This window comes from Mauremys reevesii, linkage group 5 (assembly GCF_016161935.1).
Source record: "Mauremys reevesii isolate NIE-2019 linkage group 5, ASM1616193v1, whole genome shotgun sequence".
NCBI classification, from domain to species: Eukaryota; Metazoa; Chordata; order Testudines; family Geoemydidae; genus Mauremys; species Mauremys reevesii.
The window spans coordinates 121,607,111-121,679,199 of record NC_052627.1 but is presented as its reverse complement, the minus strand read 5'-3'; the positions used below and the strand labels follow the sequence as shown (position 1 = coordinate 121,679,199).

The window sequence follows — 72,089 nt, the reverse complement described above, 5'->3', positions numbered from 1 at the left end:
CCATAGCCTCCTTCAAACACCTTCTTTATCCTCACCACAGGATCCTCCTGGTGTCTGATGCTGCTTGATTGTATGGTGTTTTCCTCAATCCTCCAGTAGTACCCCCTCTCAGTTCTTAGTTCCTTGTGTCTCTTGCTCCCAGCTCCTCATTCGCACTTCCTTCCTCTGGCTCCTCTCCCTTGACTGGAGTGAGCTCCCCTTTTTATACCAGGTGCCTTGATTAGCCTGTCCTGATTGGCTGCAGGTGCTCCAATCAATGTAGCTCTCTCCGGTGCCTTCTAGAAAGTTCTTAATTGGCCCCAGGTGCCTTGATTAGCCTGGAGCAACTGCCATTTTGGTTCCCATGGTACTAGGGATTTGCTTAGCCTGGAGCTAACATACCTGCTCCTCAGTACTTTCCTGTAGCCATCCGGCTTTGCTCCATCACAACAGCTATAGCTCTGTCCACTCTAGGAGTTGTACTGGTATAACTATGCCAGCGAGGGAAAAAAATCACATCCCTATCTACATAGTTATGCTGGTACAAAACCTATATATAGATCAGGCCTTGGAGATTAAAGTCTCCATATCCCATTTCCAAGAGTATGAAACAGCCTGAAACAATCCTTAAATGAATATGAGAATGATGGATTCCCATACAACTACTGCCTAGAAAAAAAAGGCGCATTCTTAGAGGATTTCCATATTTAGTAATTAAAGGGAAATCATCATCAGAATGAGCCAACTATGTGAATCCTTAAGAATAGAACCAGAGCATTACAATATAACAATATGTGGCTATAACATCAACAATATAAAGCCATAAAGCCCATTGAGGGTTTCTTCTCTTTTTATGTTACGTAAGTGAGAAAAGGTGATCTGCATGTTTCTGTAAATCAGAGAATGTTGCCTGTTTCCTGATTCTGGCACCAACTCCCCATTTAAATTTCAACCAAAATGTTACAGTACATTAGTTTTCATAGACTGCAGGAAAAATATGTAGCACAGGGCTGTTAGCTGCTACAAAACAAAACAAAAATGGCTGTCAAATAATATAATACAAACACACATAGAAGAACCCATGCTTGGACTGAAATAGAAAACCATGTCTTTCTTTGCCATGTTTCAGAACTGTTGTGTTACACTTGGGATCACTCCCGCCACCTATTTTGAATATAATTGGAAGACTTCATTTGAAGTCTGATAGAATTTCACCCCTATTCAAGAGGATGTCAGTTCCAATAAGTATCTTTGCTGGACAAAGAAAAGCAGCTAAAAATGAAGTAGCGAAGGGCATACCTGGAACAAGTGCTCATTTTAAAACAACTAGCTGCTCAGCCATCTGTGGACACAACTGAGCTGCTTTTTCCCATTAAAGCAGCTTTCCAGTATTTGTTCAGATAAATTTTGTTGCCTTAAAATGTTCCGCTTCTTCTCTCTGCATTGCTAAGTTTGAACAGCAAGACAAACCAAACCAGTTGGAGGATTTTACTCCACCACTGGTGGCATCAAGATATTTGTGGTCAGAGTTTTTCCCCAACCAAACTAAAAAGGTACAGGGTCAAATGCTGCTCTGCTATACACCCTTGAAACCACACTGATGGTAAGTGATGGTTGAATTTGACCCTTCCTGTGCAAGCTGCTCCTGACCACACCAGCAAACATAACAGAAGTTTCACTTGCTTGAATGACATTGAAAACTTGGTATCTTTCCATATTTGTTCACTGTGGTGTTGTAAGCCAAATAGTAAAGAACTTCTAACTTCCATTCGTGATCTATAATATCAACATTATTTTACATTTGTCCAACTTATTTCTGTCCTTTGCACACTCTTGATCAGGAGAAGGGTGGAGGTCTAATGTAGCCTTGCAAAACTCTATTCACTCATTTGCCCAAAGTAAGTCTCTGTAAGTGTGTGAGTTAAATACAGTATTTCTCTAACCAACAGTGGTGTTAGGTGGCTTACTTTATCAGTGTTTATAATGTACTTATTATATATACACCTTATATATGCATATATTGTAATCATATATGTAAAGTAATAATAGTAATGGTCTAGGTTTACTTGGTTCTGCCTCAGTGCAAGGGGTTGGACCAGATGGTCTCTCAAGGGCCTTTCCAGCCTTACATTTATATGACTAATATAATAATTAATGATATGATTAATTTTTTATTACTGTTATCTGAAAGTGTAGTTGTAAGCACAGTCCAGACAGTGTGGACAAACAGCTTTCTGCCTTGGAGTTGTTTGCAAAATGTGCATTATGGATGAAATTCACTCACATAGAGAGGGCTAGGCCATGGTATCCTCATCACTTAGCTCCCGCTTTGAATGTTTGCGTGAGTTAAATAGGCTTTGTACTGGTCCCGGGCACAGTGATGAATTTCACTGTATTTATGGCATGTGATTGGTCTCTTAAGTCAGGTGGAATTGCTTCTGCTCCCTGGTTTGTTGATACATTTTTTAAACCTGACCAATAATGAATGACAACATGATGAAGTAGGAATAATCAGCAGAAAATAGTGACTAGAGAGCCCTTAGTTCATGCATATATATCTGGTTCAGATGCACGATATGGGTATTGGTGCAGGGTGAAATTCACACCTGTACAGAGAGCCAATGCAGGGCCTAAGCCGTGCCTAAATCCTATGTTTTCTTCTTCTAGCCTTGGTCCCATACTTAAGGGTTGGCTCATCAACTCCTTCACCAGGGAGCACCCTAGTTCATATAGGGTGTATCAAGGACTCATTTCATAGCTTTCTTTGGCAAAGTTGTACAGCCACCTGGCAGCCTGATGCCAACACTCCTCCTTTTTTCAACTGGGCTTGGGACCAGCTATGGCGGAGTTCTTTCTCAAACTAGGGCTTCAGTGGGACTTAAATGTTGTGCTGGCCATCTGCACAGGGTGAATGCCACCTATAAAGACCAGCCAGTCCCTCATACAAAGACCTATTCATGTGAATGATCATAAACAGTGAATAATAAGAGGTGCGAACATAGTCAAACCATAGAGTTGTCTGGAAGCTGAATGGATGGATGCTCACAAACACTGATTTTGTAGTATTTTGCATCCCACACTGTGTTTATATATCAGTTTATACAGAGGATGATGTATAAAACATGCACACACAGAGTGATTATTATGATTATCTTAGCATACTTGTGAAAGTTGAATGAAAACTAATGTCAGACTCATTTTGCATTCAACTATGGCAGAGCAAGAAATGTGCCTGCTAATAAAGGCAGATTTGGCAGCTGCAGAGCATTGGCAGTGGTACAAGATTTCTTAGCAAGCTACTGAATAGCTCCAGCTGTGCAGAACTTGAAATTTATCTTGAAAGTACTAAACGACAGCTGTCCTGATCTGCTGGACCACTTGCCTGTCTTAGAGAAGATGTGTTTTTTAAACAAAAAGTGATAAGCGTATGTTATATTTTGCCTCTTTTATTGGCAAAAGCACATGTGGGAGGATAGCTAGCAGGTATGATCAGATAAAAGCCGGTATGATGCTTAGCAAATGCTATAACAGCGCACCTTCTGAACTGTGTCAGAGGCATAAAAAGATTGCTGCGAGACACATGGTTTGCATTATGTCAAGGTTCTGATGTTTGCCCTACTTAATAAGTCATTGTTCCTGTGTCGTCATGCTCGGTTAGGCAGGTAAAACAAAATGCTCTTTACTACAACAGCAGTGAAATTAGCAATGAGAGAGCAAACGATTGCCACTCTCCAGCCAGATTCCTTTCACTGAATAAATGTCTTTATCTTGACAAACAAATGGCAGTGATATATAACAGGGCAAAGAACTAATTGGTGGCGGTTGTATATTGTGCTAGATTAGAAACAGTGTTAGGCCCAATCCAGCAAAGCACGTAAATACATTCTGAACTTTATGGGCAGTGAATTCAATGGTACTCCTACACATAAAGTTAAGGACGACTTTCATTGCTCAGTTGTGGAACTAGGGCTGTACACTGCTTCAGTCAAGCAGTAAATGCAACAGCAAACGATTAAAGCTTCTTCCTGTTGACTATTCAACTTCCTGCTGTTGAAGGTCAGTGAGACTACTCATGTGCTTAACCTTAACCACGTGCTTAAGTGCTTTTCTGAGTCAGAGCTTTCGTTAGTTTTCATTCTATTGCACCTTCATCATATCATCATCTGGACTCTCCTCATTGACTTTTGCACAGTAATGCATGTAGGGAGGCCTGAGAAGGGAACAGAGCTAGAAGCTGTGTTGATGGAGGACAGATGGAGGTGAAGGGAGATCATGGGTAAGGAGATAGTTTAGCTAGAATACTAGTGGGTTTGGAAAATATCCAATTAAACATGTTCATCTTATGGGATCGCTGAAGAGGGTTGCACTGGAATTAGCAATGGCAAGATATTTAGGGCTTGTCTACATGGTGCACTAGTCTGCACTGTAGGAGTGTTGATGAAGCCTGTCAGGAGAGGGATTGTGAGAAGTAGCAGCGTGTGGGATGTGTCACAGAGAGAATCAGAGGAAGCCAGACACATGTTCAGGGTGTGATCATAGGGCAGGAAAAGGGACCAAGATGCCTGAGAGACCCAGGAGGGAGGATGAAGGAGCCCAAAGGGCTCAGCTATAATGCGGGTAAGATGCCAACAATTTTGGGGCTTATCCAAAATGACCCCTGACCTTTTCTGGGTCATCTGTGTTACTAATTAGAATGTATTTATTCTAATCTAATCTATTAGTATGTATTCTTATTATTTAGACTGTGGCAGTGCCCAAATTGTCTGAGGCACTTTCCAAAGACACAGGAAGAGACAAAGAGCTCATAATCTAAAATGACAGAGACAGATAAAGGGAGGGGAGGAAAGCGACACAACAGACGAGCAAAGTTGTTGAGGGACAATGGGTACATCTTGTTAGTGCCAAATTTGATTAGAGGAACTACCACAGTCTGAATAGATAAATGAATAATAATGCATTTTAATTAGTGATGCCTTAAACGGTTCAAGGGTAGGTTTGGATCAACACCAGAAATTCTGGATCCTTACCTCCATGGTTCATAGGCCTTGTGCTCACCCCTTCCTAAGAAGCGAATTTCACCCTGACATATTCAAGAAATACTTACTCACGTGAGTAGTCCCAGAACGTTGAATAGGAGTATTCTGATGTCTATAGCTTATTCCTGAGAGCAGAGGCTGGATCCTGCCCTGTTTCATTAAATGAAGAAAAACAGCTATTTGGTATGAGCATAAGATTTCTCCTTTGATTTAAATCCTTCTTGCAAGCGCGGCAATTTAAACAGGGTGGTCCATCAGCCAAGGATGAAAGAAAATCATTAAAGAGAAGAGGAAAATTCACAAGCTGGTGGAATTTTATTACCAAGGGAAACTGTAAAGAGATCTCTGGTGTAGGAAACAACAGGGCTACACACTTCCTCCACTGCAACTCTGCCTGATCCCCGTTGAGCAAGCAGTGACAAATGAAAGCTTCTTCAAGCACCCTGGAGTCAATATGTGTTAGATGCCCCCCCCAGATGCTCAGTTGTGCTGAAAAAATAGGGAGATGTTAACATGGTTCCAAGGCTGTTTTAGCTCCTTTTCCAAAACTAAGACATAGCTGAGTCTGTCATTCAAAAAAGCGATAGTACTTAAAAGGAAGATTTTTTCCCTTTAACTCTGAATTTATGAGGGAAACATATAATATGTATTAGCTTTACACACAACAACGTAAGTGTCACCACCAGAACCTCTTGGCAATTATGCCTCAATAACTCAGTGTCTTGAGTAACTGGATGGCTCAGGGGATTGCTAATGGGGTATGAAGTCTTTCAGCACCAGATTGCCAATTTGACTCCAGCCCAGATTGTTAGATACTGAGGGCCAGAACTTTAACGACTGTGATTCAGTGTGGCTCTGTGGCTGTCAGGAGACTTATGTCTACTGACATCAGTGGAAGATCTGGCCCTAGAACTTGTTTCCTTCTGATGCCTGTCCAGCAGTCTATGTACGGTGAGTTGGTGGTCTCAGGTATTGATGCACTAATTGGCAGCCTCTGCAGATGTCAAAATTTGACTTATTCTGGGCAATGAGCTACCCTCTCACCCTTATTAATTGTTTCAGGATTGCAGCAGGATGGTATGGGAAGGTATGTGATGTCACTGCCTTTGCTAATACCAATTCCATTTTTAAAATAGCAGGTTTCAGGTTGGTGCCTTTTGCCAGCAGTACATTCAATTAAAAATGGATTGTCCTCTTTTCCTCATTTTCAGAAGTTTCTTTGCCTCCTATTTCTCTCCCAATTATATTTCAGTTCAGCTCCCTTATCATTCCTCCTTGATTAGCTGTTGCACCTCCACACTTTTACTGCTTTTGTAGCTTTCTTGCTGATTGGCAATTTACGGATCTCACAGCTCTGTGGCTTCTCAGATGCAGAAAGGAGGAGGTGCTTTTCCAAATAGGTATCACTTTAAAAAACTTGATAAATGAATTTCAACAGCTGTTTTATGTGGCTTTTTTCTACATTAAATTGAACTTTTCTAAGAAAGCCCGCATTGAAATAACTGCCAACATCTACAGGCAAGGAATTTTCCTTTCATTTACTGCCCAGCTTTGATCAAGTAAATATTGCTGCTTTCATACGATCCCCCCATCCCATGTTAATCTGCAGCAGAAAAGTGTTTCTAAGAGAGAATGATGAGCCTTCTCTAATCAATAGAAAGAGAAAGTCATCTACAGAAAACAAGAAGGAGATAGCGGACTCATTTCATGGGGATGTGGTTGACGGAGAATACAGGTCAAATTACACAGTCGTCCACCAGGAGACCACTCAGATCAAGATGGAATATTGCATGCTGGGCCTAATGCATCATGAGATGCCATTCTCTGTATTCCATATGGGTGAAATTTACCCCTTTACAAGACCTACACCCCACTTAAGTCCCATTTGGGCCCTCAGAACAGTGGGACTTACATGTTCTATCCCTCTGTACAGGGGTGAATTTCACCCTATGAGAACAAATGGCATTTTGGCCCCTGGTCCACGCATCAACGATTATACATTCCCTCCTCTTCTCAGTTTTGTCCTGCACTCTATTAAAATACTAGAGGGTCACCTATTTCTTGTTACCTGTTTCAGATTACTTTCCATGATAATGGCTGCCATTTGCCTGATTATATGCAAGCTAAGAGCTGCCTTTTGGTTCCTGGAAAGTTACAAATGCAGCCCTTGGTTGAGTAAAGTTTGGATGACCCTCCGTTAGCACAAGCATACTATTCAAACTTCTCAGCAAGCTAGATAAATGCTTTACTTCATGGCAATCTTTCAGCTTACCAGTCTGAGGAAGTTGGAATCCAAAACCTTGCCTCAAAATACAGCATTTATCATACTTGCTGAGAGGTTTGAATAGCATTTTTCAGCTATGGGATGGCGTACAGCAGGCAAATACAGTTGCAAGTTGAATAGTTATAAATATGAAATGCGGGGCAACAAACTGGGCTCAATTCTTAACTGGCACACGTGGCGAAGACCACGTTACAACTGTACTTTGTTCTTCAATAGCACCAGTCATTCTCCAGGGGATCTCAATGCACATTATAAAGATCCCTGTGAGGTAAGCAGAAACTATCCTCATTTTGCAAATGGAAAAGCTAAGAAACAGAGAAGATAATGGATGCACCCAAGGTCACATACTCTGTGGCAGGATACAACCCACATTTTCTGATTTGTAGTCATTTGCTTTAACCATAAGACAATCCTTCCCGATACACTGAGATATCTATTAATGAGCATAAATGCACAAACCCTGTAGCAGATTTTCTAAAGATAAGCAGGAAACCTTCTCATCTGCCAAAATCAGAGACCCAGAGCTGATTCTGTTTCACCTAAAACATCTCAAGTAGAGCAGTTTTCTTTAGGTGTTCATCTTGTCATCGGCTACTTCATGGGAAGAACATATCCCTTGGCCTTGAATATAAATAATAAATTTCAATTTTTTTGCTTCAAAATACATTATTTAGGTAAATAAGGAGGCTGCGTATATATCCTGTTCAGGATTTGAGGGTCTTGCAAGCAAATTTCCAAATACATGTCCATTATTATCATAGAAGTGTAGGACTTGAAAGGATCTCAACGGGTCCTCTAGTCCAGTCCCCTGCACTCAAGGCAGGGCTAAGTACTAACTAAACCATTCCTGACAGTTGTTTGTCTAACTTGTTCCTAAAAGCCTCCAATGACAGAGATTCCACAACTTCCCAGGGCAATTTATTCCAATGCTTAACCACCCCGACAGGAAGTTTTTCCTAATGTCCAAACTAAACTTTTCTTGCTGCAATTTAAGCCTGTTGCTTCTTGTCCTATCCTCAGAGAGTATGCTGTGAAGAAGGTAGAAAATGCAATTTACAAGTATTTGTACAGTATGTAATATAATGGAGTCCCAATCTCTTATTGGCACCAGTAGGTATTGCCATAATAAAAACATGAGCAATATAATTCCTTTGCTTATATACTACTGAGATACTACTACTTCCTTTGTCTGTCTTGTCTATTTAGATTGTAAGCTTTTTGGAGTTGGTACTGTACCTTACTAGGTATATGTACAGCACCTTGCACAATGGGGCCTTGATCTCAGCTGTGGCCTCCAGGTGTTACCATAATACAAAATAATAATAAATAATGCATAGCTAGCTGGAAGTAGCTAATAATGGACATTTTGCTGGCGGATGAGCCAGCAGTAGAAGACCGCCAACTATACTGGTTTCTGTCAACCCCTTCGATTTCTCAATTTGCCATAACCCCTTTTTGATCGGGAAGCTCCTCAACATTCATTGAAGCACCAGCATTTACTAGCAGCCCCAGCAAATAGAAAATAAAATATCATAGCCACTGCATGAGGCTGCACTGAACCGGTTACAGGATTTATCACAGATAAAAGCAAGAAGGTGATTATTCAGCTCTACCTGTTCACTTTTGCACAACACATTGTAAAGAAAAGACACAAGCCAAATGAAAGTGTGCAAAGGAGAGGAAAAAACACGGTGAAAGGTTTGGGTGACAATGTCTGCTGAGGGAAAAATCAAAGAAATGGGCATTTAGAGAAAAGGAAACATGATAAATGCCTACAAAATATATAAACCAATGTTGTTGAGAGGACAGAAATCAATTATTCTCATCATTCAGCAAGGTTAGAAAAAGTTGTAATGAGACTTATTTGCATGGAGATTTTTAGGTTAAATATTATAAACTATAACTGCAAAAACGGCCTGGCGGTGGGACCAGCTGTCAAGAGAGACTATGGAATCATCATCATTGGAAATATTCCATTGCATTACGCCTACCAACCCATGCAAGTCCCAAAAGCTTGAGATGCTGGCTCCAGGACAGGCCAATATATTAAGAGAAAGATCGGCCAACCAAGGAAGCCAGAAACCCCCAGGCAACCCAGATTTTACCTCTTAAAAAGAAAGGCAATTCGATGTAAATGAAAGCAAAACAAAAAGTGATGTCATTGCAATATTAAGGTGAAGATGTTAAAGACACAATTTGACAACCAGGATCAAATCTCATGTCATATTTATTTCCACTCCATGGTGTGTCTATACTGTGGACAACACTCCCACATACAGGATCGGAAATTTCACAGGGACAAATTTTAGATGTGACACATCTTCTTTTAGGCTGAGGACATTCAGGGTAAGAACTTCCACCTCTTTAAACCTTCTTCAGTTTCTTGGTTTTTAAATTACACCCGATATTGGTAGATAGGTGTAAGTAGGGCTAAGAGGGTGTAATGGAGCCTAAACATAAGGGAAACTAATTCATCTCACCCCTGAATTTACCCCATAGTTACCTCCTAATGCATATCTCAGGGCCACAGCCATCTAATGGTAGCCTTGTGCTTCCAGATTGCCTCCCCTCACTATCCTGCAGCTCCTTGCAGTCCTGTAGAAGCACATCTCCTGCAGGTATCATTGGGAGTCCCCAGACAACTGCTCTCCAGGAAACCCCTTGCACTCAGAGGTGACTGCACTGCATAGAAGAGGAACCCACACTAGAGAGTGCTGACTGAGTCAGGTTTATCTTGCTCCAAAAGTGGGGAAGGAAAAGGACAACAGTCTGGAAAGTGAGTGTGTCCCTTGATCCCTGTAAATGAGTCCCCTCATCGCCATTCACCCCCTCATGGCCTCGTGTGATGTAGCAGATCCTCACTGTGTTAGCACCCCCTGTCCCTGGTTGCCACATCACTGTGGCGGTTTCTCTGCCTGGTAACTCAGCCCTCTGGCCAGGTCAGTCTTTAGCCCTCCCCTTCCAGGGACAGACTTGTCCAAACTAAAAGTCCAAAACTGTTTTTAACTGAAACAAAAAAAATCTTTCTGCCCTCCCTGAGGCTCTTCTTCAGCCAGTCTTTGGTTCAGCCTGCTGCCCTCTTGCTACTGACAACCATTTTGGAGAGCTTGTACACCCCCTCCTTGGGACTGGTAGGGGAATCCAGTCTCTTCCTCTACTCTGGGTTCCAGCCAGGGCCCTGTAGTGCACCGTTGGTCAGCTCTTTTCCCTGGGCCACTTCCTACCTCACCTCTTACTTCCCCTCTGGGTCTCCCAGTCTCTCCCCTGTTTGATTAGGGTCTCTCAAAGGCCTTCCTTCCTGCTTTGAGCTTCCCACCTGGCTCTCCTTCCAGCTCGTTCCTCAGCTGGGCCTCTCAGCACTTAAACTTGGCTCCTTTTATGAAGAAATCACCCGAATCCTCTCAGGTGAGGCCTATCCTGTAATCAGGGTTGACTTATCCCCAGGCTCTCCAGCCCAGATAAGCCACCCTGTTACAATCCCACTCCCTCCCAGCCTCAGCCTTTCTCCTGTCAACCTGTGGATTTGGAACCTCATCAGAAAGGCTTCCATGGGGTCAACGCGGAAGGGCGAACAGCTGGCCCTCTGATCATAGCAGTGGGAGCATTTAGCTCTGTGATCTGGTCTTTCACTCCATGATCAGACAGTATGGCACTATTACCCCTTGACATACTAGTGTCCTATTCAGTATTTAGTTTACCAACGTGGGTTAAATATATGGAAACACCAGCCAGGATCAAAGCCCCACGTGGGAGGCACTGTACAAACACATGAAGATACAACCCGTGCCCAGATAAGCTTAAATGTCAGAAGGCAAGTGACACATAAATGATGTGAAAAGAGAGCTACAATAAAATAGATGCAATTTAGATACATAAACATATTTCCAATTATTATAAATTGATTAAATAAGTTTAATCTATCCCCATCTGCCATTTAATCGAGTCATTAAACGACTGATTTCTTACAGTCGAATTTCTCATGTTACTAAGTAACTAACGCACAGCATAATGACTCACTGAAACATTAATAGCCAGATTTTCAAGTTCTCAGCATCCACAGTCGTGACTAGATTTTTTTAAGTTAATTTTTAATTGATTTCCATAAAGACACGGACAATGAAAACTACAAAAAGATAAATGATTTACAGCTTGTGTGTTTCCAAATGCTGACTGCTTCACAGGATCTCCAACAGAATTATGGAATTACACAATTTTACAACTTTTCATAGCTGCAAAACCAGACAATACTACGTAAACATAGCTTGTTAGGGTGGGGGTAACAGTAATAAAATAGAAGATGCACACATGAATTGGGAGAGGAGGGAAAGTATGTGACTGGAAGGGGGGAGGGAAAAGAAGGAGGGGGTAGATTTTGACAAGAGTTCAACTTAACCACCTAACCAAAGGCCAAAACGGCTCCCCACCCACCACTTCCTATTGTGACACTTACAGACAGATTTTCAAAAGGTCTCAGTCAGAGGCAATATGTGTGGGGCGGAGGAGGGGCAGGAGGGGAGGAATGTGGGATCACACGCTCCCCACAGATTTGCTGCTTGGCTTGTACTAAGCATGCTCACACTGGACTGAGCATGCTCAGTAACACTGCTGAAGCCGGCTGTCCTCACTCTGCCTCCACACTATCGGCAGGAATGGGTCGCCTTTGGTCTCAGCACCCAATATACTGAGCACTTGGGAAAATCTGACCACTTATTTTGCTGCCTAAATGGAATCTGAGAAGTTCTGAAAATCTGAGACTGAATGGATCCCAGGATCATGGTTGGGGCAGGAGGAAGAAGATGGCAATAACCCCACATTTTCAAATGCTGCTCTTTCCCCACTCTGTATCTAAAATACCCACGTTGTTTAGCTTAAAATGTTTATTTTTAAATCTCAGTAACACTTATGTGAGGTTTCTTTTTAATGTTACTATATGGAAAGCTATCCATATAAATAAGTGATAGGCATTGTCTAAATACAAAAAATAGACAGACTGACTTCAGTAGCACTTCTTGAGTGAACAAGAATTTCTTGAATGACCAAGGGCCAACAGGATCAGGCTGGACTTTATACTTCTTATAACCAATAATAGGCCACATTGATCACTGATGTAGTTCCATTGACTTCAGTAGAGTCACACCAGGGATGAATTTGGCCCAGTGATTATTAACCCTCTTACATTGTCTCAAATCACTAAGTAATAAAACCATGACAAGTTTATATGACAAAAATGGGACTAACTAAAGAAGTAGGAACCTTACTTCTCAATTTCCTGGCTTCTGCCACAATTTGGCTCTTAACCTTAGCATTACATTTGTTTCTGTTGTGAAAATTAGTCTGAAAAGAAACAGAAATGTGTCCAAGCCCTCAAAATAAAAATAAAAAAATACAATATTATTTCAAGAGCTGCCTGCAAACTAGTAGCTGTTTAGAAGTAGCATTAAGGCACGCTGAAAATTTTCTGTTGAAACTGTTTTTTGACAGAAAATTGAGTTTTACACTATAAAACATTTTTATGTACAGTATCTGCTTTCTGCAAGAAATGTCAAATTTTCATCAAAAACTGTATTTTTTCAGTCAAAACCCAAAAACTTTCAGATTTCAGGCCAAAGTGTGGAGTTTTCTAATGAAAATTCAAAATTTTCTGAGGGAGAAATGCATTTGCTGGCCATTTCTAATTGAAATATGTAGGAACATAATAGGGGCATAGGACTGGAAGGGACCTCCTAGTCAGCCAGTCCAGTCCCTTGATATCACAGTCAACACTGTTTTATAAGCCCATTCATAAACGTATCAAGCTCCATCATAAAACTTATTAGACTGTTTGCCTCCACTACTCCAACTGACAGGCTGTCCAAGAACCTCATTCTGATGGCTTGAAACGAGGGCTGTCAAGCGATTAAAAAATTAATCGCAATTAATCGCGTGATTTAAAAAATTAATCACGATTAATTGCACTGTTAAACAGTAATGGAATACCATTTATTTAAATATTTTTGGATGTTTTCTACATTTTCAAATATATTGATTTCAATTACGACACAGAATACATATACAGTGCTCATGTTACAAATATTTGCACTGCAAAAAACAAAAATAGTAGTTTTCAATTCACCTAATACAAGTACAGTAGTGCAATCTCTTTATCACAAAAGTTGAACTTACAAATGTAGAATTATGTACAAAAGAATAACTTCATTCAAAAATAAAACAATGTAAAACTTTAGAGCCTACAAATCCACTCAGTCTTACTTCAGCCAATCGCTCAGACAAACAAGTTTGGTTTCAATTTGCAGGAGATAATGCTGCCCACTACTTGTTTACAATGTCACCTGAAACTGAGGACAGGCATTCGCCTGGCATGGTTGTAGCCGGTGTTGCAAGATATTGTGACTAGGGTGACCAGACAGCAAGTGTGAAAAATCGGGACAGAGGGTGGGGGGTAATAGAAGCCTATATAAGAAAAAGACCCAAAAATCAGGACTGTCCCTATAAAATCAGGACATCTGGTCACCCTAATTGTGACAGACCCAGACCAGTGGGGTACAGGAGTCTGGTAGAGGGCAAATATACTGGTCACTGGATGAGTAGTTTTCTGTTCCCTGAGTGACCAGAGCAGGGGCTGCACTAGAGTAATCAGGAACCTGCTAGAACCAATTAAGACAGGCAGGATAATTAAGACACCTGGAGCCAATTAAGAAGCTGCTAGAATCAATTAGGACAGGCTAGCTAATCAGGGCACCTGAGTTTAAAAAGGACCTCACTTCAGTTTGTGGCATGAATGCGAGGAGCTGGGAGCAAGAGGCATGAGGAGCTGAGAGTGAGAAGACATATTGCTGGATGACTGAGGAGTACAAGCATTATCAGGCACCAGGAGAAAGGTCCTGTGGTGACGATAAAGAAGGTGTTGGGAGGAGGCCATGGGGAAGTAGCCCAGGGAGTTGTAGCTGTCGCGCAGCTGTTCCAGGAGGCACTCTAGACAGCTGTAGTCCACAGGGCCCTGGGCTGGAACCCGGAGTAGAGGGCGGGGCCGGGTTCCCCCCCAAACCTCCCAATTCCTGATCAGACACAGGAGGAATTGACCTGGACTGTGGCCTTCTACCAGAGGGAAAGGTCTCTGGGCTGTTTCCCGACCCACATGGTGAATCTGTGAGGCGACCAAATCCGCCAATAAGTGCAGGACTCCCCCAAGGTAGAGGAGGAACTTTGTCACCATATTTACATGCCAGATGCACTAAAGATTCATATGTCCTTTCGTGCTTCAACCACCCTGATTATGGATTCTGCTTGATAACCATCCAAAACAGAGCAGACCGATGCATGTTCATTTTCATCATCTGAGGCACATGCCACCAGCAGAAGGTTGATTTTCTTGTTTGATGGTTCGGGTTTAGTAGTTTCCACATCTAAGTGCTGCTCTTTTAAGACTTCTGAAAGCATGCTCTACACCTCGTCCCTCTCAGATTTTGGACGGCACTTCAGATTCTTAAATCTTGGGTCGAGTACTGTAGTTATTTTTAGAAATCTTACACTGGTACCTTTTTTGCATTTTGTCAAATCTGCTGTGAACGTGTTCTTAAAACTAACATGTGCTGGGTCATCATCCGAGACTGCTATGATATGAAATATATGGCAATGTGACAGGGTCAGGCCAGATGGGTACAGGAGAGTGACAGAAGGCAGATATATTAGCCCCAGGTTAACTAGGTCCCCTTTCCCTGGGTAAGGTAACAGGGAAGAATCCTGTGGCACCTTATAGACTAACAGACGTTTTGCAGCATGAGCTTTCGTGGGTGAATACCCACTTCTTCGGATGCAAGTGGTGGAAATTTCCAGGGGCAGGTTTATATATGCAAGCAAGAAGCAAGCTAGAGATAACGAGGTTAGTTCAATCAGGGAGGATGAGGCCCTGTTCTAGCAGTTGAGGTGTGAAAACCAAGGGAGGAGAAACTGGTTCTGTAATTGGCAAGCCATTCACAGTCTTTGTTTAATCCTGAGCTGATGGTGTCAAATTTGCAGATGAACTGGAGCTCAGCAGTTTCTCTTTGAAGTCTGGTCCTGAAGTTTTTTTGCTGCAGGATGGCCACCTTAAGATCTGCTATTGTGTGGCCTGGGAGGTTGAAGTGTTCTCCTACAGGTTTTTGTATATTGCCATTCCTAATATCTGATTTGTGTCCATTTATCCTTTTCCTTAGAGACTGTCCAGTTTGGCCGATGTACATAGCAGAGGGGCATTGCTGGCATATGATGGCATATATTACATTGGTGGACGTGCAGGTGAATGAACCGGTGATGGTGTGGCTGACCTGGTTAGGTCCTGTGATGGTGTTGCTGGTGTAGATATGTGGGCAGAGTTGGCATCGAGGTTTGTTGCATGGGTTGGTTCCTGAGCTAGAGTTACTATGGTGCGGTGTGCAGTTACTGGTGAGAATATGCTTCAGGTTGGCAGGTTGTCTGTGGGCGAGGACTGGCCTGCCACCCAAGGCCTGTGAAAGTGTGGGATCATTCTCCAGGATGGGTTGTAGATCCCTGATGATGCGCTGGAGGGGTTTTAGCTGGGGACTGTATGTGATGGCCAGTGGAGTCCTGTTGGTTTCTTTCTTGGGTTTATCTTGCAGTAGGAGGCTTCTGGGTACACGTCTGGCTCTGTTGATCTGTCTCCTTATTTCCTCGTGCGGGTACTGTAGTTTCGAGAATGCTTGGTGGAGATTTTGTAGGTGTTGGTCTCTGTCTATGGGGTTAGAGCAGATGCGGTTGTACCTCAGTGCTTGGCTGTAGACAATGGATCTTGTGGTGTGCCCGGGATGGAAGCTGGAGGCATGAAGGTAGGCATAGCGGTCGGTAGATTTTCGGTATAGGGTGGTGTTAATGTGACCATCAATTATTTGCACCGTAGTGTCTAGGAAGTGGACCTCCCGTGTAGATTGGTCCAGGCTGAGGTTGATAGTGGGGTGGAAGCTGTTGAAATCGTGGTGGAATTTTTCCAGAGTCTCCTTCCGATGGGTCCAGATGATGAAGATGTCATCAATGTAGCGTAGGTAGAGAAGGGGCGTGAGTGGACGGGAGCTGAGGAAGCGTTGTTCCAGGTTAGCCATAAAAATATTGGCATATTGTGGAGCCATATGGGTGCCCATAGCGGTGCCACTGATTTGGAGATATATATTGTCATCAAATTTGAAATAGTTGTGTCTGAGGATAAAGGCACAGAGCTCAGCAACCAGTTGTGCTGTGGCATCATCAGGGATACTGTTCCTGACAGCTTGTATTCCATCAGCGTGTGGGATGTTGGTGTAGAGAGCCTCTACATCCATGGTGGCCAGGATGGTGTTTTCTGGAAGGTCACCAATGCATTGTAGTTTCCTCAGGAAATCAGTGGTGTCACGGAGATAGCTGGGAGTGCTGGTGGCATAGGGTCTGAGTAGAGAGTCCACATATCCAGACAGTCCTTCAGTGAGAGTTCCAATGCCTGAGATGATGGGGCGTCCAGGATTTCCAGGTTTGTGGATTTTGGGCAGTAGATAGAATAGCCCAGGTCGGGGCTCTAAGGGTATGTTGATTTGTTCCGGTGTTAGTGTAGGGAGTGTCCTGAGTAGATGGTTCAGTTCCTTAGTGTATTCCTCAGTGGGATCTGAGGGAAGTGGCCTGTAGAATTTGGTGTTGGAGAGTTGTCTGGCAGCCTCCTTTTGGTAGTCAGACCTGTTCATGATGACAACAGCACCTCCTTTATCAGCCTCTTATCAGCCACACCATCACCGGTTCATTCACCTGCACGTCCACCAATGTAATATATGCCATCATATGCCAGCAATGCCCCTCTGCTATGTACATCGGCCAAACTGGACAGTCTCTAAGGAAAAGGATAAATGGACACAAATCAGATATTAGGAATGGCAATATACAAAAACCTGTAGGAGAACACTTCAACCTCCCAGGCCACACAATAGCAGATCTTAAGGTGGCCATCCTGCAGCAAAAAAACTTCAGGACCAGACTTCAAAGAGAAACTGCTGAGCTCCAGTTCATCTGCAAATTTGACACCATCAGCTCAGGATTAAACAAAGACTGTGAATGGCTTGCCAATTACAGAACCAGTTTCTCCTCCCTTGGTTTTCACACCTCAACTGCTAGAACAGGGCCTCATCCTCCCTGATTGAACTAACCTCGTTATCTCTAGCTTGCTTCTTGCTTGCATATATAAACCTGCCCCTGGAAATTTCCACCACTTGCATCCGAAGAAGTGGGTATTCACCCACGAAAGCTCATGCTGCAAAACGTCTGTTAGTCTATAAGGTGCCACAGGATTCTTTGTTGCTTTTACAGATCCAGACTAACACGGCTACCCCTCTGATACGTAACAGGGAAGGTTCCAGACCAATCAGGAGCTTTCTGGAAACAATTAAGGCAGACAGGCTGATTAGAACACCTGCAGCCAATCAAGAAGCTGCTAGAATCAATTAAGGCAGGCTAATCAGGGCATCTGGGTTTAAAAAGGAGTTCACTTCAGTTTGTGGTGCGCGTGTGAGGAGCTGGGAGCAAGAGGCGCAAGGAGCTGAGAGGGAGAAGGTGTGGTGCTGGAGGACTGAGGAGTGCAAGCGTTATCAGACACCGGGAGGAAGGTCCTGTGGTGAGGATAAAGAAGGTGTTTGGAGGAGGCCATGGGGAAGTAGCCCAGGGAGTTGTAGCTGTCATACAGCTGTTACAGGAGGCACTCTAGACAGCTGCAATCCACAGGGCCCTGGGCTGGAACCCGGAGTAGAGGACAGGCCCGGGTTCCCCCCAAACCTCCCAACTCCTGATCAGACACAGGAGGCGTTGACCCGGACTGTGGGTTCCACCAGAGGGGAAGATCTCTGAAGTGAGCAAATCCGCCAATAAGAGCAGGACCCACCAAGGTAGAGGAGGAACTTTGTCACAGCAGAATGTGGGTAAAACAGAGCAGGAGACATAAAATTTTCCCCCAAGGAGTTCAGTCATAAATTTAATTAATGCATTATTTTTTTAACAAGCATCATCAGCATGGAAGCATGTCCTCTGGAATAGTTGCCGAAGTATGAAAGGGGCATAGGAATGTTTAGCATATCTGGCATGTAAATACCTTGCAACGCTGGCTACAAAAGTGCCATGCAGAGGCCTTATCTAATTTTCAGGTGACACTGTAAATAAGAAGCAAGCAGCATTATCTCCTGTAAATGTAAACAAACTTGTTTGTCTTAGAGATTGGCTGAACGAGAAGTAGGACTGAGTGGACTTGTAGGCTCAAAAGTTTGACATTGTTTTGTTTTTGAGTGCAGTTATGTAACAAAAAAATCTGCATTTGTAAGTTATGGCTTTCATGATAAAGAGATTGTACTACAGCACTTGTATGAGGTGAATTGAAAAATACTATTTCTTTTGTTTATCACTTCAAATATTTGTAATAAAAAATAATAATATAAAGTGAGCACTGTATACTTTGTATTCTGTGTCGTAACTGAAACCAATATAATTGAAAGTATAGAAAAACATCCAAAAATATTTAATAATTTCAAATGGTATTCTATTGTTTAGCAGTGCGACTAATCATGATGATTTTTTTTAATTGCAATTAATTTTTTTGAGTTAATTGTGTGAGTTAACGGAGATTAATCGACAGCCCTACTTGAAACCCTCTTATAATTAACAACCTACATTTTTTCATTGCCACTTTATACCCATTTGTTCTTGTACCAGTTTTGTCCTTTTGCTGTACTAGCTCTTCTCCCTCCCTGGTGTTTACCTCTCTGATGTGTTTATAGTGAGCAATAATATCCCCCCTCCGCCTGGGTTTTGCTAGGCTAAACAAGCCATGCTCTGCCAGTCTCCTATTATCTTAATAGCCCTTCCATGCACTTGTTCCAGTTTGAATTCTTGAATAATGGGTGAGCACCATGGCACAATTTTAAAGTTTGGCTGGAAACTGGCTTTCCATTATTCTGGTTCCTAGCACATCTGTGGCAGCTGAAATATTACGATGCCAGTTTGAAGGAAATACAGCATACCCGGCCAGTTTGCCAGGATCCAAGTTAATGGTGAAGTGAACTTACCAAATCATCACTAGAATTCACTCCTCAGTGTCAGAAATATTTGACCTCATGACGACCTTGAAATACACAAGTTACTAGGAACCAGTATTAGTACTGACAGCTAAAACCACTAAAGAGAACATTTCAAGGCAGACAGGAGTCACATAGCTTTAGAACTAGAATGAAGCCAATTCATGAACCTACATATTCTTATTAAACTGCTTAAACCAACACATTGTGCTATTTCTAGTGTTCCAGCACAGTACATATATCCTAAACCACAAGGCATAAAGAATGGGGTTTCTAACCTCGTTGCCAGCACATTTTTTAAAACACTATACAGTTCATAAAATGCTCGGCATGCACTGCTGGATTCATTTATATCCATTAGAAAGGAGCCAGATGAGCAGGACAGTTTTATTTTCACTTTACGATTTCTCGGTGCTGCACGCTGTCCTAATAGCGACAGACTCCTGATGATGACTGAAATACTGTGCAAGAAAATAATCAACAGTTACTGTCTGCTTCGAATGGAGACAGAGGTATAAATTAGTATTGTATTTAGGGCGTAAGCGCTAGAAACACATAATTGTGATCCAAACTAGCTATGCAATTAAGGCCTGATCCGAAGCATGCTGAAGTCAGCGGTAGTCTTGCCACAAACTTCAATGAGCTTTGGATCAGGTCCCTAACAACTGTAAAAACAAGGGGCCCCATTAGCCTCTCTCACCACTTTTACACTTATGTAACTTCTTTGAATTCAATGGAGTTACTACTGATTTATACTGGTGTAACCGAGAGGAGAATCAGATTTTTTTCTTTCCCTTCGCTCGATGATTTCCTTTCCCCTTTGTACTGCTCAGAACAGTAACTGAATTATGTACTGTATAACATAAATCTGTGACTCTGTTACTTATCTGTAATTCAATGCTGTAACTGTTATTAAATCCACCAAATGCCTGCCCGTACACTGGGATGAGATATTATGGAAAATCACGTTTATTAGTTATCATTAGTTTTCCAAGTGGGCAAAGAATGATAGTATTGTAAGAATCTAATCAACTCATAAAGCAATACATTGGAAATGTGACCTTAAAGACAACATTTAGAGACAGATTCTTGATACTCTTACTTATGCAGGATAGCAGTATCCAAGTCCATAACAGGTCCCATTGACTTCAGTAGGATTATCTGGAGTATTCAACGTAACTAAGGATATCAGAATCCGGCCCTTGGGGAAGTACTAACACTGTAGGCCCACATCCTCAAAGGTATTTAGCTGCCTAACTCCCACTGAAATCAATGGGAGGATCTGGGCCATACTGTTTACCATTATTATTAAAATCAATAGGACTTTTACTCCAGGTCTGAGACCTTCAGGAGATCATGGGTTATCTGTGGATTTGAGGTCCTTATTCTATAATGACCAAAATCTGGTCCTATGAGAAAAGTCCTCAATGCAGGGTTTTGATAGATAGAACTATGTATATGTAGGGCAGACCCCCAGTTCAGGGGACCAGTTGCAGACAGTAGGCTAGATTCAGATACACAGAGCTGAAGAATACCTTCCGTAACCTGAGAAAAGCTCTGTGTAAGTTCAACAACTTGTCTCTTTCCCAAGAGAAGTAGCTCCCATAAAAGGTATTACCTCACTCATCTTGTCTCTGTGAACTGTCTATTGACTCCAGGGGGCTTTGGATTAGGTCCGAGCTCTTTAAAAACCAGCGTTACAGGTAGACTTTCATGGCTTGTTTAGACAGTAATAAATCTAATTGCCTCGTGTGGGTGGATTAAGATGGAATTATATATTATAAATTCAACAGACCTCAGGAGTTTTTCTAAATTGTGCCTGGCAGCTTTAAATTCACATAGATTTGCCAATTGTAGTCTGACTCTTATGAAAGGGGTCTTACATTTCCAGCCTATATCCCTTATAAGTCAGACAATTATGCTTCCACTCTGCTAGATTTCCAACCCCCCTCCCCCTCCCAGCTGACTTCTCCCATGAGAATGCTAGCGGAATGCAGCCAACTTTAAAAGACGTATTTCTCCCCTTTGATGACAGGTATTGGTTTAGTGGGCAGTCAGTATCTAAGATCTCCACAGTCATCAGCAAAAAAAAACCCAAACATATTTCAGGCCAAATTCTGTCCTGATTTAGTGACTCCAGTATGATTACAAAGTCCACATTGACAGTTACAGCACTAAGGGCCAGAAGTACTCAGGGCTTGTCTACACAAACATTCAGTTGGCAGAAATCTGGGGCATGAATCTATCCTGCACTAGCCTGCCACAGACTAAGGGCCGATCTACACTTAAAATGCAGCATTGGCACAGCTGCACTGCTGTAACGCTTTAATGAAGACGCTCTAAGCTGACAGGAGAGAGTTCTCCCGTTGGCATAGTTAATCCACCTCCTCAGGAGGTGGTAACTATGTCAGTGGGAGAAGCTTTCTTCTGCCAACATAGCACTGTCTACAGGGGGGATTAGGTGTGCATAACTGCATCTCTCAGGGGTATGGATTTTTCACACCCTGAGCGACATAGTTATACCGATATAGCTCTATAGTGCAGACCAGACCTAATTGGCCATATGAACCCTGCTGATGCACATTCACAGTTTTCTAATGCTCTTTGGCCTGGTCGACACTGGGGGGGGGGGGGGGGCGGGGGATCATTGTAAGATACGCAACTTCAGCTATGGGAATAGTGTAGCTGAAGCTGAAGTATCTTATTCTGACTTACCTCCCGTCCTCACGGTGCGGGATCGACGGCCGCGGCTCCCCCCGTCGACTCCACTACAGCCGCTCGCTCCGGTGGAGTTCCAGAGTCGACAGGAGCACGTTCAGGGATCGATATATCGCGTCTAGATGAGACGCGATATATCGATCGCTACTGATCCGGTGGGTAGTCTGGACGTACCCTTTGATCTAATCCTCTTTGAAATGGACTAGTGGACCAGTTTGCTGTGAACTAGTTGTTCATGTAGACAAGCCCTTAGTTGCAGACAGGAATGAGTTTTAGCCATTTAAATGGTTTAGGTGCTTTTGAAAATCCTTCTAGGCACCTATGTGCATCTTTAGGTGCCTAAATACCTTTGAAAATCTGACCCCAAGGGCCTCCTTCTGCTCCCATTGAACTCAATGGCAAGCCGCCACATTAGTTTTAATGGGAGGTGAATTGGGACCTCAGGGTAAAATTGTCCTCTCACATCTGCTCTGTTATTCTGCTTTCCCTGCATGCACCAGAAGTTGTCAAAATTGCTCATGCCCTGGGGTGTTTAATGCCTACATTTCTATGGGTGTTTGCTGAGCCACACTGGCTGAACTATCACTCCTGCTAAGTAAAAACATCTTCAGGCAATTGGAGGCAAAGTCATTGTGGAAGATAGGCACGGAGGTTTTGTCAGTGAAAAAGTTAATAGGTCTTATCCTCAGCTGGTGTACATGAGCATGATTTCACTGATTTGGGTGGGGCAGTGCAGATTTGCTCCAGCTGAGGATATGGCCAGTACAGACAGTAAAAGGAGAGAGAGGAAAAACCCTTCAATGTCCATTTCACCTGCAGCACTCTGCCCTTGAGAGGAATCTGCATCAAAGTCCCTTTCCCTAAGGTTCTCTTTTGAATGAAGAGTTGTGATTTTTACTCAGTACTTAATGACCTGTGTTTGGGACCAAAGGGTCCCAAAATGATTTGTAAACCATGGGCCTCATCCTAATCTCTTTTATATGGTGTAAATCAGGACCAAACCCTCTATAGACACAGCTCTCCTGAGGCAGATAATCAACCACCGTGCTTGTTTCGACTATGCCTGTCTCTGACCTTGCAGTCACGAGCACTAACTGACCAATCTTGATGCAGAGGCAGTTGACACTATATGTCCAGTAATAATAATACACATATCATGTTCTGGGTCTCCTTGTGCTGTTGTGTCTGACGTGTAAACGCCTCAAGGCAGGGACTGTCTCTCACTGAGTTTGTATACTGCCTTGCACAACAGGCTCCTGACCCAGTCGGGGCCCCTAAGAACAACGTAATATGTAGAATAAATAAGGTGTGTGTGGGGAAGGAAACCTTTATCAACCAAATCATCTGGTTGTTTTTGAGCTTTCAAACGCTGGCTTTCACCAGTCTCTGAATTCTCTTCAATGATTTCAGCACATTGCTTCTTTAAAGCCCTCGCATAAGGATTTTTTTCTTTGATTGTGTTTTCTGTTTAAATAATTACATATGAAAAAAGCCTAACAGAAACAGGCTGTGCTGTCTTAGTGGGAGCTCTCCCCCACACCCCTTTTTATGATAAAGAACAACCCTATAATTACTCGATACAAAACACTTCCCATTGAAAATCCCAGAGGCTCCAAATTTACTGCATTTCTCAACCAAGGTATGAGAAAAGGTTAAAAAGAAATCAGCCTCTGGCAAGGGAAATAAATAAATAAATAACTTGTGGTTTCATTTGTGGGGTCAGTAGTGCCGGGATGGCTAGGTTTCTTTCCAGCTCATAGTTCTCTGGGGGTCTTCAAGGATTTTGCACAACACAAACATAGTATTACCTCCCCATATGGAAAGTGCCAAGCATTTTTCTTCCCCCCATAAACCCCAGCTTTTAAATGAACACATCTTGAAAGCACAGAGCTCATTTTGAGGTCCTAACCAGAGAGCTCAAATCTCCTCTTTTCTTTCCCCCAAAGACATTTACACTTAAAAATAAATTTACAGTAAACAATTCCAGAGATCTCCATGGAAAGATTTTTGAAAGGGGCTGGGCGAGGTCAAAATGAGCAAAGAGGATCGTGTTTGACCATGATTTGAAGACAGGCACATAGGCTAACTGGTGCGTTAAACCGTATGGACAATCTAAGTATGTATTAATAATTATGGTAGAAATGCTGTGGGCAATATTGATTCTGATTGGAGGTGGGAGTCCACTGGAATCTTTGTTAGGAGCTGATCTTGTAGACATCCAACTTGGCCCAACACAGTTGGGGTTTGTGTGCATTTAATAGCAGCAATTGTTTTTGTTTATCTGTCTGCAATTAAGTGGCTCTGCCTTACTGCCAGACAGTCCCATGAGAAACAGGGCTGACGCCTAACAGCCCCATCAGCCTAAGCCACATTCACTTCGATGACACTGGCAATGACACAGCTACCTGGGGAACGAATACCAAGCAACAGCTGAAAGCAATAAAGCAAATGAAAAACGCTGAGAAGCACAAGCTGCAGGCATTGGTAATGGAACAATCCATGCACTTGGCTATACTCAGAGTGTATTTGTAGCAGTTTTATAACTATGTACACTTTACTCTCAAGGATGAGGCTGTTCAAACATTTCGTTGTCAACAATTGTTGGATTTTTTTTTGTTTCCACTTATGTGCCAGAGTCTGAGACTTCAGATGTTAAGATGTTTCACTCTTGAATGAATTATGATATTGTAACAAATCTTTGCCCACCTAAGACTTCATGCCACCATGTTGCCCAATGATGGCTATTTAAAACTTCACTGTCCTGCTGGAGCTAGAACTGAGATCTTCCTGCCTTAAATGCACAAGACTCCACCACAAGCTACAGGAGATTCACCATTAGCAGTTGCCAGAGGCGTAGGACACACAGTTGAGCAGCTCCAAGTGGTACAGAGCACTCATACCCCCCCCAACACACACACACACACACACACAAGCTCACTACAGTGTTGAAGTTGCTCAGAGAGGCCCTGAGGAAGACTCTCAAAAAGTCTCTAGACCTGAGTTGTTTAAACTGCTCTCATGCTGGATCATTTTACCTAGAACTGCATGGAGCCTCATAATTACAGTTTTCAGAGCACTCTGCAAACCTTCCCCTTAGTCTGGTTCGCACATGAATAACAAGCTGCAAATAGGTAACTAACACGAGTGCCAATGCAAACTTGAATCCTTAGATTCCACATCTGTATAGCGAGGGTGCTCAGGTTTAGTTCAAAGTTAGTAATGCTTTGAAAATGAAAAGCTCTACCTGAGTGCTGAGCACGATGGAGCAGACTTGTTTCATGTGCCTACATGCCCATTTGAACACCAGCAATGGAGGACTTGGATGCCCAGCCTCAGCACTGATGTTTCAAAGCAGCAGGTATGTTTCAGACATACCCTTGGAATCTGGTTGGCAGAGGTCCTTATTTTGCCAGCATACCTGGAGGCAGGTGGTATTGTTACACATGGAGGGTGAATCCCACATACAGTGTATTTCACATGTCCCCAGGTTCAGATGGATCATTCAGCCCATGTAGAATTTTGTTTTAATCCACCTGAGGCCTGGGATGTTCTCTTCAGTCTAGGAATTATTTATTTGTATACTATGGCACTGAGGGGGCCTTTAGACAGGCCCAGTTTGGTGAGGTGCTCAGGGCCTTCTACAAGGTGCCAATCAACTTCTGCTCCCATTGACTACCTGTCTAGCTAGCTCACTGGACAAGGGATTGGGGAACAGAACAAGTACCAAGCGTTGTTCCAGAGCCAACAAGAAGTAAAAAGCTATGGCTGCGGACGGACACATGACAGTCACACTCCAGCCAGACCTTTTCTTCAGAGGTCCCAAATGTAGAACGTGTGATAGTAACAGGAAGTCAAGGCACAAATAAGAGTAAATTGGCTCTGACTCAAGCACTACATCTCTTGTTGAGGAAGATTGATGCTACTGGCTGCTGCTGCTGGAATAGCATTTGGCCTCTACATTTGTATCGCAATTGTGGTCAAGTCACCCCCAGTCCCAATATTTAGATAGCTAATGAGCTGAAAATCAGATGTGTATGTGTGCTTGATACACCCAGCTGCATATGCACCATTGAAACAGGAACATTTAAGAGAGACTTGCCATAGACTAGCAGGAACATATACAATAGGTGCTCAGATACAAAGGTGATGGTAGAGAACAGATGGAGTGTGATTGCAATGCACTTGTGAAATAGCTAATAAATTAGGGTAATGCGCCCTGGCCACATGCGTGTACGGGCCTACTTTGATGAGCACAGATCAAACCTAGGATGGAGCTTTAATGCCTAAACCAAAAGCCTCTACCACCACAATTACCAGATTGCTCCTTCAGCTAAGAGTTTGTAGCAGGCTATTATAATTAGGGCTGTCAAGCAATAAAAAATTAATCATGATTAATTGTGCAATTAAACATTAATTGTGATTAATTGTGCTGTTAAGCAGTAATAGAATACCATTTATTTAAATATTTTTGGACGATTTCCACATTTTCAAATATATTGATTTCAATTATAATACGGAATGCAAAGTGCATACGGCTCACTTTATATTTATTTTATTATCAATATTTACACTCTAAAAAACAAAACAAGTACTGTAGTGCAATCTCTTTATCATGAAAATTGAACTTACAAATGTAGAATTATGTACAAAAAATAACTGTATTCAAAAATAAAACAATGTAAAACTTTAGATCCTACAAGTCCACTCAGTCCTACTTTTTGTTCAGCTAATCGCTCAGACAAACTAGTTTGTTTACATTTGCATGAGATAATGCTACCCACTTCTTGTTTACAATGTCACCTGAAAGTGAGAACCACCATTCCACCATTCCAGAGGAATGCTGATGACGGGTTCTGCTTGATAATGATCCAAAGCACTGTGGACCGATACATGTCCATTTTCATCATCTGAGTTGATGCCACCAGCAGAAGGCTGATTTTCTTTTATGGTGGTTTGGGTTCTGTAGTTTCTGCATCTGAGTGTTGCTCTTTTAAGACTTCTGAACGCATGCTCCACACCTCATCCCTCTCAGATTTTGGAAGGCATTTCAGATTCTTAAACCTTGGGTTGAGTGTTGTAGCTATCTTTAGAAATCTCAGATTGGTACTTTCTTTGCATTTAGTCCAATCTGCAGTGAAAGTGTTCTTAAAACAAACAACATGATGTGCTGGGTCATCATCCAAGACTGCTATAATGTGAAATATATGGCAGAATGTGGGTAAAATAGAGCAGGAGACATACAATTCTCCCCCAAGAGTTCAGTGACAAATTTAATTAATGCATTATTTTTTTAATGCGCGTCATCAACATGGGAGCATGTCCTTTGGAATGGTAGCCGAAGCATGAAGGGGCATAAAATATCTGGCACATAAATATCCTGCAATTTTAGCTACGAAAGTGCCATACGAATGCCTGTTCTCACTTTCAGGTAGGGTGGCTAGATGTCCCAATTTTATAGGGACAGTCCCAATTTTGGGGGCTTTTTCTTATATAGGCACCAATTACTCCCCACTCCCATCCTGATTTTTCACACTTGCCGTCTGGTCACCCTACTTTCAGGTGACATTGTAAATGAGAAGCAGGCAGCATTATCTCCCACAAATGTAAACAAACTTGTTTATCTTGGTGATTGGCTGAACAAGTAGGACTGAGTGGACTTGTAGGTTCTAAAGTTTTACATTGTTTTGTTTTTGAGTGCAGTTATGTAACAACAAACATCTACATCTGTAAGTTTCACTTTCACGATAAAGAGAGTCCACGACAGTACTTGTATGAGGTGAACTGAAAAATACAATTTCTTTTGTTTATCATTTTCACGGTGCAAATATTTGTAATAAAAATAATAATATATTGTGAGCATTGTACACTTTGCATTCTGTGTTGTAACTGAAATCAATATATATGTGAAAATGTAGAAAAACATCAAAATATTTAATAATTTTCAATTGGTATTCTATTGTTTAACAGTGTGATTAAAATTGCAATTAATCGCAATTAATTTTTCTAATCACAATTAATTTTTTTGAGTTAATCGGGTGAGTTAACTGTGATTAATCCACAGCCTTAGTTATAAGTCAGCTGGTGTATTACATTATCATGGGAAAAAATTAATAGTCTAGTGGCTATGCATGGGCCTCGGAGTCAGGAATTTAGGTTTCTCTTCCTGGTTCTGACGTAGACCTGCTGTGTGATTTTATGTAAATTACTTAATCTCTTCTCATGACTCAGCCCTCTGGCCCGGTTACTTAAAGTCACACCCCTTTCAGCATATCTGTCCCACACAACACTGGTCATCAGTATGACATCTTCTGCCCTCCAGGCTCATTTTCCATTCCACTGTTCTGTCAAGCAGTGGCCCCAGGGCTTCCCCTGGGAGTCTTGAACCAAACCAGACATGCCAACTCTCCAGGGCCGGCTTCAGGTTTTCTGCTGCCCCAAGCGGCGAAGAAAAATAATAAATAAAGCCAATCAGCGGCACTTCAGCGGCAGCTCAGTTGCGCCACTCCACTCTTTCGCTGCGGGTCCCTCCCTTCCTCTTTGGCGGCATTTCAGCGGCAGCTCAAAGAGGAAGAGAGGGAATGAGGGACCCGCCGCCGAATTCCCGCAGTGGAGTACCACCCCTTTGTATTGGCTGCCCCAAACACCTGCTTCCTTAGCTGGTGCCTGGATCCGGCCCTGCAACTCATTTATCATGAGAGATGTGATTTCTGAGTGAAATTAAGCCTCACTCATGGTCTTGCAATAGAACGCTTAAATGTCAGGATTTTTTTTTCAGCCCAGCGAGGAGGGGCTCCCACTGGGAGGTCAGGCCCAGGCGGCCAGGCTTCTGCTGTCAGCCCCTGGCACAGAAGTGATGCATGGGGGGGAGCACATGCCCCCCCAAATTTCTGCCAGGGTGGGAGTCAGGCTGAGCATGGCTGAGGGGGACGTGCCTGGGAAAGGCACAGGCACCAGTAGCATAGCTGGAGGGGTGTGGGGGGAGCGGCTGCTCCCCCACTGAGTACAAGTGGTGCCTTGTCAATTTCCTGGTGCCTTTGTACTCACCTGAGGGAGCGATTAAAAAAAGCGCCGTGGCGCTTTTATTTTACTCACCCGGCGGCGATCCGGGTCTTTGGCGGCAATTCGGCGGCGGGAACTTTACTCGCTCCGGGTCTTCGGCAGCATTTCGGCAGCGGGACCTTCACTTGCTCTGGGTCTTTGGTGGCATTTTGGCGGCGGGACCTTGAGTGCCACCAAAGAAACCTGGAGCAAGTGAAGGGCCTGCCGCCGAAGACCTGGAGCGTCGCCGGATGAGTAAAAGCGCTGCAGCAGGTGACACCTTTTTTTTTTTTTATTGCTCCCCTGTTCCCTCCACCTCCCACCTCCACGCCACTGACAGGCACCTAGTGCTCCTGCTGAGCTCTGCTAGGAAGTGCCTGGAGCAGGATTCCCTGTGAGCTGTACACACATATGGTTGTGCAGTGATCTTGTTACTACTGTACACATCACATGGCTGTGTGTGAGCACAACGAGCACCTGGGTCCTGCTTTGCATGCCAGGCCCTCAACCTTCTGAAACCATAGTGATGTCTCTTGGTGTAGAGAACTGGGAAGTGGGATGGATCCAAGGCTTGCTGGCCGGGGTAAGGAGTGAGGTGGGAGAGGCAGGGGGTCCTGGGAAGGGGATGGATGTAGAGGCTTATGTGGGAGAGTTAGCTATAGCTGCCACTAGGACCTCTTTGTGTTGGGGGAGTTGGGTCACAGTGGCAAGTTTCTCTGCATCTCAGAGGTGGCAACCCTAACTGATGTCAATGAGAAATGAGGGGGATCAGCATCTTGCAGGAGGCAGCCGGCCCCTACAATGTCAGGCACTTGTTTTCTTAGAGTGCTTATCTCATGAAGCTCATTGCAATAGCAGTGTTGCCAGCTCTTGGGATTTAATCATGAGACTCATGATATTAAGGGGGTTTCTTAGACCCCCAACTGCTGAAATCAAGAAATTGCTGGAAAATCTCAGCTTTCATTAACGAAAAAGTTTCTAGCCTGTGTGGTTGCAGAGGAAAAGTTGAAAATGTGACCTGAGAGCACCTCTAAGGCTCAGAAACCGGAAGGGAAATAAAGCAAAGCCAGATTTCATTTTAAAAAAAATCCTCTTGATTTTTAAGCCAATCTCATGATTTTAGGGGGTCTGGCTCACGATTTTCCAGTGGCGAGGCGTGGCAACACGCCAGCTCAAAAGCAAATACAGAAACAATAAAAACAACTTCTGCCCGTTCGCTAGCGTTTTCACCCCACCCTTTACAGTGGGTCGATAGAGGAACCTCTGCTCTGGATTCTAGCCCAGGGAGCCTGTAGTGAACAGGCAAGTCTGTATGTTCAGACCACCCCTTGCTTCCTCAGCCGATGATTAAGCCTTTCCTTTCCTACGCCCAATGTGTATCTGTATTTTTCTCAGGCGACACAGCTTTGCAAGGTTCGCCCTTCTTTCAAGGCAGGGGCTCCCCGCCCGGAGATCCCCAACAAATCTCCAATGAAAATACAAACTTAAGCCACTTCTGTCTGCCTCCGGCAGGAACTTTATTTCTTGTAATGTTCCCTGTGCACAGTTCCTCAAGGAAACGCAAACTCGCAGGCCTCCATCCCCTGGAGTCTTGCCCACTATTTCAAGATTCGCCACAGGAGCTTACCACCCCCCGCGGTGGCCCCAGGTCTCCTCCGGCCTCATTCCTCTCAAGCCTTTTCTCAAGAGCAGGAACTCCCAATCTCTTCTATCTCCCCCTTCCCCACTGAGCTTTCTCTCCCTCCCGAGGTCGTCCTGATCCTTTCCCAGCTGTGTCAATAATGGCAAATTAAGCCATTCTGTCCAGATCAGCTGGGGGACAGTTGCTGCATCACAGGCAAACCTGAGCCCAGGTCCCCCTGTGATAGTATTTCCAAACACATGCCTTTCCCTGGAATTTGTCCAGGTCCCAGGATTATCCCTCCTAAAGAGCTATGCTATTTACATGAGGCAGTGTTAGGGCTTTACTAGCTTTGTGGCTCAAACCGAAGAAGGACCCAAATGGGTCCCAATTTGAACTGGAGTCAGTAAATGTCACAACCAGGGCTAGAACTCAGGAGTTCTGCTCTCCCAATGCCATGCTTAGGCCACCACACTTTCAGGCACCGCTGAACCTAAGTGCCCAACTATGGGAGTAGGCTGCATGTTAGACATCTGTCTTGAGAGTATTTCTTTAACAACGCCAATTACTGCATTCAAAGCAGGAGGGAACTATTTTACCGAATCCCTTTTTTAGGAACAGGTGCCTGTGAGCGCAGGTTGCAAAACACCCAGATACCCAGAGGTTTTCTATCACAGTGGTTCTCAACCAGGGGTCCGAGGCCTCTTGGGAGGCCGTGAGCAGGTTTCAGGGGTCCGCCAAGATAAACCAGAGAGCAGGGCTGGCATTAGACTTGCTGGGGCCCAGAGCAGAAAGCCAAAGCCCAAGCCCTGCTGCTCGGGGCTGAAAGCCGAAGCCTGAGGAACTTAGCTTCATGGGGCCCCTAGCAATTGCCCTGCTTGTATCCCCTAACGCTGGCCCTGGCTTTTAATCTACTTTCTACATATGCAGAAAACCAGTTGTTGTGGCACAGGCGGGCTGTGGAATTTTTATAACATGTTGGAGGGTGGGGGGTCCGAGAGAGAAAAAGGTTGAGAACCCCTGTTTTACCAGACTCCCTGGTATGCTCTGTGCACATGACAGACCTAATTAAATCATTCCAAATAAATAACTGTTTTTGACTGATAGTCATCAGGAAGCAATGTAATGACTTCCCATATTTCAGCTATAAATCACATCCCTGACAATCCCTGACTCCTGCATCAAATTGCCATTTGGTCTAAATGCTTTTATTCCATTCAATTGGGTTATAAAACCTTGGCCATCTAGTGAATTTGGTTTGAGCTGTAAATCTCTCCATCTAGGAATCCGGCAGACAGCTCTGCTTACCTTTCAGTGAGAAGGAATGCAGGAGAATGCCTGCAATGAATAAAGGATGAGGGGGTCCTGAGGTAGAGCAGGTGAATAAGGTGGACAAATCCTTCCTCCAACAGGCCTCACAGTGGCAATGGAGCTACAGGCTGCTATGGGACCTAGCGAGAACCCATTCAAGGTTGTTGTTGGTATTCAGGCAGCAGCTGCAGATGGTGGAGCACCACTTCTGGGTCCAAGCAACAAGTACTGCCTGGTGGGATCACGTCATAATGCAGGCTTGGGATGATGAGCAGTGGCTGCAGAACTTTTGGATGCACAAGGCTTGAATGTGTGTGCTGAGCTCGTCCCATCCCTCCAAAATGAGAGCTGCACTGACAGTGGACAAGCGGGTGGAGATCACACTGTGGGAATTTGCAATGCCAGATTACTACTAGTCAGTCGGAAATCAATATGGAGTCAAGAAATCCACCTGGGGGACCGTTGTGATGCAAGTGTGCTGGGCCATTAATTGTCTCCTGCTATGCAGGACTGTGACTCTGGGCAATGTGCAGGACACAGTGAATGGATTTGCAGCAATGGGGTTCCTGACCGCGGCAGGGTGATAGATGACATATACATCCTTCCTTTGGCACCAGAGGACTTTGCCACAGAGAACATCGGCAGAAAGGGCTACTTTTCTATGGCTATGCAAGCACTGGTGGATTACTGGGGATGCTTCACTACATTAGTGTGGGCTGGTCAGGGAAGGTGCATGACATTAGCATCTTTAAGAACACAGGACTGTTCAGAAAGCGACAAACAGGGACTTTCTTTCCCGATTAGTGGATTACCATTGAGAACGTTGAAATGCCGATAGCAATCCTGTGGGACCCAGCATATCTCTCGCTCCCCTGGCTCATGAAGCCTTTCAGCAGCCACCTTGACAGCACCAAGGAATGATTCAACCACAGGCTCAGCAGGTGCAGAATAACAAATGACTGTGCTTTTGGTCATTTGAAAGGTCACTAGTGTTGTTTGCTCACAAGATCGGACCTCACCCATGGTCAAACTGGCTGGACAGCAGTGGAGTCAAAAACAGATCCCAGCTTGCAGCGCAGCTGGATCCTCCAGTCACCTGCCCCATACTCCTTCTCCTCCTCAACCATCACCTCGTCCTCCTCACTACTCCTGGCAGGATCTTGTGACTCAGGCTCCTCAGAGGTGCTATTGGGGTCTCCACCAAGTATGGCATCCAGCTGGGCAGTTGAACTCAACAATGGACAGCTGCTTGATGTGCTTGCCAAGCCAGTGATTCAACAAAAGGAATTTAAAAAATTTGTGGGGCTTTAAAGGGGAGGGGGACTTCCGGTCTCCATGACCCCTGGGCAGTGGAGTTCACAATGGTGACCAGAGTCATCGGTGTGAGGCATTGCGGGACAGCTGCTGGAGGACAGTCAGGGTCAACATAACTAACATAGTGTCTACACTTGTACTGCTTCAGCCTAAGTACATTGACCTTGGCTATACCCATCTCGGGGAGGTGATGTTACTATGTTGAAGTAATGGGGTGCTTAGAGCAGTGGGAGACCAATTTGAGTGTAGACACATGCACAACTAAGTCAAGATAAGCTGCCTGGCATCATCCTAACCATGTAGCATAGACCAGGCCTTAAAGTTAATACAAATTTACAGGTGTGCCAATTTGTAGCACGACAGTAACTTGACTGTAAAAGTAATATGGTCTCTGGTGGCTACTTTAGCATTTCCTGTGGAGCTGAAGAAAACAAAAGCTAACAAAAGAAATAAGCAGAGCTCAAAAATGCTTATGGGAAACACAGTCTGCCATTTAATATCAGCACCTTCCACCCAAGAGTCTCTAAGTGTTTTGTAACCACTCTTGAGCTATTCCTTACAACACCTCTGTGAGTTAGGGAAGTGTTATCTCTCTCTGTAGTGAGGCGGCCTGGCTCCCGACCGGCCCAGAGAGAGAGGAACCAGAACAGCCACCTCAGTGGGCGGAGCCGCCTCAGTGGGCGGAGCCACCGCCGCCTGTTCCCGCCCCCCGGAAGTCAAGGGGCGGGACAGGAAGTATAAAAGCCCGGCCTCAACCCTCAGTTAGAACCCAGCGGCCGGAGAGGACGGACGCTCCTGTTCAGGCTCCTGACCGGCCGAGCCTGCCCAGAGCCAGGTACCCGGACGCGGACGGACCAAGCCTCCCTCGAGCCAGGTACCCCGAGGTGGACTGGCCGAGCCTGCCCCGAGCCCGGTACCCCGAGGAGCTGCCCGAGCGTTCCTGTGACCCGAGTCCAGAGGAGCAGCCCGACTTAGACCGCTTCCAGCTCACCGAGGAGCCCATGATATGGGACCCCGCTGCCGAGCCCAGCGACGAGCAGGTACCCGAGGAGGGGGAGATGGGATGCAGCCCGGGGGTAGCCGAACCCTGTCCGGCTGAGGGCACTGACGTGCCCATGTCAGTGTGTTGCGGCCAGGATCCCCACTGACTGCAGCGGATCCACGCCGCTGTTAGGGCCCCGGGCTGGGACACAGTGGAGTGGGTGGGCCTGTGTCCCCCCTGCCACCCCACTCACGGGTGGCAGCCTCCCCCTCCTACCAGCGTTCAGGCAGAGAAGCCTGCACTTACCTGGGCTTCTTGAACTGCTGCCATAGCTCAGTTCCCGTTACAAGGCCCTGAGCCTTGAGCTATTGTTTGTTGCCCTGCCCTGACTGAGGGCCTGGGCCTCCTGAGACTGATGCCGCTGCTTAGCTCCTGCTACAAGGACCTGAGCCTTGAACTATAGTTTATTGCCCCACCTTGGGGCTTACTGACTCTTGTGGCTCAGCTCCTGAGACAAGGACCTGAGCCCCTGGGACTATTGTGTGTTGCCCCACCCTGACCTAGGGCTGGGGATTACTGAACTATTGTTATTACGCAGCTCCTGATGCAAGGACCTGAGCCCTGAACTACTTTGTATTGCCCTGCCCTGATTAAGGGCCTGGGCTTCCTAAGACTATTATCGTTGCTCAGTTCCTGAGACAAGGACCTGAGCCCCTGGGACTATTGGTTGTTGCTCAGCCCTGCTGTGAGGAGCTGAGCTAGAACTGCTGTGTTGCTGCCCCGCCCTGACTGAGGGCTTGGGCTTAAACTAGTGACTTTGTGTGCTCAGCCCTGCTGTGAGGAGCTGAGCTAGAACTGCTGTGTTGCTGCCCCGCCCTGACTGAGGGCTTGGGCTTAAACTAGTGACTTTGTGTGCTCAGCCCCTACCTGAGGGTCTGAGCTAGAACTGCTGTGTGGCTGCCCCGCCCTGAGCTAGGGCTTGGGCTTTACAGACGTAGACTGCTGCTCAGCCCTGTAGTGGGATCTGAGCTCCCTGGATTCTGGTGTGCTGCCCCGCCCTGACCTAGGGCTTGGGGCTTACTGACTCTATGACTGCTCAGCTCCGGCTGCCAGGACCGGAGCCTAGACCTAGTGTCTGCTGTCCCGCCCTGACTGAGGGCTGGGACTCCTAGCAGGAACTGTGTGCCTTCTGTTCTGCCCCTGCTTGAGGGGCAGAACCCCAAAAACCCTTCAGAACCCGGAGACTGATAGGGCCGTGTAGTGAGGCGGCCTGGCTCCCGACGGCCCTGAGACGGCACGGCCCCTACCGCGGACTATTACACGTGGTGCCTTCTCTGAGGACCTTTTTGCCCAGAATGTGGGCACGAACTCTAGACACCGGTGAAAAGGGGGCGACGGGAGAGAGATCTCCCGCAAGAGAGATGGACCTATCCCAGCTCCTGACCCTCATCACTGAGAGCCAGGAACGACAGCAGGCGGCCCAGGCGCGACACCAACAGGAGCACCAGGCCGCCCACCAGCTGCAGCAGCAGCAACTCGTAGAGCAGCTGGGGGTCCAACAACGGCAGCTGATTGTGGACCTGGTTACCCAACACCAGGACTTCCAGCAGACATGTGTTCAGCAGCTTGCAGCGGCTCTAGCCCGACCGGGGGAACCCCTACCCGGGGGCACCGCAGGAGCCCCGCGACCCAACCCCCCAATTCGGTTGACGAAGATGGGGCCCGAGGATGATCCGGAGGCTTTTCTCGTCACCTTTGAGAGGGTGGCTGTCGTCGCGGGCTGGAACCAGGAACAGTGGGCCACCATCTTGGCCCCATATTTAACGGGGACTGCCCAGACGGTCTACCGAGGTCTGTCGGTGGAAGCGGCCCAGGACTACAACGCAGTGAAGGCTGCTATTCTGGACGCATTGGACGTGAGCCCCGAGACCTACCGACAACGGTTTAGGAGCCTGTCCTATCCCCCGGGGGCCCGGCCGCGGATGGTGGCTCAGGAACTACGGGAGACCTGCAAAAAGTGGCTACAGCCCGAACGCCGGACATCAGAAGAGCTGATGGAACAAATTGTATTGGAACAATTTGCCCAAGTACTTCCGCCGAGGGGAAGATCCTGGGTCCTACGCCACAGGCCGACGACGGTGTCTGCAGCCGTTGCCTTAATGGAGGACTTCCTCGCGGCTGAGGCCCCGTCGGGGTCGGCGGGCCCGGCGGTCCCGGCCCGCCGAGCGCCTAACCCAGAGAAGAGGGGCCGCCCCGGGCAGCCGTAAGTGCTCCCTCCCGCAGTGTAGAGACCCAGGCCCGGATGGCCGCGCCCTCCGGGAGACCCCCACGGACCCCGATGCCCACAGTCAGAGGTCCCAGCCGGAAACCCCCCGGTGGTGACCCCGGAGCTCAGTCACGGACGGAGCGAGCCACCCTGGGACCCTGTTTCTCCTGCGGGAAGTACGGCCATTTGCAGCGAGCTTGCCCGGAACGGGAGTGTGCATTCGGCCAAGTCTACTCGGGGGAAGGCCGTGCCCGACGCCCGCAAGGGGCCAAGATCACCGTGCCCGTCATCATTGAGGGACGCCAGGCGGTGGCCCTCCTCGACTCCGGCTGTGGCCAAACGCTGGTCTGCCAGGCCGTGGGCCCGCCAGCGGACGACCACCTTGAGAAGATCCCACTGCAGTGTATCCACGGGGATATACGACCCTACCCCAGCGCCCAGACCCAACTGACTATTGATGGGGTCACCCGACGGATGACAGTGGGGCTTGCACCCCGGCTGGCCTACCCGGTGATCCTGGGGCGGGATTGGCCCGATTTCACCACCGTCTTACGCCGCCACCTCGAGGGTAGCCCGCAGGCCACGCCGGCATGGGAAGGTGAGGCACCAGAGACCGGGGAGGATGAGAGGGAAGCCCCCGTCCCTACCAGTCCCACGAGAGAACGGGAAGACCCTCCCCGAGAGGGACGAGAGGATCCCTCGGCACCCACAGAGTTTTGCCGGGACCAACGGGCTGATCCCACCCTCGCACGGACCTATGAGCAGCTGGCCTCGGTGGATGGGACTATTCTCGACCCCCAGCGAGCGGCTCAGTGGCCACACTTTGAGCTGCGGCAAGAGCGCCTTTACCGCGTGGAGAAAGACCCCCGCACCGGGGACGTCCGGACACAGCTCCTCGTGCCGCAATGTCACCGCCGGGCCGTCATGAAACTGGCCCATGACGTCCCAGCGGCGGGCACCTCGGCACGACAAAACGCTGGCCCGGATCCTGGGGCGTTTCTTCTGGCCCGGGTGTACCAAGAAGTAAAGGACTACTGCAATTCGTGTCCAGGATGCCAGTTGGCCGCGCCGCCCAGACTTCAAGGCACCGTTGGTGCCGATGCCTATAATCGAAACCCCTTTGAACGCGCGTGGCGGTGGACCTGGTGGGGCCCCTTCCAAGAGCAGCGCGGGTTCCAGTATATTTTAGTCATGATGGACTATGCCACCAGGTTCCCGAAGCCATTCCTCTCGGAACATCTCAGCCCGCACCATTGCCATGGAACTGGTGAAGGTCTTCGCCCGCATCGGCCTACCCCGGGAGCTCCTCACGGACCAAGGGACCAATTTCACGTCCCGGCTGCTCAAGCAAGTTTGCGAAATCATGGGGGTCAAGCAACTCCGCACCTCCGTCTATCATCCCCAGACCGATGGATTAGTGGAGAGGTTTAACCGGACGCTGAAGGGGATGCTGCGTCGGTTTCCCCAAGAGGACCTTCGCCGGTGGGACCAGCTCCTTCCGCCCCTGCTCCTCGCCATACGAGAAGTCCCCCAGGCGTCGACGAAGTTCTCCCCCTTCGAATTATTGTATGGGCGGAGACCCCGGGGCCTCTTGGATCTCATGAGAGAAACCTGGGAACAGGCTCCCTCCCCGGCCCAGGGTCTCTTACAGTATGTGCTTCAACTTCAGGAGCGCCTAAAGCAGGCGGGGGATCTGGCGCGGGAAAACTTGAAAGCCGCCCAGGACACGCAAGCCCAGACCTATAACCGAGGCGCCCAGACTCAGGACTTCCAACCCGGGGACCGGGTATTACTCCTCCTCCCATCCAGTGAATCAAAAATCCTGGCCCGGTGGCAAGGGCCCTATGAGGTGGTCAGAAAGGTGGGCCCGGTCACGTATGAAATCAATCAACCGGACCGGAAGAAGAAGATCCAACGCTACCACGTCAACCTCCTCAAACCCTGGAAGGAGCGAGAAGGGCTGTTGATTAACCCCTACCCGCCAGAAGCGGAACTGGGGCCCCAGGTCCCCCAACCCGGAGACGCCGAGGAACCCCAGCTCGGGGAGACCTTAACCGAGGAACAGCTCCAACAGACCAGGTGCCTCCTGCGAGCTTTCTCACGCACCTTTACGGACCAACCGGGACACACCTCCCTGGTATACCATCGGATCCAGACAGAGCCAGGGGTGGTGATCCGGGGGACGACCCGACCCCTGCCCTACCATAGGAAGCAGGTCGTAGAGAAGGAGGTACGAGCAATGTTGGATTTGGGGGTGATAGAGCCGTCGCAGAGTGAGTGGCGCAGCCCGGTAGTGTTGGTACCCAAACCCGACGGCTCGCAGCGCTTCTGTATCGACTTCCGACGCGTTAACGCCATCTCCAAATTCGACGCCTATCCCATGCCCCGGATAGATGAGCTGTTGGCCCGCCTGGGGAGTGCCCACTACATCACCACCCTAGACCTAAGTAAGGGATATTGGCAGATCCCTCTGGAGCCCGCCTCCCGCGAGAAAACTGCCTTTGCCACTCCCTCCGGTCTCTACCACTTCACCAGGATGCCCTTCGGCCTCCACGGGGCCCCGGCCACCTTTCAGCGCCTAATGGACCGCCTCCTCCAGCCCCATCAGGACTATGCTGCCGCCTACCTCGACGACGTTGTAATCTACAGTCCACAGTGGGAGCATCACCTGGAGAGTCGCCGCTGTCCTGAGGTCCCTGAGGAAGGCCGGCTTAACCGCCAACCCGAAAAAATGTCGCATCGGTTGGCAAGAGACTAAATACTTGGGGTATGCTATCGGGCATGGGCAGGTAAAACCCCTGATCGGCAAGGTACAGGCCATCGCAAACTGCCCCCCGCCGACCACGAAGCGCCAGGTGCGGCAGTTTCTAGGCTTGGCCGGTTATTATAGGCGGTTCATTCCCCAATTTGCGACTATTACAGCCCCCTTAACGGGGCTCCTAACAAAGGACAGCCCACGGCAGGTGAACTGGACTACTGAGTGCGACAGGGCCTTTCGGACTCTTAAGACCTGCCTCTGCAGCGAGCCGGTCTTGTATAGCCCCGACTTTAACCAGCCGTTTATCTTACAGACCGACGCCTCGGAAGTGGGACTCGGGGCTGTCTTGTCCCAAGACGTAGGGGGTGAGGAGCATCCGGTTCTGTACATTAGCCGGAAGCTGTTTCCCCGCAAAAAAAACTATGCGGTGGTCGAGAAGGAAGCCCTCGCCGTGAAGTGGGCTTGTGAAGCGCTCCGATACTACATCCTGGGAGTCCCCTTCACCTTGGTCACCGACCATTCCGCCCTTCAGTGGTTGGCCCGGATGAAGGACCACAACATGCGGGTGCAGCGCTGGTACCTGGCCCTCCAGCCATTCGCCTTCACGGTCCACCATAGAGCCGGTAAGGACCATGCGAACGCGGACTTCCTCTCTCGGCTGGGGGGTATGGAATGGGCTGGTCCCGCTGCTCGGGAACCAGCCTTGAGGGGGCCGTAGTGAGGCGGCCTGGCTCCCGACCGCCCAGAGAGAGGAACCAGAACAGCCACCTCAGTGGGCGGAGCCGCCTCAGTGGGCGGAGCCACCGCCGCCTGTTCCCGCCCCCCGGAAGTCAAGGGGCGGGACAGGAAGTATAAAAGCCCGGCCTCAACCCTCAGTTAGAACCCAGCGGCCGGAGAGGACGGACGCTCCTGTTCAGGCTCCTGACCGGCCGAGCCTGCCCAGAGCCAGGTACCCGGACGCGGACGGACCAAGCCTCCCTCGAGCCAGGTACCCCGAGGTGGACTGGCCGAGCCTGCCCCGAGCCCGGTACCCCGAGGAGCTGCCCGAGCGTTCCTGTGACCCGAGTCCAGAGGAGCAGCCCGACTTAGACCGCTTCCAGCTCACCGAGGAGCCCATGATATGGGACCCCGCTGCCGAGCCCAGCGACGAGCAGGTACCCGAGGAGGGGGAGATGGAATGCAGCCCGGGGGTAGCCGAACCCTGTCCGGCTGAGGGCACTGACGTGCCCATGTCAGTGTGTTGCGGCCAGGATCCCCACTGACTGCAGCGGATCCACGCCGCTGTTAGGGCCCCGGGCTGGGACACAGTGGAGTGGGTGGGCCTGTGTCCCCCCTGCCACCCCACTCACGGGTGGCAGCCTCCCCCTCCTACCAGCGTTCAGGCAGAGAAGCCTGCACTTACCTGGGCTTCTTGAACTGCTGCCATAGCTCAGTTCCCGTTACAAGGCCCTGAGCCTTGAGCTATTGTTTGTTGCCCTGCCCTGACTGAGGGCCTGGGCCTCCTGAGACTGATGCCGCTGCTTAGCTCCTGCTACAAGGACCTGAGCCTTGAACTATAGTTTATTGCCCCACCTTGGGGCTTACTGACTCTTGTGGCTCAGCTCCTGAGACAAGGACCTGAGCCCCTGGGACTATTGTGTTGCCCCACCCTGACCTAGGGCTGGGGATTACTGAACTATTGTTATTACGCAGCTCCTGATGCAAGGACCTGAGCCCTGAACTACTTTGTATTGCCCTGCCCTGATTAAGGGCCTGGGCTTCCTAAGACTATTATCGTTGCTCAGTTCCTGAGACAAGGACCTGAGCCCCTGGGACTATTGGTTGTTGCTCAGCCCTGCTGTGAGGAGCTGAGCTAGAACTGCTGTGTTGCTGCCCCGCCCTGACTGAGGGCTTGGGCTTAAACTAGTGACTTTGTGTGCTCAGCCCTGCTGTGAGGAGCTGAGCTAGAACTGCTGTGTTGCTGCCCCGCCCTGACTGAGGGCTTGGGCTTAAACTAGTGACTTTGTGTGCTCAGCCCCTACCTGAGGGTCTGAGCTAGAACTGCTGTGTGGCTGCCCCGCCCTGAGCTAGGGCTTGGGCTTTACAGACGTAGACTGCTGCTCAGCCCTGTAGTGGGATCTGAGCTCCCTGGATTCTGGTGTGCTGCCCCGCCCTGACCTAGGGCTTGGGGCTTACTGACTCTATGACTGCTCAGCTCCGGCTGCCAGGACCGGAGCCTAGACCTAGTGTCTGCTGTCCCGCCCTGACTGAGGGCTGGGACTCCTAGCAGGAACTGTGTGCCTTCTGTTCTGCCCCTGCTTGAGGGGCAGAACCCCAAAAACCCTTCAGAACCCGGAGACTGATAGGGCCGTGTAGTGAGGCGGCCTGGCTCCCGACGGCCCTGAGACGGCACGGCCCCTACCGCGGACTATTACACTCTCCTTTTCCAGATGAGGAAAAATGAGGCACAGAGAATTAGTGGTCCAAGATCACAAAGGGCAAATTTGTGGCAGAAGCAAAAATAGAGCCTAGATCTGTGAATTCGCAGGTTTAACCATAAAACTTATCTTACTAAGCCACCTGCCTAAATGAATGACTATGATCACAATGAAGATTTCACAGCATTAACATTTTTTCCAAATACAGCAACAGGATATTTAAATGAAGGAAGTTAAAGGGAGGTTTTTCACTGCTAGAGCCTTATATTTCATGTGTGTTATATATTGTCTCTAAATACACTCTGGGCCACATCCTCAGTGGTGTAAATTGCCATAGCTCCATTGAGGTGATTGTGGCACTAAGCCAGGTTGCATCAGCTGAGGATCTGACCTTGTATCTTCTAACTTTTCTTGTTTATAAGTTTGATCTTCAGTGGCAGAAAAATATAAGTGGATCCCGTCTCCTCTGGGGGGGTCTATGGAATCTGTGCCAATGTTGCATATTGAATAGGCAGCAACAAGGTCCAAGTCCCCTACTGAAAATTTAGGACTCTGCTTTTAATGTAATGTAACTCCCGCTAACACTGATGGGAATTGATGTAGAAGACCAAGAAACAGAGTGTCCCTTCATCTTTAGTTGACCTCTAAAGAAATCACAATTTCTGACTCAGTTTTGAGCTGTCGTATGTGCCTGAACAAGAGAGGAGGGTAGATGATTTACCTCCTCTCCTTTTGCTCCCTCTGCAGTTTACCCACATTGCAATGGGGAGAGCCGTCTCCATGAGGCTGCTACTCCTTTCACATGCACATGAGCAGGGAGTAGGTGGAGCCTTCTGTGACGCTCTGTACCTCGGGGGAACACCCTACACCCCTATGTTCATCTTTATAAAATGATTGAGTGGGATCCAATGCAAAGTTTGTCATGCTGGGTGTCTTCGAAAGGCTCATGATGCACTAAGCATGGCCGTTATAGTGATGATATATTAATTGTTTCAGTATTGTTAGAGTAAGGTTATAGGTTATAATTTTTCATGTATACAGTTATGGGGCTGAAAATGTACCCTTCTGGCTTAAAGCAAGCCCATGCAAAAACTCTCCAAGAAAAGAGAGGCAGTTCACACTTCATCAGGGCATGGATGGGACAAACCTAACCCAGCCCAGCCTCACAGGAACAGTAGACACTGGCTTAGGCAGCAAAAAAAGAATCTGTTAGACCCTCAAGGGAGTCACCCCCTTCTTTTGGTTAGTTTGAGACTGCAATGAGGTAATGCCCACCTGACTCTGAAGGGGGTGAGAGGCAAAGCCAAGAGGAAAGAAAGCAGATGATAAAAGAGAGAGACATTTTGCCATGCTCGCTCTCTTCCACCTACACCTACAGACACGACCACCACTAAGCGACTGAAATGCTGATCAAAGGGGAGAACCTGACTGAAAAGTAACCAGACAGCCTGTGGTGAGAAGCATCTAAGTTTGTAAGGACATTGAAAGTGTTAAGATCAGCTTAGAATGTGTTTTGCTTTCGTTTCATTTGACAAAATCTGACATTATGCTTTAACTTATAATCACTTAAAATCTATCTTCATAGTTAATAAATCTGTTTGTTTATTCTATCTGAAGCAGTGCATTTGGTTTGCAGTGTGTCAGAGACTCCCCTTGGGAGAACAAGCTTGGTACATATCAATTTCTTGGTTAAATTGATGAACTTATATAAAATTGTAGCCTCCAGTGGGAATAACTGGACACTGCAAGACGGAGGTTCCCAGGGTTGTGGCTGGGACCAGAGATATTGGCTAGTGTCATTCGCTTGCAAGTAGCTGGGGGCAGTTTACATGCCAGAGGCTGTGCGTGAACAGCCCACGAGTGGGGGTTCTCACAGCAGAGCAGGATCAGGTTGGCTCCCAAAGTCAAGGACTGGAGCGACTTAGCAGATCACTGGCCCAGACAACACCAGAGGAGAACGTCACACCTTCATTCTGTGTCCCAATGCACGAGCCAACATAGATGAGTCAGCTTGCCAAGGGTACCTGGCACAGATTATTTCCCCTTTGGAGTAAGTGGGGGAAACCGGGATCCAGACTGTGACTTTGAGAGTCAAAATCTTGTCCCTGGTCTGTGCTTGGAGCAGCACAGCTACACGTTACCACTTGCTAATGGCTTCTGGCAAAGCTGCAGCGTCCTTGTGAGACAAACATTAATGCTCATTCATCTTCAACTAAGCAATAACAACATGGCAGCTGATAATATCTCTGTCAGCCCCATTGTAACTTGAAAGAGATTCTCTCCCCCAATCCCTTCTGTTTAGGGACTTCTCAATAAATAAATAAACACAATAAAGTGATCATTTGAAATTCATGGTTCTGAAGGTAAGTCAGTGCAGAAGAACTGCTGAAAATAGGCTTTATTATTACTACAGTATGAAATAAAATCAATCATCCCTGCTGCAGATCTAGTAACTAAGGTGCTTGCGGTACTGAATTGGAATTGTTTTTCTAGCTGACAGAATACACAAACTTGATGTGAAAAACATTCTATTGTGCAGCTGGTGAGCAGGCCCGTTTACTCAGAAGCAACCCATTAATCCCCTGATCTGTCAGAGAAACAGGGTTGGAACAAGGTGCGTGGTCCTAAGAAAAGGGGGAACAACATGAACATGGGGGTGGAGGGAAGAGGGGAGAGCAATAGGAAATCAAAGGGCTGATCCAAAACCTTCTGGGAGGCCGCAGGTAGAGCACCAAGCTAGGATTCAGGAGACTGAGGTCTGATACTGACTATTTTTTTGAAAGTGCTTTGACTAGGAAAAGCACTAAGCCTCATTATTATTAACAGTGGGGCTAAATCCTCAGCTGGTGTGTTTAGGCAAAGCTCCATTGCTTTCAGTTTACTGGCTCACCAAAGACTGTTCGAGAATTGTCAGCACCATCATCATTATTCACCCACCCTTCTTTTTCATTGCTTGGCCTTCTTAATAACTTTCCGACCATTTTCTGAGAAATCATCATTAATGCTATTGTACTGCAGGAACCTGTAGATAAATCAAAGTCCTTAGTTTAGGACTCTTCTCCACTGGCAAGGGGACCAGATCTTCAGCTGGTGTGATATGTCATAGCTGGCTTGACTTCAGTGGTGCTATGTCAATTCACACCTGCTGAGGATCTGACCCATATACACTGCCAGGTATTCTGTTGTTTTCCTGTGAGACCTCTGAGATCAGGTTCGCCAGTCCACAATGAGGGACAGGGCAGGGGGGAGCTAGTGGAGATATGCAACCAGGTGCTTTGGACTGATTTTTACGTAGCTTTAGGGTATGTGCAATAAACAGTCATTTTTGCCTTTTTCTCCTTCTACTTTTTGAGCTGAACTGGGAGCATGTGGTGCTCCAAGCAGGTGTCTTTCAGCTGAATGCATTTGGTTAAGCTAAATTTTATGGCTGCCCTCCTCTAGCACAGGAGGAATAAATCTGGTTTGAGTGTGAAATGTTCTTTGTGGTGTTTCAGCGCTTACAAATGTGGGAAATCCACATTTTGGGGCAAACCTGTTTAAAGATCTGATGTTTATTGACACTGGCCTGCACTTGTTTGTAGTACTTCAGTAAATAAGGGTTGAGTCAAAGCAGGAACATTTAAAACACCCCCTTCATTGGCCACTTCTAGCTACTGATTTAGGGCCAAATTGTGCCCTATAGGCACAGCCTAAGATATAGGCACAATGCCTCCCAGGGCACACCAGCTGTACTGGGAGGAGAAGGAGTCCCGTTTTCTTCCAAGAATCAGGAGAGAGCAAACAAATAAAAAACCCTCCATTGTGTTTACAGAGCATGTTTGAATTAAGCAATTATGGTTCCTTAAGAAGTCTGTAGAATTTAAATGCCACTTTTAGTCCCTTTTCTGGTGCAATGGACTCATATGTTGACCAGTTACCTACTGGATTTTGCCTAGAGCATTTAGTGAGGGTTAAATATCGACTTTCAGAAGTGCTAACTCACATCCAGCAGTCTGGTTTATAGAGTCGCTATTTAAAAATTGCTTTCAAAGGTGCATATGCCTGGGCCAGATTGAAAGGGAGCGTAAAAGAACTATGCTCCCCCCCCCCCCCGCCGCCTTTGGTGGCTGCTCATTATCAAATGTAAATTACTGGGGGTGGAGGGAAGAGAGAAGAATGACAAGGTTCAGAAACAGCATCTGCTGAAGAAAAATAAAAGGGGAGGAGGAAAGCAGGAAAAAACAGATGAAACACTGTAATTGCTTGGCAACAAGTTGCTATTGTAATTTAGAAAATTGGAAGCATCCGTTCTTAAACAGCTATAGCTTTCTTTCTTTCTTGTTTTTTTTTTTAAATTGACTGCAGCCCTTGTTTGCCATCAGCTGTGTCGTCCTATAGGATTATTCTCTTTCCCTCAAACAGTGCAGTCATGGACCCATCGTGTTTGGTTATGGGCCATCGAAGAAAGTATTTTGCAATTGTTTTGCCATGCAGTCATTTAACAAGATTAGAGATAATTTGCCCCTTGGAATGCAAAACTGTTTCTACAGGTGCTAAAGCTTCCTGGCTTTTGGATTACAGGACGCATTTTGTCTAGTGCCATTGCATTCAGTGAGGTCTCTGAGGACTGTGAATAACAGAACAGCTACCCTCTGCAGCTGTGAAACTCATTTGTAGGGCCGAGCTACAAGACTTGTAGTTTACAAAGCTCAATGGAGGCAGATAAATATACACAGGCTGGTGTATTAAATGTGTTGATTAACTAATAGCTGTGCATAAATGTGGCTGCCCTTGCAGGTTTAGGGGCTTCAGAGATGCAGCTGTGACCCAGGAGAGAGCTGGCTGCAGGGAGTCATGCTGAAGCAGTAGCCTCAGATTACCTCTGTGCAACAGAAGGGAAGAGGGCCATTTTGACTCAGAAGGCTTCAGACCGGCCGTGATCCTCCTGCTCCACAAAGGAGAGACCAAGCCCCAAGATTCTTCTGCATCCATAAGAACTGAAAACCAGCTGAGCCAGCTAGACCCCCTCCTACACTTGGAACCAGGGGATGGCCAGGGTTCGGGGCCACCAGGGACTCCACCCTGCTGAATGGGAGAGCTGTCAAGTCTCCCAGCAAGGGAGAGCAGCTCTTCACATCATACTCTAGGCCAGGGGTTCTCAAACTGGGGGTCGGGACCCCTCATGGGGTTGTGAGGTTATTACACGGGGGGTCACGAGCTGTCAGCCTCCACCCCAAACCGCGCTTTGCCTCCAGCATTTATAATGGTGTTAAATATATAAAAAAGTGGTTTTAATGTATAAGGTGGGGGGGGGGGGTCGCACTCAGAGGCTTGCTGTGTGAAAGGGGTCACCGGTACAAAAGTCTGAGAACCACTGCTCTAGGCCCACCACCCAGATAGAGGGTTGTCAACTTTCTGATTGCAGAAAACCGAACACTGTTGCTCCGCCCCGCCCCTTCTCTGAGGCCCAGCCCCCTGCTCACTCCGTCCCCTCTCCCTCCTTCATTCGCGCTCCCCCACCCTTGCTCACTGGCTCACTTTCACCGGGCTAGGAGAGGGGCTTGGGGTGTGGGAGAGGCTGAGGTCTCCAGAGTGGAGCTGAGGATGAGGGATTTCGGGTGCAGGACGGGGCCCAGGGGAGGGCAGGGGTTGGGGTACAGGGGAGGGGGAGAGAGGGCTCCAGCTGAGGAGTTTGGGGTGTAGGAGGGGGCTCAGGGCTGGGGCAAGGCTTGGGGTACAGGAGACCATTCAGGATGCGAGCTCAGGGAGGGAGTTGGGGAGCAGGAGGGGGCTCAGAGGAGCGGGAGGGTGTTCAGGGTGCGGGGTGGGCTCCAGGTGGCACTTACCTGAGGTGGCTCCTGGAACTGGCAACATCTCCCTCTGGCTCCTAGGTGCAGGCGCGGTCAGGGGGGCTCCGCACACCACCCTCGCCAGCAGGTGCCCCCACCGCAGCTCCCATTGGCTGTGGTTCCCAGCCAATGGGAGCTGTGGAGTTGGCACTCAGGGTGGGGGCAGCGCGCAGAGCCTTCCTAGCCACACCTGCACCTAGGGGCCACAGGGAAATGCCGACCGCTTCTGGGAGCTGCGCAGAGCCAGGGCAGGCAGGGAGCTGCCTTAGCCCTGTTGCATTGGCAACTGGACTTTTAACAGCCCGGTCAGAGGTGCTGATTGGAGCCATCAGGGTCCCTTTTCGACTGGGCGTTCCGGTTGAAAACAGGATGCCTGACAACCCTACCCAGATAAGGCCTGTTAGGGACTTTAGGAGGAGGCTTCCTCTTTGCATTTAATTTGTGGGCTTTTAGTTCTTGTTGCAGGACTGGTTGGAGCCTCATTTATTTAAGTAGCTTGAATCTTTTGTCTGTTTTGTTCCCCCTCTTGTATCTTACCCCCTATCCCTTCTGGGAATACAATGCTGTTTATTACAGCTGGGTTTGAGATAGGGTTGCCAACGTTCTAATTTCTGAAAACTGGTCCAGCCCCTGCCCCCAAGTCTCCACCCCTACCCCACCTTTTCCCCAGGCTCAGCCCCTGCTCTGCCTCTTCCCTGGAGGCCCCTCCCCTGCTCACTCCTCCCCATTGCTCGTTGCTCTCCCCTTTCCCCCCTCCTGGTTGCTCGATCTTCTCCACCTCCCTCCCCCCACCCAGCTGGACTCCCTCTGTTCCAGGACTGGGATGGGAGCTGCAGCCTGAAATGGAGCCTGCTGCCTGCCTGCCAAGAGATGCAGGTAGGAGATGGCCCTGGCTGAGCAGGGGCTGGTGTGGGTTGATGACTTGGTGCCTCTCTGCCCCACACCAGTAACTGGACTTTTGGTGTCCAGTCAGTACATCTGACCAGATACTGCCAGGTCCCCTTTTCGACCTGACCTTTTGTTTTGAGAAGGTAATTCCATTTCATGGAAGATTCTGAGATGTCCAGATTTGGTTTATTTCCAATTCGGAATGAAAACCATACATTTTGAAATTCTCAGTGAAACAGAATTTTTGTTCTCTACCCAGTTCTACCGGGAACTTGGAGCCTTGAGAGCCAGGCTGCTGAGGAGCCATGAGCTGGCAGGAAACCTGCTTGATTTCTGGTGGAATTTAGTCAAAACCAAGCTGTTTATATCAGTGGTTCCCAAACTTTTGTACTGGTGAACTCTTTCACATAGCAAGCATCTGAGTGTGGCCTCCTCCCCTCCATAAATTAAAGCACTTTTTAATATATTTAACACCATTATAAATACTGGAGGCAATGCAGGGTTTGGGGTGGAGGCTGTCAGCTCACAAACCCCCATGTAATAACCTTGTGACCCCCCCGAGAGGTCCTGACCCCCAGTTTGAGAACCCCTGGTTTATATGAAATGGTTCGATTTTGACACATTGGCGATTCTGATGAAAAAATGTTTTGTCCACAATTTTCCTTCCAGCTCTATAGTTTAGCTTTACATTGGTCCTTAGAACTGTAATACCCTAAAAGTCATCGGGTTTGTTACTGGTTTATGCACTCCACCAGTAGGTGGAGGAATTGAGCACTAAGAACCCAACCCATTGGTTGGAAGGGGGTCACCGAGTCCTTGTGGGGGCTCCCCACCTGTGGGGATCAGGGGTGCCCCAGAAGGGGTGATGACTAAGAAAGATGCTTTTATTTTATTTAATAGAAAAGCTGTATTGGGGCAATCCATGGCAAGAAGTTCTGCCTTTCCATCTGTTTAAATTAAGTTTGAAAACAATCTCCGCCAAAGTGTCTGATCTAAAGCCAGCTGAAGTCAATGGGAAGGTAGGTAGTCTTTTCATTGACGTCAGTGGGCTTTAGATCAAGCCCAAGCAGAGGATCTTCACTAGTCCAGTTAATCCAGTTCCAGTTCCCTCAGTCTTTGATGTCCACCTTCTTGTAGTGAGGGATTCCATGAATACAACCACTAGTGATTGAGGTTGGGTCATATGGAAACTCAACAGATATTATTACCAGAACTTGGCCTATCCCCGCAGATCCTGGGCATACATTACAGGACTTAAATAATTAGTTTATTAACATGAGAGAAGTCTGAGACATTTGCATTCAACATTCTTTTTTTCATGGGGAAATCCAAATTATGTGGAGAGTTGTACTAGATATCTCAGTGGGAACTGAGGGCATTCAGTACCTCACGTGACATGTTCAGCAGAATACAGGATCAAGCCACAAACACCCAATATGAGGTTCAGATCCAGCCTGCTTGCTGCTTTTATATCGCTCACATGCCATATTCAGACCCTGAAGAATCTCAGCTTTCACTTTAAAAAGAACTTTGAAGCCCAGTTGAAAAATCTTCCAGTTGTGAAGAGAGGGTAACCATTACAGTGTCTTCCTGCAACAAAGACGAAGGGCTGTGAATACCCCAGTCTCTCTCTCCCCATTCCCGTCACACAGCAGTTAACATGATTTGTTGGTAGGTTAAGGGCTGGTCTACACTACAGGGGGAAATCGATCTAAGATACGCAACAGTATCTTAGATCGAATTACCTACCGTCCTCACGGCGCGGGATCGACGTCCGCGGCTCCCCATGTCGACTCCACTACCGCTGTTCGGGTTGGTGGAGTTCCGGAGTCGACAGGAGCTCATTCGGGGATCGATATATCGCGTCTAGATGAGACGTGATATATCAATCCCCGAGAAATCGATTGCTACCCGCTGATACGGCGGGTAGTGAAGACGTAGCCTAAGTGTGGGTTTGTTTTCTGTTTTTAACTCTGTCCTGTTGAAACTGAAAACCAGTTCATTTGTTAAAAACAACCATGTTCCAGGTATCATGGGCTGGAGTCATTTACAGGTTTCTTTTTTTAGGCTATTGAATAACAGGCAGCTATTAAAATTACATAGCAGATAAAGGTAATAGCTCATTCCTTGGTCTATTCAGAAATATACTCCTCTAAATCAAGACACTCATTTGGAGAATATGCTTAAGTGGGCATTTCCAAAGGAAATGATTTAGCCTAACAATGAGTGGCAATGAAAGACGTCATCAGCTAAAATTCTATTTAATAAGGACCTACATAGCAAGAGCTAAGTGGTGTTTAACCCGGTGCAAAATAGATGTGAAATTCTACGTTCTAATCTTTCACTGCAGGCTTTGTCAAATAAAGATTAGAAAGAGAAATAAAGATGAGACTCAGCAAAAGTTCTTTCATTCCTCTTCTACCATTCTCTGCCATGTTTTATTTCATTTTATGTCTGTTCAGAAGTGTCTGCTTGAGAGGAAGTACAGTCAATGGCTTGGGAACTAGACTAAGATTTAGGCCATATCCACACTAGAGAGCTTACAGCAGCACAGCCATACCAATGCAGCTCTGCTTGGGTAAGATCTCCTGTGTAGCCGCTCTGTGCTGATGGGAGAGAACTTTCCCCTCGACATAATTAAACCACCCCCAACAAGCGGGGGTAGCTATGTCCACACCAGCACTTCTGTTGGTGTTACTTATGTCACTCGGGGGAGGGTGTTTTTTTCCACACCCCTGAGTGACATAAGTTATACCTACAAAAGTGCTAGTGTAGACATAGCCTTAGGAAATGTGGATTGGACTCCCTGCTCAACCACAGGCTTCCTGTGAGTATGTGCAAGTCACGGGAGTAGGGTTATCGTATCTCAAATTCCCAAAAAGAGAGCACTAGGGGAGGCTATGGGAGGGGGAGGAAGGAGGAGAAGGAGGGCAGTTGGGGGGATACAGTTTGGGGTGCTGGAGTGGGTATTTGGAGGGTGCTGGACAGAGGTGTGTGCATACTGGGAGAGGATACCTGGGGGTGCAAGAGGGGTGTGTGTACTGGGAGGGGTATTTGGGGGTGCTGGAGGGGAAACCTGGAGATGGTGAGAGGGGTGTGTATTGGGAGGGATATTTGGAGAGGGTACCTGCGGCAGGGGTATTCATTGGCGGTGTGGGGCGGTGCCGCTCCCTGTCACAGTGGCATGGCAGCTGGTGCAAGCCCAGAATCCAGCGCCAGCCTGTCAACAGCATCTCCCTGCGGGACCCTCTCCCAGGGCTGGGAGCTGGGGCTGCAGGGGAATGGACCAATCAGCTGCAGGTGCAGGGGAGAAATCAATTGGGAAGTGGACTGATCAGGGCTCTGAGTTGCAACCTTTGTTCTGCAAAAAAAACCCAGACTTTGACTCTTATTTCAAAAATCCAGCCAGACGGAGAGCAGACTACCAAAAAAGAGGTTAAATCCGGGAAAACCCAGATGTCGGGTAACCCTAAAAAATAGGCTATTGAAATGGGAATTAGGCACCTAATTCCTTTGTGTATCTTGGCCTTAGCCTCTCTGGGTAAAATTTTCAAATGTGCCTAAGTTACTCAGGTCTGGTCTACACTGGGGTGGGGAGGGGGGTCGATCTAAGTTATGCAACTTCAGCTACGTGAATAACGTAGCTGAAGTCGACATACTTAGATCTACTCACCGCAGTGTCTTCACTGTGGTGAGTCGACTGCTGATGCTCCCCTGTCAACTCCGCCTGTGCCTCTTGCCCTGGTGGAGTATCGGAGTCGACGGGAGACTAGATGCGATAAATTTACCCCTGCTGGATTGATCGCTGCCCGCCGATCCAGCGGGTAATGTAGACAAGCACTTAGAAGCATAATGAGACTTAAGCTTTGTGACAATCTGGGTCCAGACACCCCATGAGGAGAACAGAAGACTTAAATCCTAAAAATGAGCTGTGGAACCAACTGATTGCACACTATTACTGTACTATAAAAGTATATTGAGTAAGGCCTTTTATGAAAGCTTATAATGTTCTGAATGTAAGAACATAAGAATGGCCCTACTGGGTCAGACCAAGGGTCCATCTAGCCTGGTATGCTGTCTTCTGACTGTGGCCAGTGCCAGGTGCCCCAGAGGGAATGAATAGAACAGGTAATCATCAAGTGATCCATCCCCTGTCGCCTATTCCCAGCTTCTGGCAAACAGAGACCAGAGACACCATCCCTGCGCATCCTGGATAATAGCCATTGATGGACCTATCCTCCATGAACTTATGTAGTTCTTTTTTGAACCCTGTTATAGTCTTGGCCTTCACAACATCCTCTGGCAAGGAGTTCCACAGGTTCACTGTGCATTGTGATGGTTGTTATGAGATATATATGCAGATTGATTATGAATATATATAAAAAACTGTGTTCATAACCTGTAATACAACTTCAACTACACCTCCCAAGCTAGGAGTTCACATGAAACCAGTTCCAAGTTAGCTTCCATCATCAGCCCAGGAAAAGACAATGATCACAGAATCATGGAATCATAGGACTGGAGGGGACCTGGAGAGGTAATCTAGTCCAGTCCCCTGCACTCATGGCAGGACTAAAGTATTATTTAGACCATCCCTGGCAGCTGTTTGTCTAGCATGCTCTTAAAAATCTCCAATGATGGAGATTCCACAACTTCCCTAGCCAATTTGTTCCAGTGCTTAACCACTCTGACAGTTAGGAAGTTTTTCCTAATGTCCATCCTAAACTACCCTTGCTGCAATTTAAGCCCATTGCTTCTTGCCCTATCCTCAAAGATTAAGGAGAACAATTTTCCACCATCCTCCTTGTAACAATATTTTATGTACTTGAAAATTGTTATCATGTCCTCCTCCTTATAACAACCTTTTATGTACTTGAAAACTGTAAACATATTCCCCCTCAGTCTTCTCTTCTCCAGACTAAACAAACTCAGTTTTTTCAGTTTTCCCTGATAGCTCATGTTTTCTAGACCTTTAATAATTTGTATTGCTCTTCTTTGTACTTTCTCCAATTTGTCCACATCTTCCCTGAAATGTGGCGCCCAGAACTGGACACAGTACTCCAGCTGAGGTCTAATCAGTGCTGAGTAAAGCAGAAGATTTACTTCTCATATCTTGCTTACAACACTCCTGCTAATACATCCCAGAATATTTGCTTTTTTTGCAACAGTGTTACACTCTTGACTCATATTTAGCTTGCGATCCACTATGACCCCCAGATCCCTTTTCGCAGTGCTCCTTCCTAGGCAGTCATTTCCCATTTTGTATGTGTGCAACTGATTGTTCCTTCCTAAGTGGAATACTTTGCATTTGTCCATATTGAATTTCATTCTATTTACTTCAGACCATTTCTCCAGTTTATCCAGATCATTTTGAATTTTAATCCTATCCTCCAAAGCACTTGCAACCTTTCCCAGGTTGGTATTGTCTGCAAACTTTGTAAGTGTACTCTCTATGTCATATCTAAATCACTGATGAAGGGAACAGAACTGAATCCAGAACTGATCCCTGCAGGACCCCCAGTTGATATGCCCTTCCAGCTTGACTGTGTGCCACTGATAAGTACTCTCCGGGAATGATTTTCCAACCAGTTACGCACCTAACGTTTAGTAGCTCCACCTAGGCTGTATTTCCCTAGTTTGTTCATGAGATGGTCATGCAAGACAGTATCAAAAGTCTTACTAAAGTCAAGATATACCACATCTACTGCTTCCCTCCTGCATCCACAAGGCTTCTTATCTAATTGTGAACCATTAGAGTTAATGGGAAGACATTGAGACATCCCAGCTATCAAGTCAAAGGTGATTTTCTCTCACTCTGAATAACCCTAGGAGAGAGAGAGAGAGAGAAGAAAAGGTGTCTTGAAACTCAGGTTTTCATCCAGAAACTGAGGGACAGTGTCTAGGCAGGAATTGTCACAGACTCCTATATCACTTCTGAAAATGGGACTAAGGCCTCGTCTACACTTAAGACTTAGGCCATAGATAGGGTGCTCAGGGGCATGAAAAATCCATACCCTGAGAACTGTAGTTGAGCCGACCTAACTCCTGTTGTAGAAGCAGCTAAGTCAATAGAAGAATACTTCCATTAACCTACTACTGTCGCTCATGTAGGTAGAGTTCCTACAGTGATGGAAAACCCCCTTCAATCACTGTAGTTTGCATCTACACTGGAGGGCTATAGCAGCATACTTATTGCACCATAACTATGTTGCTGTTGCGCCTGCAGTGTAGACATGGCCCTAGGCTTCTAAGACACTTACGTGCTTTTGAAAAGTTTGCCTTCTGTGCCTTGGTTCCCTGCCTGTAAAATGAAGATTTCACTTCCCTACCACACAAGAGTGTTGTGAGGATAAATACATTGAAGTCTGTGACATTCAAATACCACGGTGTCATAGACATAGAAGTACTGAAGATAGATGGAGGCTGTAAATGAGTATCACTCTTCTCACGAGGGAGGATAGGCAGTCTCAGTGACTGAAGAGATACAGCCTGAACACAGCAGCATCTACCCCACCCAGCTGTCTCAATCCTGACCTTCAGGTCCACCATAATGGGGGAAGTTCATACTTCCTGCCAATTCAATAGCTGCCTCTTTGCTGAGGGTGCCAACTAGCATCAGTTGTGCTGGCTGGTTTTCTGAAGTACCCATTTCTTCACTAGGCACAGTACTGAGCTCACCAAACCAAGCACATTTCACACAAGCCACCAAACCGTCATCTGATAGAAATGACTTCCAGTCGCTACCAAGCCAGACAGAAGGAGGGAAGTTGGGGAGATTTCAAAATAGGTATGTGGACAGCTGTAGCCCAAAACTTTCACGAGAACATCTAGTTGAGACTTCCATTTTTCTTTGTAAAAAAAAAAAAAAAAGATCACTCCTACAAATGCTCATGGAAAACAAATAGAAAGGGTTCTGGATGCTGCAGTCAAAGCAAATTTACAAACTCTACTTGAACAAATGTTTGTGAATATATTATTACAATATTTATTCATATTCAACACTAGTTCACACAGAGCAGAAAGAACTTTCCAGGAAGAGAACCTATGGTCCCAAGGAAAATATATATATATATATTAGTAAGGGGCCAACAGCCCCCTTATATATATATATTTATATATATATATATATATATATATATATATATATATATATATATATATATTTATATATATATATATATAAGGGGGCTGTTGGCCCCTTACTAATACTCAGTGGGAGTGTTTTGGGTTGGCTAGCTCCCAGTACCAAAAAGAAGGAAAAGGGTCGATGAGAAATCAGGACCCTGAGACTGACAGTCCCCAGGAACAATGGGGAGAGGCCAATGCTCCAGGTCAGCCTGACTGACAGGGCGGGCAGGCTAATGAGGAAGTCAGGAGGCCAGGGAGTCCCATCCCTGGAACAGAGTGGGGCCGAGCTAAGGAGAGAGCAGGGGTCCGAGCTGAGCTGGGGAGCAGAGCCCTGCCAGCCAGAAAGAAGCAGAAAAGCAGCCCAGGGAGCAGTGCTGGGAGCAGAGGCACAGCAACAACAGCTGGAGAAGCAGCCCAGGGAGCAGGACCCTACAGGCGAGCGGGACCTGCTGGCTGGGAGCCGCTCACACAGGGAGGCCTGGGCGCTGGACTGCCCCGGGTGAGGGGCCAGACCCAGCCGTGTGGATGGGTTAGATGGGTCCGTAATAGGCGCCTTCCCAGTGCGGGCCTGGCTCCACGGCACCATTGTAAACCTGGTACTAATCCAACCTTCAGTATTAATACAATAATAATGTTTAAAAAAGAAAAAAACAAACACGGAACCAATAAGGTGCATGCATAGATAAACAATGAAATGAGTAATCACCCTTGTTCTTCCTTTCCTTTATCCTTCCTTTGTTTGCTGTTAAAAGGGTAATAGTGTTATCGTAGTCATGTTGGTCCCAGGATATTAGATCTGGGGTGGAGGCAATATCTTTTATTGAACCAGCTTCTGTTGGTGAAAGAGAAAAGCTTTCAAGCTATATTGCGCTCTGTGTAAGCTCAAAAGCTTGTCTCTCTCATCAACAGAAATTGGTCCAATGAAAGATATTATCTCACTATTTGTACAATGCCTAGCACAATGGGGTCCTGGTCCATGACTAGGACTCCTAGATGACACAGTAATACCAATAATAAAAAAAATATTTATAGTGTAACTGCGCAACCTAAATAAGGGCAGATGATCTAGCCGGTGATGGGGTGTATAAACCCCACACTAGGATTGAAGGGGTTGAAGAGCAATTCTGAGCCGAGATGACCATTATCCAGCCACTCCTGAAGAGCATGCTCCAGATGGAGGTGGAGCTTAAAAGGAAGCCAGGCAGCTCAGAAGGGGGCTGATGAGGCAGAGAGAAGGATCTGCCCTGGGAGCTCCTGAGAAGTGACACTGCAGCAGCACCTCTAGGGCAAGGGGAACCTACTTCCTAGGCCCAGACAGACTAAAGGTACAGTTAGTACCTTTTCTTCAGTACCTTTTGCTACAGACTGCAACGCTTGCATAGAGGGTGGAGTAGGAAGTGGCTGAGGGAGGGCAACCGTAAGGCATGCTTGAGTGCCTGGCCTTTGGAATCCTCACAGGGCCCTGGGTCGGAACCAGTGGAGCAGGAGGTCTCAGGCTCCCATACAAATCCCGCTCTGTACTAAGGAGAAACTGACCCTCTAATCATGAGGTGACACTTTCATCAAGCGCCCACCATCACATAGCCCTTAATCCCCCTGTGCCTCAATTCCCCGTCTGTAAAATGTGGATAATAATAGCTCCTTTCTCCAACCCTTTGTCCGCCTTGTCTACTTAGACTGCAAGCTGTTAGAGGCCAGGACTGTCATTATCTATGTGGATGGCATTGCCAGCCTGAAGAGCTTAAAAAAAAGAATTAGTGGCAAAAAAAAAAAAAAGACTGACAAAGTTCACTTTTTTTTTTTAAATGTCAACAACTTTGGGGTTCTCGTTAGTTGCCTTCTGGTTTCTGAGCCTTTAGAGATCACATTTTCAAGCTTTTCTCTACAACTATGTGGTCTTGAAACATACTTATTTTTTACATGAAAGCTGAGCTTTCAATGTATCCACATGACTCCTGAAGCTGGGGCTTTAAGACAAGCACTAAATATTGCAAGACTTAGTGAAAAATTCATGAGACTGGCTACACTTTGTGTATGTACAGCATACCTCTGCTATGTGGCACTCCATTAACTTTGCCTGAAGAGGCCCTGGAGATTAGTGTGCACCAATTATTTAAAAAAAAAGAGTGAATTTCTGATTGTATTAAATGAGCAACACTTCTCTTAAGAGCTGACTCTTCTGGAGGGTGAAAAGAAGGCAGTTGCAAGCCTGTTTCATTCTTCTACTCATTTGTTCATGAGGAAGCCCCAGGGTGCATCTTGGGTCGGTGGCCGCCTTGCAGCACCGGACTGTGAGTTTTCCTACAACTCTCAGCTTTAAAGGCACGTACAAACAGATTTCATGGCTCAAACTCCATCAGTAATGACTAACAGGCTGGTTTTCTCTTCTCTGGAGCAACGCGACTTCTTTCAGTGCCATGGAGAGGTTTTTAGGCAGGTTCTTTTCATGAGGATGGTGTGTAGCCCCCATTGATCGGGAGGCACGAAGAGCATAAGTGCGCATTGTTTGCCTTTATTGTTCACTCTCTCTCCACTTTTCCCAACTCATTCTTACCTCATCCTTCCCTGGCTGGCGAGAAGCAGCCCCAAGAGCTGTAAGCTGCTGATTAGCACTTCATTTGACAAACAGGAAATGAGGAAGAAAAGCATCACTTTCAGAATTAGAGCCTCAGAATGAATTGAAGAAAGAAAGAGAAAAAAACTGCACACTTTCCTAATTGCTCGTTAGAACCAATGGCCTTTGTGGTTTATTCTCCTTGTGTCTTCTTTTTAAAAGCGTTTGCACAAGACGTTGCCATTGTCTGCCAGACAGCTCCAGGGTAGGACAAAATGAACTAATTGATTTGCAGCTATGTCACGGTGAATAGTGTTAACACACATCTGCGGATTCCTTGTGAGAAGTGATTAATAACTTGTATTCCTGGACCTAGAAAATTGAATACCCTTTTTCATGTAAAACCGGAGCATTTCATTCTCTCAACGTCACAAATATCTCCTCTACATTGTGAGTTACGAGGACAAGGTCAGGGATAGCCTGTTAGAGCAGCAGCATATGCGGTTGTGTTCATACGGGTAAAACTTGGCACATTTGTTTGGAGGCTTTCAGGAAAGATTAGTGGGAATTTGTAAAGTTGACACAACTTACTGTACAGCGTGCCCATTACAAATGATTCCAGTGCAGATGGTCCAGTTCCTATGACTGTTGTTGGGAAATTTTGTATTTATTTTAAAAGGGGAGTTCAGACTAAATTTTAAACACGGAACCAAAGTCTCAGAGCCAAAGAATTTAAGGGAGGGTTCTGGATTCAAATTACAGTTTATTTGTGAAGTCTGTCTATAAGAGACCCGACTAAAACCTTGCATCCAAACACCCATGCATGTTGGGGTGCTTGTAAACTCAATCCAAAGGGCATGATTCAGGTCTGACATAAGATGTGGAATAAGACCATATATGTATGGAAAATACCTTAGACTGGCCCGTAACAAAATTCTCTGCGAGATCTTCTGCCACCAGTAGTTCCCGATCAATGGTCTATGTTGCTAGCGTAAAGCTAAGCATATTTTTAAATGCTTGGCTGGATTGGGGATTTAGTCATGTTGTTGTGGATTATGGCCATAGCAGAAATTCACGTTGCCTCTTGTAGGGATCCTCAACCGCTAGGCAGTATGGAATTCTCATCTCTGCACATATCTCATGGACTCTTCCCCACCTCTGAAGCTCACTCTTGGCACTTACTGCCATTTGGAGAGCAGTACTTTTTAGTGTTCTCTTGTGGTCCGACCCATTCCCTGCCTTCTAATGAAAGCTCTCAATGCTCTGGAAGATACATTGATCCCGCCAACTCCTAGTGAAGTGGGATGCTGCCATGGTGCTACTGCAAACCTCAGGCTTCTCAGATCATTAACAACTCTTGAATGAATCGCAAGAGTTGGATATGGGATCTGTTCAGTGGAACCAACAGGACATTTTGACTTGTGATGGTTGGACACATTTTGATTTTTCGCTTGATCCATTATCATCTTGCAGTTGGCTATGTCCCCTACAGCTTATTCCCTTGTTCTACCCATCCTTCAAAAATCCAAGGGGAATAGCTGCATTACATGTGCCAGAGGTGTTTGGTGGAGGTGAGTTGGAACCTTCATTATGTTCCTGGTCAGGGGACATCATCCTAGTATTTCTGTCATAAAACACACGTTGTTGTGTTGCATTATGTGATACAATTTAATCCACAACACACAGCAAGCAGAGGTGGGTATTCACTGTTCTTAGCTATGTTCATTTAGGGCCTGATTCTGCCATCTTTATGTTGCATAGCACCTTGCTCCACAAGGGGTCCCATTAGCTTCAGCAGTGCTCCTTGTGGGGAAAAGGTAGTGTGAGAGAGGGTGGCAGGATGACCATAGGGACTGACCATTAGGTTTAGAAGAGTATTGAGTGGGGATGCACCTAACTTGGCTGCAGATTGAAGTGGGTGGGTGAATTCCCCTGGCATGGAAAGAAAAGATGGGTTTGTCCCCTCCCCCCATCCTAGGAAATAGGAGAGCTATATATTTGTCCCTGGAGACAGGAACTGTTGGGATGAAGCTAAACTGGGTTTGAGGCTCATGGTCATTAGACTTCAAGCATCCGACGAAGTGAGTATTCACCCACGAAAGCTCATGCTGCAAAACGTCTGTTAGTCTATAAGGTGCCACAGGATTCTTTGCTGCTTTTACAGACTTCAAGCAGATAAACGAGTTGCAGATAAAGCTGCTAGCATGGATCTAGGATCTCTACATCTTCACGATGCTTTACCAGCATTAGCTCATCCCCCCATCATCCCCAGAAATTAGCTATTCACAGAGGGGGAGATTGAGATGGAGGGATAGAGGGACATGCCACTGGTCCCACAGCATGTAGGTGGTAGAGCAGAGGTTAGAGGTCTCTCAGTACACCAGCTTGCCTTCCTGAGCAACATATGATAGATGCTGTGGAAATACCCAAGATAGATCATTAGGGCTGTGGTCACAGCCTTGAACAAAGGGCGATGTGTAAGCTGACATACTCCAGGAATAGCCCCAGGAGGCAGCATGACTCTGCCCCCTTCTGAGGCACAGTTTTCTCCTTAAAGGGATGAGTGGTTTTCTACTGGCCCCAGCAGCAAATTAGGAGACTCCCCTTTACCAGCTCAGCTACACTGGCCAGCAAGTAAGAAGCAAAACCAAGGTTCCCTTTTCCCACCCTTCTCTCCCAAACAGCAGTACCTATTGACTCCTTTGCGTCCAGACCCAAGGTCTAGGAAGCCCCAGCAGTAATACATACTCCATTGGTAGTCCAGGTCACAATCTATCCATTAGAGCCACAGCCAGTTTACAAACACATAGTTCCCTATATATAGTAGCAATCAGTGTTAAATAATACAGATTTTAGAAACACATTCACGTAAAATACATATACATAGAAACAAACAGCAAGGTTCTCCCCTACCCCCCAAAAGCATGGCATTTCCTCATATTTATCAGATTTCAATAGTAGTGTTTCCAAAGCCTGGACATTTTCTCAGAGGATGGGGCAAAGCCCCTAGAGAGATAAGAGATATTGCATGCCACATGACAACTCATTAGGTAAAAGTAATTACAGAGCAGTAAGTGCTTTGCAAGAATGTCTTTCTGAAATATATTTGATATTGATCTGAGTATTATCAGGTGAAGAAATGATGATGTAGGGGAATGGGAAATACTTATTTCAAAGGACTTTATCTCTAGCCTTTTGGGGTCATGTGTCTCACTGCTCATTAAATAGAGTTGGAAATGTGTGGCTGTGGGTAGGTGTGGGGATTAATGTGGATGAGACTTTAAATGAAAAATTGTCAGCTTTAAAAGAGTGACACCGCTTCGAGACTGATGGTCCCGGGATATTTGCAGTCGAAGGGAAAGAGCAATGTGTAGGCTAAGTCTGTATCATTTTTTGGTTTTGTTTTTTATTCAGATGTTGCGGGGCTAGTTGAGTGCTCCTGAAAACTGGGGACAAAAGAACGGACTATTAACAGGTGCAATGCAGATTGGTGTTTAAACTTAGCCATAGCGTACTATTTGTGTCCCATAGTCCTGTCCAACAGTATAAAACCCCTGCTATTCCACCTCTGAATCACTCTTCACTGTAATATTTAATTCATAAACAACAATACGTCAGTACTGCACTATTGGCTTATAGAACTCATGACCATCGTAAATCATTCATGACAAGAGCTTAGCTGCGTTCAAAAAAAGAAAGAAAATATATATGACAATAGCTAACTCTCACCTAGTGCTTTTCATCAGCAGACCTCAAAGCCCTTTACAAAGGAGGTATGTGTCATTAGCTCCATTTTACGGGTGTAGAAATGGAGACATGGAGATGCAAAGTGATTTCCCCAAGGTCACTCAGCAGGCCAGTGGCAGGGCTGGGACTAGAAGGTTTCTTGAGTCCCATTCCAATTCCTTATTCATTGCTGTGGATAAGAAGAATGCTCAGAGTTAGCAAGCTCCCTGCAGACCAGGAAATACCAACTCGAATTAGCATCAGACCCTGCCAGAACATCAGATGCAAAACCTGCAGACATATCTCCACTGTTATGATAGTCAGTCCCCGCCCCCATAACACACCTTTCAAGATTCATGGGTCCTTTACCTATACCTATACCATGCCTTTCACAACATGTGGTGTACTTCATCCAGTGCACAAAATGCCCCAACAACAATTATGTGGATGAAACCAGACAACCACTACGCTCTTGACTGAACTTACACAGAAAAATGAGAAAAGACAAAACCACCCCATATCAGGTGAGTGAACACTTTACACAAAGTGCTCACTTTATGTCTGACCCCCTCAGTCCTCATCCTCAAAGGAAACCTGTGCACCACCTTCAAAAGGCAAGTCTGGACATTTAACTTCACAACTCTGATAGACACTAGAAAGCATGGACTTAACAGAGACAGCAGTTTTATGGCTCATTACAACAATTTGTAACACCCTCTGCTGCCTGCTAACACTTAATTGCCCACTTCATTTTAAGTGATCTCCTACGAAACGTATGAACCCCTTGTGCTTAACAATCTGTCCAACCTTGTATTAAGCTTGGACACACTAGTTACCTTCTCCGGACCTGAGGAAGAGCTCTGTGAAGCTCAAAAGCTTTTCCTTTCCATCACCAGAAGTTGAATGGTAAGAATTCCAAAAATAAGATAAATGAGTTTTAGAAGGGATCTGTATGCATCCGAAGAAGTGGGTATTCACCCACGAAAGCTCATGCTCCAAAATGTCTGTTAGTCTATAAGGTGCCACAGGACTCTTTGCTGCTTTTACAGAAGGGATCTAAATACTCATGCTTCAGGGCATACGCCAACCTTGAACCAATGGGGGTTAAGGAGAAAACTTCTCTGGTGGTAGGTTATCCCATAACTTCCTATTGGAGGGTTCTTGCATCTTTCTTAGAAGCAGCAGGTATTGGCCACTGTCAGAGATGAAATACTAGACTAGATGGACCAGCGATGAGACCCAGCACCACAATTCCTATGTCCTATTTAGGTGGGTCTGCATCCATTGGTCTCTATAGATAACAACACTGTACTTTTACAGTATGTCACTTTCCATCTTCAAAGTGCGGTACCTATATTTGTCCCTTTAAACCTTACAGCACCCATGTGCACTAAATAACTACAGTTGCTAATCAGAGCCTGACAGTTGTTATGAATTGTGCCAAATGTGTATAAATAAGGCACCCAAGGAGGTGAGGGTGAAGCCACCGAACTCACTTTTTTAATGAGATTTAACATAAACACACAATGGTAAGGGACTGAATGTAAATGGAGAAGAATTTGCAGAGCGTATAATGGGTAAATGCATGCTGTTTGACTAACTAGCAGCATTTTGTCATGAAAATTTCTCAGCAAATTATTTTCAAAGGCAGCCCAGGGAAAGAAATTTAAGATATCTAAGATACTTGTAAAGAATTTTTTTAAACAAACTTATAGGTATAATAGGTATCATATTATGCAAACCTTGTGAGATACTGCATGACATCAGGTTCCCTTTGTTTGACCCTTTGACCTCCCTCCCATCCCAGTTATCTCATTAGTCGTCCCCTGGAATTATTTAGTTTCCGGGCCCTGTGGATCCTCCCCTTAGGCTGGGGGGAGGTCCTTTAGCAGCGGGCGGGCCCGCCCACTTCCTGTTTTAAAAAAAAAAAGCGATACTGCATGGCAGACAGCTCAGTGTAGGTTGCTTCTCAGTTCATAAGCTGGGACTCAGGGGCTGGCACTGGCTTTTGCAGCAGTTCAGTGTAAGGAACATTTAGAGGGGTGGGACAGGTGTTCCATTATCCCACTGTGGCTTCTAATTTTGAAAAGATGTTCGAGGCTTTTATTTTCTGCCCGATGGCTTTTCAGAATGAAGCCAGGATGCTCTGAGATACCAGGGAGGGGACTGGAGATGGATGAATTAGTTTGCAAATAAAACAAGAATGCATTCTAAGCATCATCACCCACCCCTTCACTAAACCCAAACTGAATATTTCCAAAGGGACAAATCTCACCATTTAAGAATATGGTTCCCCCATCTCCTGGGAGAAAGATGGGGGGGAGGGAGGAGTCCCAACATGACCTTAAAACCCTCCCACTATTGCCCACCCAGCCTGCACTTCTTAGATGTGATGTTTTTCTCATGGGATGGAAAAGCCTATACTTGCTCCCTCTAGCATTGGAGGGTCTCAGCTTCAGGGAACAAGTGGGCGGTTTGCTTCCTCTCTTCTGCATGTTCAAGGGGTGGCCTAGCATGCCTACTTCCTTTCTTTGAGGACTCTGGGGGGATGAGCTGATTCAGCTATTTTCCATCTCCACACCCAGGTCAGTCAGGCCTTCCTCTCCATTTTAGAATAGTGAGACTTGGGAATTATTTTAGTGTTAAAGGTCAAGTCTACACTAGAGAGACCTATATGGGTATAATTATGTCACTTAGGGGGTGAAAAATCCACCCTGCCGAGCGACATAATTATACCAACCTAATCCCCCATGTAGACAGCACTATGTCAACAGGAGAGCTTCTCCCGTCGGCACAGCCACCACTTCTCAGGGAGGTGGATTAGCTATGCCGATGGGAAAACCTCTCACATTGGTGTAGGAGTGTCTTCACTTAAGCACCACAGTGGCGCAGCTGCACTGACGCAGTGTTTTAAGCGTAGATCACCTAGCCAAAGTGTGACCTAGCAGACAAATCCACCAAAGTGGCGTGAAGAAAGCACAGAAGTGACAGCACGAGACAACAACCAAATAGCAGAGTCAAGCCAGAAAGAGCGTATAAGTGAAATGTAATGAAAGCAAATATTCACTTTGAACGAGTCCCAGTCCCCTGAGGGTGGTGTTTGGATACAGATTAGGTTTGGGCTAAGGTTCAGGGTTCATGTTGAACACTGAAGCCTAGCTAGAGTTTAGGGTGGGATTTGATGGCACTGAAATCTCCCAAACTGGCTGTTTGTTAGACAGTTCCACTCAAAATGGCAGAAATCCTATAAAATCAGCTCATGTTGTGAAATTTCTGCCATCGGACCTCCTCACACCCAGTCTTGCTCCATAGCTACTCAAACATGCAGCCTCCCAATGTACCAGGTTAGATTGTGTGGTACAATATGCCTGCAACAGGGCATAGGCCTTCAGCATTGTAGCACAGAGGGGCAGTCCTGAATCAATAGCTTAGACTTACTATTCACCTTGTTATGGACACTCTAAAAAGCTACAGTGAGTAGGTAAGATACAGCTAATGATCATTGTTCTATCCCAGACAGGTTGCTATGCCTTTATTTCTCTCAGGCTGTGCTGCCTCCATGAACAGTTTGGAATGCAAGTCTTTGTGACAGACATGACATAGGAAAGAAATGAGGAACCTGGCCTTCTTCCCCCAAAAGGAAGCCATGGCGTCACCAGGCACTTGAGACAGACCCTTTAGCAGCACAGTCGAGCTGAACATTGTCCGGGCCTTCCACAGAGGCTGCCTCCTCTGCATTTGTTTACCACACATCCTGTCTTCCTTTCTGTTTGCTTCACACATCACCGCCCTCATTATATTGTCTTCCCCCCTCCTCCTCCCATTTGTGCCTTTGGTTTTTAGGCTCGCACTAGCTAATTCTAATTACCTCAGGCATTAAAATAATAATAATAATAAAAGCTTAAGGAGGTGCACTTCATTCTTCGACTGCCTTTTACAAGCAGTTCAGCGCTGGCTACCGCGGGAATCTGATTAAACTAATTACCCTGATTGGCTTGTTTAATCAACTGCTTGGTTTAATTGGGCCTTGATAATGTGGCACGGTGGAGTTCATGGCGCGTAATGTGAGAACCAGGAGACCCGTAGCACCGCCGGTGACACCACTACAGAAATCTGCCTGGATTCCCAGCCGAACGGGTGAATTTTAATAAATGCCTGCCTCAGCTGAGAGCCTAACAGTATTATCAGGAGCTTGAATGGGCTTGAGGTTTTAGTGATAATTAAAATTGCTAGCGAAAAAAAAACCTCTCTCATTAAAGGAGTTGTCCTCTCTCCCCCAGACCAGGCCCCCAAACTTCAAGCAATATCATGAATCCTGTCTGACTCTTTCAAACAACACTCCACTGCTTGATTCAGCTGGGCAGATAATCCATTTTTCCTGTTTTCCTTAGTCCCATATAAAGCCTACATAACCCGAAGTAAATACAAAAGTAAACAGGTTACAAATTACCTTGCACTAGGTAAATCCAATCTGAAGGTTTGTGGAATATAAATAGCTTTGGGATAAGTATCCTGGGGATAATGGGTTATTTTTTTTATAGCTCTACTTGCTATAACAATAATAACCTGGAACAGTTTGCCCTAGCCCTTCCTTGTTGTAGCTCAGCAATATGTTTTATCTTTCTCTCCTTCTGCTCTCTCCACTTGTTTTGCAGCGGCGTGCATGAGGGTAACTAGTGCAACATATTTTCCAATTTACATACTCTCCTGGAACAGATCCAAATTTCAACTCACCCAAAATTCCAAAAAATTACAGATTCAGTTTGACCCGAACCACTTTTTTTTTTTTTTTTTTTTGGAATTGCCACCAAACTGAAAAATAAGTTATTCACCCAGCTCTATTGATCAGGCACTCTCTTACGGCTGTTAGCTAGAGGAGAGGAAGGATCATCCTATGAGTATTGCATTTTGTCTATGAGTCTTGGGTTCAATTCTTTGCTCTGACCAAGGCTTCCTATGTGACCTTGAACAAATCATTTAGTCCCAAATCCAGAAGTCTCATTGATTTCAATAGGAACATAACTCCTCATATGCACCTACTTACTTTTAAGGATCTGGGCCTCGGTTCCTCATCTGTGAAATGGGGATAATAGCAGTGCCTTACTTTGCTGGGGTGCTGTAAGGATAAGAACATTAAAGACTGTGAGCATCTCAGATCCCACAATAACAGGGCAATATGAGTACCTAAGAGAGGTATGTGCTTCTAATAACTGCATCTCCTTGCTAGTGATAATAGAGTGCTCTAGTATCTCCTTCTATGAGGAGCCCCATTGAAGGGAACAATCCACTAAAAAGTGTTCTGAAGGTCAGGGCAGTTGCTGCTGTCCACAGTTCAGCTCATAGAGTTTACTCTGAATCATCAGCAAGGTTTTCCCTTCCCTCGTGCAAAGTGGGTAATGAGTGAAGCCACCATACAGCTCCCAAAGTCCATGGAGAAACCTGCAGAACTTTGGCTATCCAAGAATACCCAAGTCCTCCACAGTGCATCCTAAGTCCCCTTTGCTCCCAGAGCAGCCTGGTTCCCTAGGAAGCAGTGCTCTATGCAATTCTCACTGGCAGCTGCACCCAACCCTCTACACATGGGGGCTTTAAAGTGTGGAAAATGTCCCTGTGGTCCTGTATGGGTTTGCAAAGAGGGAGGGTCAATCCCATAGAGAGTGGCCATCCCCAAGTCATTGTTCTCTTCTGACCTACAGTGCAGACACAGAGGCACTTCTGAGAAGAAGAGATCATAACAGAGAGCTGCTGTTCCCTCATCAACCCCTCCTCCCCAAATGTAGCCAATTCAGCACCTAAGGTTTCAGGTTAAAAGCCCCCAAGGCACCCAAGTTCCTGCCTCTGGGCATGCAAACTGCAGCCTCACTCTAGATGGCTGCATGCCCATCTCTCGTCTAAGCCGCAGATCAATCCATGAACTAGGGAAGAGGGCCATTTGCCTGCTTACCTCTTACATAGGGTTTTTCATCCACAGAGCGCAAAGCGCTTTGCAAAGGAGGCATCTACTGGTTCGTTGGGAGTTTTATGGATCACAGTGAAGCCTAAAACTGGACTTAGGTGCTTAAACCCCAGACTTAGGGGCCGAGGTACCTTTGTGCATCTGGGCTCTGTCCCCCAGAATAAGCTCCATTTACATTGTCTCCATTGTCAGTCCATGACTTAGAAACAGTCTGTGTCTTGCTGGGTGTAGTTTGGGGCTGGTGGTGGTTGGGCATTGTGCAGGGGACAGTGGGGAAAGGAAGGGGGAAGGGATGGGGAAGAGAAGGGGATATGGGAATGGGTGGGGGGAAGTGGGAGCCTGGCATGTGGCGTCAGCTCGGCAGCAGCCCCAGCAGGGAGGCAGCCACAGCAGCACCAGAGCTGCGACACTGCTGCTGCAGCCATTGCCAGAGTGGCTGCCAACAGAATTTGGGGCTCCCCTGTTAAGCCAGTCCATCCCTTTTCCTGCCAGCACTAGCAACCCAGGTACCATTCCAGGTGGAGGGAGAGAGGCAGTGAGCCAAGGGAACTGGCTTCAGGGTGCACATGTGTGTGTGCATGGGGCGCACCCTGTCACCTGCTTTGCCCCCTGAAATATAGAGTCAAACTACACCTACAGGTGGACACTGCCTCCTCTGGCCATTTTGTGTGGAGTAAGGCAGGTGCCAAAATTGTTCTCTCAAGGAATTAGTTAGGTGCCTAAGCCACGTGACTCCAGAAGAGCAATACCCTGCCCTGTGGATCGCTAGCAGAGATAGGCATCTCCTGGCAGCTTCACATAGGCACCTATCTCTGTGAGAGGGGCAGAACTTAAGACACATCCCTGCCATGGACGTGTGTCTGTCTACTGTGCTGGCTTTTGTGGATCGCATTCTAAGGCGCCTGTCTCTCCTCATTCATTGTGTTGGGAGCCTAGGCACCTAAATCAGGCTTTGAGGATCACAGTGTTCGTCCTGTGATTTTCTAGGTACCTAAAAGTTAGGCGTTGCAATGATCAGTGTCACAATAACTAAGTCCTTTTCTGGATCCAGGCCAGAGTATTTAGGAAAAGTATCTACCAACTATACATTCCCTACAAAAAGGTACATATTTACAGAAAAAAATGGTTTAGTGCATAGAGCACTGAATTGCAACTCGGAAGCCAAGTTTTATTCCTGGCCTACTTTGTGACCTTAGGTAAATTACTTTACTGTCCTGGTGTCCCCATTTCTACATCTGTAAAATGGGGATAATGATACTGACCTCCTTTGCAAAGCACTTTAAGCTCCGTGGATGAAAAACGCTATGTAAGAGCTAGGTATTAGTTAGTTAGTTAGTAATGCCAAAATACTGCAGGATAGACTTTTTATATACATGGTTGTGACTTTGCAGTCTATATGGTTTTATAAAAATATGCTAATGAGTGAATATAATGTAACTGGAATATGCTTCATGCAAAAGGTCTCTTGTAAGGTATCATTACAAAGCTTATAATCTACTGAGTGTGATCATCCTATTTGTATAAATGTACCACTCTTGTATCTGAAACTAGAAATATGAAATATAACTCTGAGGGCCTATTGTAATTATGCAAAGCGTGGGCCATTAATGGTGGTTTGGAATCTTGATAACTCCCATTAACCAGGACAATTGTCTGCAGATGACTGTGTTTACCTGTAAGTCTTCCTGTATATCTGTGTGCTGGCAAGTGGGCAATGAAGTCTTGCAGTGACATGTGATCATGTCACCTGAACTGGAATCCATCTTTAACCTGGTGTCTTTCCATTGAGAAAGAGGGGGTGGGAACTCAGAGAAGGACTAAGGATTCCTGCCTTATGCAAAAGATATATAAAGGGGTGGAACAGAACAAAGAAGAGGAGCCATCATGAAGAATCCCCTAGCGACCACCTGAGCTGGAACAAGAGCTGTACCAAGGGAAAGAATTGTGCCCAGGCCTGGAAGGTGTCCAGTCTGAGGAAAAAACTTACTGAAGCATCTCTGAGGGTGAGATTATCTGTATTCAGTTTGATTAGACATAGATTTGCGCATTTTATTTTATTTTGCTTGGTGACTTACTTTGTTCTGTCTGTTACTACTTGGAACCACTTAAATCCTACTTTCTGTATTTAATAAAATCACTTTTTACTTATTAATTAACTCAGAGTATGTATTAATACCTGGGGGAACAAACAACTGTGCATATCTCTCTAGCAGTGTTACAGAGGGTGAAAAATTTATGAGTTTACCCTGTATAAGCTTTATACAGGGTAAAACGGATTTATTTAGGTTTAGACCCCACTGGCAGTTGGGCATCTGAGTGTTAAAGACAGGAACACTTCTGTGAGCGGCTTTCAGTTAAACCTGCAGCTTTGGGGCAAGTAATTCAGACCCTGAGTCTGTGTTGGAGCAGATGGGAGTGTCTGGCTCAGCAAGACAAGGTGCTGGGGTCCTGAGCTGGCAGGGGTAGAAGTAGTCTTGGCACAGCAGGTGGCAGCTCCCAAGGCGGGTTCTGTGATCCAACCTATCACAATGGTATAAAAGGCATATGGAACAAACAATACAGAAAAGCACTTTGTTATGACAAGATGGAGGTTTAGGGCCTGATACAAAACCCACTGAAGTTAAGGAAAAGAGCCACACTGTTTCTCCTCAGTGTTGGCCATATTATTCATATAGAGCATTTTCAACTACAGTCTTAGCTGAGGGTCTGATTCAGTGCCCATTGAGATCAATGGAAAGGCTTTAATTGACTTCTGTGGGCTTTGGATCAGACCCCAAGTGCATGAGGCAGGTTTATTTCAAGGTGTAGAGAGATACATATCAGCCTTAAATGCCATCCGGTACAAAGAGTTTTCCTTCAGATTCACAGCTACCAACATTGTCCATTAATTGAGGCCAACCATCTGGCTAGGAGACCCATGAATTGGCCTCAGTTATACATGCCTCTATCATCTCCTGTCGGGACTACACCAATGCAATATACTGGTGCAACTTTTGTGTGTAGATTGGGCCATAAAGGCTAAAATAAGTTGTTTCCGCTAATTATGTATTATTAAGAATATAAGAATGGCCATACTGGGTCAGACCTATGGTCCATCTAGTCCAGTATCCTGTCTTCCAGCAGTGGCCATTGCCAGATGCTTCAGAGGAAATGAACGGAACAGGCAGTCATAGGGTGATTCCTCCCACTGTCCACCCAGAGCATAGGGTTGGGTTCCCGACCAGCTTGGCTGATAGCTATTGATGGACTTATTCCTCAGGAACTTATCTAATTCTTTTTTGAACCCCTTTATGATTTTGGCCTTCACAATATCCTCTGGCACTGTTTCCCACAGGTTGGCTGTGCCTTGTGTGAAGAAGTACTTCCTTTTGTTTGTTTTAAACCTGCTGCCTATCCATTTCATTGGGTGAACCCTGGTTCTTGTGTTATGTGAAGGAGTAAATAACACTCATTGATGGAATGAATTACATTGCAAAGAGAAAAGCAACCTAATACAATCTTTCAATGCCACGCTTTCATACAGATATCTTAGGAATCAATACACCACAGAAAGAGTGCTCATTTTTCAGTCTTCAGCCACCTGTGGTTCACCAGTATCCTTTGAGAAAGTAGCTGACTTTAATTCTCCTGCCACGGTCACCTAAATATTCAAATACACAAGTAATGGATTAAACACGTTTTAATGGTTTTTGGATAAAATAAGTTATTCATTCATTTTTCATCATTTGTTTTCAAGTCCAAAGGGCTGTCTATAGCAAGTACTGTTTGTATTCAAAAGCGGTCATTAAGTTCTCATTCTGTTTTAACGTTGAATGCTTCACACTGGCAGAACTTTTCACCTATACATTTCTAAACGTTTCAGAAGTAGTCATCAGTTAAATGTCGTAAGAGCCCTGTGAAGTGGGTGTTTTCATACGGGTTTCACAAATGATGTGGAAGAAAAAGGAGGTTAAATGACTCGACCAAGTCACATAGCAATGGAAACCAGAAGTTCTGCCTCTGAATCTCTTGCATTGTCACTAGAAATAAAGCCCCCTCTGTTTTTATCACTTCATTCAGTCCAGATGGTTTCTTTTTCCTGAGATGGCAGGCAGCCATTGTTCCATGGTGACACAAAACTCTGGACGATATTCATCTAGCATGTTGCTTCAATGAAGTCTCTCCAGACTGGTTGTACTAGTGGTTTTAAAGTTGCCTCTGGGTCTGTCTTGTGGTTA

At 46.2% G+C, this 72,089-nt stretch overlaps 2 long non-coding RNA genes across 2 annotated transcripts in view; both read right to left on the bottom strand.

Moving 5' to 3' along the window:
- The window catches only part of LOC120407155, an 18,774-nt gene extending 18,687 nt beyond the window's left edge, over nt 1-87 (bottom strand). Inside the window, exon 1 of the long non-coding RNA XR_005599819.1 lies at nt 36-87. This is a non-coding gene — a long non-coding RNA (uncharacterized LOC120407155). The remainder of the gene's footprint in view (nt 1-35) is intronic.
- A 49,921-nt stretch (nt 88-50,008) lies between these two features.
- Nucleotides 50,009-67,033, bottom strand: LOC120405919. Its single transcript, XR_005598988.1, has 3 exons — nt 66,961-67,033; nt 61,920-62,106; nt 50,009-50,098 (listed from the first exon to the last, which is right to left on the bottom strand). It is a non-coding gene; the product is annotated as an uncharacterized LOC120405919 (long non-coding RNA).
- Between the last annotated feature and the right edge of the window lie 5,056 nt (nt 67,034-72,089).